At 38.4% G+C, this 51,525-nt stretch overlaps 1 protein-coding gene and 1 pseudogene across 1 annotated transcript; one reads left to right on the top strand and one right to left on the bottom strand.

Annotated features, from left to right (window-relative positions):
- Positions 1 to 3,478: 3,478 nt before the first annotated feature.
- LOC125400893 (SIN3-HDAC complex-associated factor pseudogene) lies at positions 3,479 to 4,711 on the bottom strand (annotated as a pseudogene).
- A 16,845-nt stretch (positions 4,712 to 21,556) lies between these two features.
- Positions 21,557 to 48,650, top strand: LOC125396731 (calcium-responsive transcription factor). The gene is given in 18 exon segments (XM_087901350.1): positions 21,557 to 21,631; positions 23,307 to 23,531; positions 24,174 to 24,234; positions 25,210 to 25,339; positions 28,009 to 28,093; positions 29,197 to 29,212; positions 29,215 to 29,385; positions 30,450 to 30,570; positions 33,968 to 34,059; positions 34,062 to 34,110; positions 35,952 to 36,020; positions 36,418 to 36,597; positions 39,363 to 39,525; positions 41,412 to 41,475; positions 43,763 to 43,893; positions 44,266 to 44,332; positions 44,335 to 44,628; positions 47,693 to 48,650. Coding segments are annotated over 18 exon segments (2,112 nt in total). The 3' UTR covers positions 47,812 to 48,650.
- Positions 48,651 to 51,525: the final 2,875 nt, after the last annotated feature.

Raw genomic sequence — 51,525 nt, 5'->3', positions numbered from 1 at the left:
GAGGAGAAAGTGGGACAAGGTCCAGCAGGAACAGTAAGGTGGTTATTTTAGCAAGATACAGAGGTATCAATATGAGAGTTGCTACAGGTAAACTAGGCAGACTTTGATGTGAGACTAGGTATGAGCAATATTGGACATTCTGAGTTTTACTCTTTGCCAGGTGGTGGTGCATGCCTTTAATCCCAGAGCTCTGGAGGCAGAGGCAGGTGGATCTCTGTGAATTCAAGGCCAGACTGGTCTACAAGAACTGGTTCCAGGACAGGCTCCAAAGCTACAGAGAAACCCTGTCTTGAAACAACAACAAAAAGTATCACTCTTCAAGTTGATAGTTGATAATCCTGTGTTGCAGAGAGCTGCATCACACAGAAACTTTATTAATTAAATCACTGCTTAGCCCATTAGCTCTAACTTCTTATTGGCTAACTCTTACATCTTAATTTAACCCATCTCCATTAATCTGTGTATCACCACATGGCTGTGGCTTACTGGCAAGATTCTAACCAGCTTTCTTCTCAGGTGGAGGATCCATGGCTTCTCTGACTCTGCCCTTCTTTCTCCCAGCATTCAGTCCAATCTTCCCTGCCTACCTAAGTTCTGCCCTATCAACATGGCAAGGAAGTTTCTTTATTCATTAATGGTATTCAAGCATATAGAGGGAAATCCCACATCATCTCCCCCTTTCCGTTTAAATAAAAAGAAGGCTTTAACTTTAACATAGTAAAATTATACAAAACAAAAAGTTATCAAGCAAGAATTACAGTTACAATATTTATATCTACTTTATCTTTTACCATAACTAAGGAAAACAATAACTATAACTATAAATTCTTCAACTCCATCAAAAACTCCAGAAGGATATAATATTACCTAAGTAAACAGGAAGTGCATTGTAAGCAACTTCCAAAACTCTAGAATTGACAGAGACATCTTACTGCCTGGACAGTCACCCAAAGTTCTTTTGTACCATTGGGACATCCATCTTCAGCCTACAGGCCCATAGTATCTGGCACACTTTTTTCATGAAGCAGGAAACCTCAAAGACAGTTCCATCTATGTTGTCAGTTTGTCAGTTACTTTTTTTCTGTGTCCTGCAGAATGTCTTACAGACTCTTTCGTGAAGCAGGAACCCTAAGGACTGTCTCACCTTCTTTATGCAGATTCAGCAGTCATTTTTCTTTGAGTCCTGCAAGTCCAGTGAAACAGTTTAGGCAAGAGCAGTTTCTTGCCCAAATGGCTAACAAGCTCCATAATGAGCCTCTTTGATGCCCATCTTCCTCTTGAAGTAGATTGATGCTGCTAGGTTTTTTTTCTTTTGCTTTTCCATGTAAAGTTGATTATTGATTACTGATCTTTTTGAGGTCTATAATTAAATTTGCTGGAATTTTGATGGGCATTGCATTGAAACTGTACATTGTATTTTACTAAGGTCACATTATTCTAACATACAGAAAAATAAAACACTTTTAGAAACCTGTGTCAGCTGACCAACCTAAAATCCCAGTGTAACTGTAAGGGGAAATCTGTGGCAAAAATCAGACCTTGGTCCAGGGAGTGGACATTTCATAACTGCCCAGCCATGTTTTTAGTGCTCTAAATATTTTGAAGCCTATTTGTATCTATCAAAGTCAGGAAATAGGGATAAACTCACACAGAAGAAAACTCTATTCCTGAAAATGATTTTGTAAAGACTTTAGACATCACAGTTGTCTTTAGCTTCAAGAAAAAAAAATAATGTTTCATTTATTTTTCTTATCATAGCCCTGAAGGAAGTACATTATTTACCATACTCACTGAAGACTGATGGTAGAGATCACTGCATTGTGGTTTCTATTTTAAAACATTTGAGGTAGAGCAGCTTGAGCCTTGGCTCAGCGGCTAGGAGCGCCTAATGCTCCGCTCTAGTGCCAGAGGACGTGGGTTCGAATCCCTTTGGCACTGCTAGCGATCGACCAGCGATTCAATACTGAATTGCTATTGATTAATAATAGGAAAAAAAATTGAGGTAGATAGTAAAGTGTGCTACATGTGCGACAATTCCATTTAGTGAAGTTTATTTTGTGGTCCTTATATTTCTTCTGTGACTTTGTTAATCTATTGTGTTTTTACTTAGTGATAGGTATTTTTCTACTATAATGTGTATAATGGTAACCCCATCATCCAAGTGGGGTTGTTTAAATATTTAAAATTGTTTGTTTAAATATCAGGCAGCATGTGATCATACTTTTCAAGTAAGAGTGTCTATGAAATAGTGGTGGGTTGTTGCTCCTGGTTTTGTTTTGTTTTTCATATTTCCACAAATTTTCAAATTTCCTTGAGATTTTCTTGTTTGTTACTCAGTTTTGCTTAGATGTTAGTAATAATTCAGGGATACATTTGAACTCATGATCCCCATGTGTCGACCTTCTGAGTACAAGTTTTTTTTTTCTAGTAAGACTAAATTTATTCAATACCCTAGAGTAAAAGTTTTGATTATAAGTATCCAACAGTATAAAAAGTACAAAACAGATCTGTAGATTTCTAATATATTAATACAAAGTGCATGACTACATACAGTACATCCTACGGCAGAGAGTGGAGGGAGAAGACTGTGGTTGAGGTCTAGTAATAAATAAATAAATACAGAAGTAGAGATGATCCATCAAAGTATATTCTACCACCAATACTGCAGCCAAAATGTACAAAAGAAACATCCCACGTCAAAGCACCATGGGAGAATGGTAACGGCTGGACTCTGTACTACACCAAGGGCTGTGGAGAACCAACCCACTCACTGGGCAGTCTGTGCATGTGGTGGCTTGTACTAGGTAGGTTTTTCCAAAAAGGAAGAGACACACAAAATGTAAAACTATAAAACTATAGGATGCCACAAACTGTGGCCCTCCCCGTTGTGAAACATCAATAGACTTTTAAAAATCCAGTTTTTAAAATAACCATGAGCGACAGAATACTAAGGCAGCCACACACCTCTCCTTCTAGGAGAGGTCTGAAATGGCACTATTTTTCCTGATCTCTGAAAAGAGTCGATCGTACAACTTTCAGTCTGGCTCAACTGAGAAGCCCTCACTGAGATCTCCACATGAGGAGCTCCATTCAGCTATCTTGATGTTCAGAAGCCCAACTCCAAGAAGCCGACCCAATCCAACCAAACAACTTAGCCTCAACACACAACTCCTTTCTTCTAATGAAACTTTAAATATAGAGAGAAAAAACAATAAGACAAAACCCAAAACCCTAATAGTTATGACAAGGCAAACAGCTACTCTATAGATAAAAAAAAACCTCCACAAAAGGTCAACTGAGGTAATCCAGAGCTAGAACTGAATCGTGTGGATTTCAGTGAATCCCAGACAGTTGTGTAACACCAATGTCAATTGTTTACACACTGCAAGCCCTCTAAGAAATGTGCCCCAAGCAGCATCAACTGTGCCCCACGCATCCTCAGGACTTACACATTCTGTTTAAGTAGTTTATGACCCCGTGTTCTCTACCGCATGGTGATGCTTTGGTACTATCCCTATAGGACCTTGCTCATCCTACAGGCTGGCCTTCCCCAGAAGGAGCTCTGGTTCTGTTTTCTAAGATTCACATAAAGTCTTTTTATCAAATATGACGAGGGGAGGTGACTCGGTGCTGCCTGTGTGTTCAGAGATTGCTTCCTCCTTCAAGCTATTTGCAGAAAGCTCAGTCTGTCCTGCTTAATCATCAGTAGTACAGGTCTGAATCATCAGAGCCTTGGCAACACCTTAGCATTTAAAAATTCTTAACTACCTCTAGGGGGCAGGTCGTGCTACTGAGTTATGACAAATCATCATGAGGGAAAACAAGTGTAGCCAGCCATTTAAAAATGCCCCAACCACTGCCTCTCCACAGAAAGACTAAACTACATATGGTTTATTTATCACACACAAATCCCATCTCTGTCCCCTGAAATTCCCCTATTTCCATTCATTAGAGGGGATTAAAAAAAAAGACTTTAAAGAGCACTTTACAGCAGCATTCAGCTTTCCTATGAAATACCCAGCCTCTTAAATATTATGTACACTTCTTTCTTGTAGTAAGCTAGAAGAAACTGGCTTCAAAGTTTGTTGGATGAGGGGATGGGTAACCCATGAAACTATTCTAGAAAAATGTCTTTTGGCAGAATAGCAGGTATCCAAGTTAAAAATAGGAGGGTCGATTTGTTGCTTTGTGGTCTTTTCAAAGTTTAAAATCGCTCTTTGTTCCCTTCTACATGAACCTCAGTCACCACTCCTGAGTGGAGATGGGCAGAGGCGCCGGCCCCTGCTCCTCGGGCTTCTCAGCAGCTGCCTTCTTACTGCTGCAGCAAGGCTTGAAGAGATGCGTGTCAATGAGGACCTCCCCAAAGCGGCCCTTGTAGATGATCCCACAGCAGATCTTCTGTCTTTTCCAGTAGGTAAGATCTAAGAAGGAAAACACTGGAGTCCTATTAGAGTTGGACGCCATCTCTGTATCTGAGCCGTCGTCTGACTGGTTACTGTAGCAGGGAGACTGGGCAGGGGAGGCACTTGAGGTGGTTCTGTGAGCATCCGAATTGTGGCGTTTAAACTCCTTCTGCAGTTTACTGATCTGGTTGCTTTTCATCCTGTTTCCAGACAGAGTTTTTACTTTCTTTGGTTTCAACGTTGTCTTCAGACTGGGTCCTGCCCTTGCATCTACCACGTGATTCCAGTTTTTTTTTGGATTCCGCCAGCAACTTCTTCCATCTTTTCACGAGCAGCACACAGGCATTGCAGATGTCTCCTGAGCGAGTCTCAACCAAAACAACTCTGGAAGTCCTTCTCCTAGCGTTTACTGTCCGTGAACCGAGAACTGGAGGACTTGGCTCTGCAGATACAGCAGCCCTCTATACTTCGGTACATCTTTGGCTTGTGAAAACCAAACATTTTCTCTTCTGGGCAGTAGCTTCCACGCACAGCAGCGTCCCCACGGTGCGGATTGCACCAGGCCAACCCCCTGCAAGCACTCCCTCCGCCTGCGCCGAGTCTAGAAAGATTGTCTCCTGCAGTTCTCCAGTTGCTACCACGGACGGAGGTGTAGATTCCACTTTCCCTCTGTCTGAGTACAAGTTTAAGAGTAGATGATATACTCCCAACATGTGCTGTTTTATCAACACAATGTAACAATGTTAATGTTAAAATGCTTAATAGAAGAGAATATAAGAAACATTAATAATCTCATTTGTATTTAAAACCCTATTTTCATTTATCTAGTAGAGATGTAATAAAGTAGGATAATCAACATTCAAGTGTATATCTTATACCGTAGCTTGATGTTTTATGTGTGTGTTCACACATATGTTCCATGCTTCCCCTGTCCCCATTAGTTAACCATTCGGCATTTTATCTTGAAGAACTGCTTCTCAGGAAATTATCCAGAGATGCCAGATAATGTAATGGCACTAAGATTTATTTTGTAACAAAGATTTATGGTATTTGTATAGTGTGATTATGGGTTTGTAGGACAAATGCAGATATGTGGAGACCAGAAGACAACTTTGCTGTTTCTACTTTTGGTCCACTTAATATGATGATCAAGGTCAGTTTTCCATCCTTGCACACCACAGACCTTTCTCATGGAACCATCTCACTGGTGTTCAAATAAGATTATTAGGAATATTGTAGTAGTAAACTATTGTCTTTTCAGCATGTAAACTTAATTTTATACAAGGCTAGAGGAACACAGTACAATTTGAAGCATAAATCCTGTTTGCATAGGGAAATATTTATATGATCATACATCGTTTTAATTTGTTTATCCTGGGGACTAAACATTTGTTTATAACATTTTCTCAAAAACCACCATTGAATGTCAAAGAATTTCCTCATTCATTAAAGTTAGTTGCTGATAAGCCTGATGATATGTGTTCCATCTCTGGGTGATCCATATTGCTCCTAAAGTTTTTTCTTTTATTTCTAAACTTGGGCAGTGACATATGCACACTCCTACATAATAAAAATTTTTTTGCTGTATTTTTTATTTTTTTTTTAATTTACTTATTTATTTATTTATAAAAATTTCCACTTCCTCCCCTCCTCCCAATACCCTTCCACTCTCCCCATTCCCTCTCCAGTCCTAAGAGCAGTCAGGGTTTCCTGCCCTGTGGGAAGTTCAAGTTCCTCCCCACACCCTCCAGGTCTAGAAAGGTGAGCATCCAAACCGACTAGGATCCCAAAAAGCCAGTACATGCAGAGGAAACAAGTCCCAGTGCCATTGTCAATGACTTCTCCGTCAGCCCCCGTGCCAGCCACATTCAGAGGATCTGGTTTGATCACATGCTCGTTCAGTCCCAGTCCAGCTGGCCTTGGTGAGCTATCATTCAATCAGTCCCCTTGTATCAGTAGGTGAACGCACCCCTCGCAGTCCTGACTTCCTTGTTCATGTTCTCCCTCCTTCTGTTCCTCATTTGGACCTTGGGGGCTCAGTCCAGTGCTCCAATGTGGGTCTCTGTCTCTGTCTCCATTTATCTTCGGATGGAGGTTCCCTCTGATCCCGCCTTCCTTGCTCACGTTCTCCCTTCTGCTTCTCATTTGGACCTAGGGAGTTAAGTCCAGTGTTCCAATGTGTGTCCATCCATTGCCAGATGAAGGTTCTATGGTGATATGCAAAATATTCATCAGTATGGTTATGGGCCAAGGCCAGTTCAGGCACCCTCTCCTCTGCTGCCCAGGGAACAATCTGAGGACCTCTCCTTGGACCTGAGAACCCCTCTAGAATCAAGGCTCTTGCAAACCCTAAAATGGCTCCCTTAGTTGAGATATATACCTCCCTGCTCCCATATCCATCCTTCCTCCCTCCCCCCATCCCATTTCCCCAAGCTATCCCCAATCCTCCCCCTCTCCCCTCTCCCTAACCATCTCCCCTTGCTTCCACCCCCCCCCACTCCCCGTGCACCCAAGTTTGTCTGGCAATCTTGTCTACTTCCAATATCCAGGAGGATAACTATATGATTTTCTTCAGCTTCAACTTCTTATTTAGCTTCTCTAGGATCACAAATTATAGGCTCAAAGACCTTTAATTATGGCTAGAATCCACTTATGAGTGAGTACATACCATATTCCTCTTTTGGGTCTGGGTTACCTCACTCAGTAAAGCGTTTTCTATTTCCATTCATTTCCATGCAAAATTCAAGATGTCATTGTTTTTTACCGCTGAGTAAAACTCGAATGTATTTATGTTCCACACCTTCTTTAACCATTCTTCTATTGAGGGGCACCTAGGTTGTTTCCAGGTTCTGGCTATTACAAATATTGCAGCTATGAACATAGTTGAACAAATGCTTTTGTAGTATGATAGGGCATCTCTTGGGTATATTCCCAAGAGTGGAATTGCTGGTATGAAAGGCTTGAGCCAGCATTGCTCAGTCTCTATGGCTAACTAGTTTGTCTGCTGGGATTAAAGGTGTGTGTAACCAGTGTCTGGCCTATATGACTGACTAGTGTGGCTGCTTTGCACTGACCTTCAGGCAGCCTTTATTTATTAAAATACAAATGAAATATCACCTCATTCCCCTTTTTTGTCTAAAATAAAAAGGCTATAACAAATATAAGAAAGACTATACAATAAGTACAATAACTATATGCAATATATACAGGCAAAAGATACATCAACAATGTTTATTCCATTTGCATTTGACAAATTCAGAGAAAATACTCCATATTTATCCTATCTTGGTGAGTTCAAAATCTTGTACCTAGTTTACTTTCTATCATAACTTGCTTTCTGCATCAGATAAAGAAAGAAAACTATAAGTATCCAGTCTTCAACTCCTTCAGAAACACAAGAAGGAAATATTATTGCCTGAATAAGCAGGAAGTGCAAGCAAGCAACTTCTAAAAAATGTGAGAAATGACAGAAACAGCTGGCTTTTTGGACAGTTACCCAAAGTTCTTCTGCAACAGTGGGGCATCCATCTCTTGTCTACAGGCCTACAATATCTTACAGACGTTTTTATCAATCAGCAGGGCTTTTGAAGGACTGTCCCATCTTATCTGAACAAAATTAAACAGTCACTCACTTTTGTGTCCTGCTTGTCATGTTAGGACAACATACTGTCAGCAGTTGAGGCAAGGGCACTTTCTTGCCCAGTGTCTTACTTTTGCCACAAAGAAATCAAACATGTGGAGTTTTGTCAATGCCCATTATCTTCTGGAAGTAAATTAGTGCTGCCAAGAACAAGCATGACCCATCATCATAAAAAATAATAACTGTTGTTATTAAAACTTCTTAAATGCCATATTCTTTAGACATCTAAAGTGTCTGAAGATGATCTGTCTATTTAAAATATATCTCTGTTTGACCTTGAAAACACCTAATATGACTTGAAGTTCAATTGTAATATGTGACTAAAGAGTAACCTATATTTCCTTATTATTCTAAACAGTAGCTAACAATAACTTTCAAGGACTAGAAATTTGTATTACATTGTTAAATGAGCTCTGTATGTATAATATGTTGAACAATATTAGAAACACATATACAGTATGCTTTAACAAATTTTATCTCAAATCTGCATCAACATGTAATTTATAAACTTTACAAAAGTCCAATCTAAAGTAAAATATTAAAAACTAGTAGTTGCTTTTTAAATGCAGATTCAATTATCCATCTTTTATTTTTCAAATTTATATCCTCCTTTTTTTCATAATAGATTCAAAAATCTATCTTGTCACCTTATAAGGTTTTGTTTCAATTAATCAGGTCATCAGGACCTATCCCATTGCAGATATCCTTCCTTGCATTCTTTGGAAGTCATTAAGAATATGCAATTGATCTCTTCTAATTTGTACCTTTTTGGGTCTAATGTTTTATAAAACTATTTTATATCCTATAGCCTAAATAATTAATATAATCTCCTTACTGTGTTTTGTCAGGAGCAATTTGTAATATCCAACAAGAATTTTTTTTTGTTTTTTCAAACATTTTTTCTAAAGTATCTACATTTGAATCAGATAGCAAAATGTCACCCTTTTAGTGGTAAACTCTCAGTTCAGAAAATTGCTTTCATATCATTTCCAATGGCTAACTTACAAAATATTGGCTCAGGGTAGAACTATTTGATATTCTCTGTGGGAGAAGATTCCATTGATACCTTTTAATAGGCTGAGACTATTGTAAGTATACACTGCTATTCGCTGTCCTTTTCTTGTAAAGGTATAGTGAAGAAATAATCTTTAAAATAAACCTTTAAATTAAATTAAATTTATTTTAAAATAAGTCTTTAAAATGGCCTATAAGAGGCCACTCTTTAGGCAATAGAGTAGGCAAAGGAGTGCCAGACTGTACAAAGTCCATTGACTGAATGACCTTATTAGCAGCTCTTAGATATGTTACCATTCTCATTTTTCTTTTTAACAACAAGTCATGAGAATTACAAATGATGGTTGATTCTTCAATATGCTGAGCATCTAGTTGCTCTTGCACCAGCTATCCTAAAGCCTGCAGTTTTCCTATTGTTAAAGACCATTGCTCACCCCATATAGGTTTGTCTGTAAGCCCTTTAAAAAGTAAAGCTGTTGGTGCCTTTGAAAAATCAGCAGTTCTTTTCCTTGTTTTTGTAAGACCTGAATTGTCAGTGATTGTTCTTTATAATATCTTGTAGTACTCTCCTCAGAAACATACTTTAATTTATAGTTTGTTTCTAAGATTGGAGAAATATTAATTTAACTCACAGTGTGTGTGTGTGTGTGTGTGTGTGTGTGTGTGTGAAAGAGAGAGAGAGAGAGAGAGAGAGAGAGAGAGAGAGAGAGAGAGAGAGATTATGGAGGGAGGGAAGGAGGGAGGGAGGGAAATGAAAAGAGCTGGCTGCACAGGGGTTCAGGAAAAGTTACGTGTAATGGGGGGCTGCCTGAAGGCAGAGTCAGAGTCAGTCAGTCTAGGGCCACTGAATCCTGTGTCATTTGAAGCCCAGGTGCTTCTGGAGTTTGGGTGGTGCCTGGAGTCTGTTTCAGAAAGCTTACAACAGGAAAATCCCAAACTTGCTCAGTGACTTGGTGAAAAAAAGAAAAGAAAACCTAGCCAGGTGTGGCTAAAGTGCCATGTGTAGATCCAGGGAAACCTGCAGCTCTAGCCTGTGTTGGTGACTAAAACACCACAAGCAAATGAATTTTTTTTTATTAATTCATACCCCAAACATTGGACTCCAAATATAGTATGAATAATAAAAAAAACTCAAACAAATATTGGTTGTTTTAAAGATATATTTGATTTTTAAGAGTGTGTTTGTGTGTGTATGTGTTTGTGTGTGTATGAGTACAGACACCCTCAAGGTCCAGAAGTTTATATTAAATTCTTTAGGTTTGCAGTTCCAGGCAGCTGTGAGTTACCCAATGTGGGTTTTGGGAACCAGGTCGCCTAGAAGATCTTCAAGTCTGCTAACTGTTACTCTATCCTTTAGCTCCATCCAGTGTAATATGAACCTTTGAGAAAAAAATGATAAAGTGAGGTGAAGGACAAAAAAAAAATTCTGATTTTTCTCTTTGCATAGCCTACACCTGTATATAAACACTATACTGCATTACATTAATGTATATACTACATTTTAAGTAATATAAAACTTACTTGAGATGAAATGCACAGTGGATCTCCAAGTAAATTCATGACCAATCCCCTGTTCCTTCTTGGTATCTCAATGGTTTATTGCTCGTTTTACTGATGTTAATTAAAACATGTTTATGCATGTTTAAATTTATGACGAAATTTTATCTGAAAAAGAAAATTTATCAATTTTAATTCTCTTGTTTAAGTTCCATTTTCATACTTTCACTTGAGCCTGGGATTTTTTTTCCTCAAAGAAAATTAATCAATTATGTTATAATATGCAACTTATGTAACAGGAAGGCTGCTGGTTTGTCCCAGTCGCCCAGCTAGCTTAGCCCCAAAATAACCACACAGAAACTGTATTTATTAAAACACTGTTTGGCCCATTAGCTCTATTTTCTTATTGGCTAATTTTTACATCTTGACTTAAACCATTTCTATTAATCTGTGTATTGCCACCTAGCTGTGGCTTACCGGTAAGATTCTAACCAGCATCGGTCTGAGGTGGAAGATCCATGGCTTCTCCCTGACTCTGCTTTCTTCCTCACAGAATTCAGTTCCATCTTCCCCGCCTACCTAAGTTCTACCCTATCTACAAGTCCAAAGCAGTTTCTTTATTAAGCAAAGAAAGCAACACAAAGACAGAAGGACCTCCTACACCAAACAAAGGCATTCATTTTATTAACTGGTGGGAATATTGTTACAATCTAGCAGTTTCATTTTACTACAATCATACTTCAAATAATAACATTTCAATGCTAGTTGGGGCTTGGAATTTCATCCTCTCATGCAACTGTGCTGATCAGGAAGATGGAAATATCTCTGGTCTTGGAAGTATTGAGAGGGAGACTGTCTAGCTCTTCCCGTCAGCTAAGCATGTATTTACTGTCTCTGAGGATATGGTTCCAGAACCTTTCAGGATCCATCTGTTGCCTACATCCTGCTACTCATTCTCCTGTGGTCTAAGAATAGTACCATTGTGCTTTCTCACAGAAAATACAGAAATCTCCCCTGCCTTGGGTTCAAATGAGCAAGATGTCTAATGTTTATTTTGTCTCTCAGTGATGCCCTTTCTGTAGCTCAATTAAAACAGCATACATTTTGATCTTTGTCTCACACCTATCCTTCAAAAACCCACAAAATTATAAGAATCACAAAATTCCTCATATTTGCTTGCCATTACATTTCTAATGTTCACTTTCAAAGGCCCTTATCATAGTATCATTTTATAATAAATCAGAGCAGTTAGAAGTACAGCTGTTAAATGGCATTAAAGGAGTCAGACACAAAAGGGTGAAGTAGTCCACTTGTCCACAACAGTGATATATAGTGAAGCAGAGGTGAAAGTCTAGATCTGGCAATATAAGACCACACTGCAGAAATCTGAAGCCTGCTAAAGAATGTTTGGGTAATTGAACTAAAGTGATGGCACATTAACCCTGAGAGATGAATAGGAAACCTCAGTTCTGCAGGTGGAGACTGTCAAGACTTTGACATTTTTGCCATTATGAAAATCTCTTGCCTAGAGGTACCCAAGGGCTCTGCCTCTCTCTAGACCATGGACAGTCATGCAAATAGCCCACTTAAAACGAGGCAAGAAACTTTTCCCACAATTGCACAGGGAATCTGAAGAAATTTAAGTAGCAGTGTGTGCATAATCAGAGCTTTGGCTGTCTGAGCAGCTAAGAGTCCATCACAGCTGTAATGAATATTTAACATTCTTTTTCCATTGTTATTTGCCTGGCTTGTTCTATATTAGCAGATTTTTAGCCAACATTATAGAGTCCTGGAAATGGCAGGGTGAAAGTCCCATTCATTCTGGTAAATGTGCTCCCAGAGTGAGTCCAAGGGCTTTATCATCATGCTGCTATGGTGCTCTACCTACCCTAAAAATCAAAAGATTTTAACACTTATTTTCAGCAGAAAAATTAGGTCAAAGTAAAGTACTGGTGAAATTGGGTTTTATCTTGAATCTCTGAAATAAAAAAGTTTTAGCAATGATTTTCTCTTTAGTAAAGAAAATGGTAATCAGTGTATAAGACAATGGTATCAAAGAAGGTCATAGGATAATTAATAGGCTATAGATGGCAGGAAATGAGCACAGAAGTAAAAGTTATTAGGAAAATTAACTAGACAAAACAATATTTGCTTCATTTTGTTGCTCAAGGAACAGTCTCCATGGGCTTTGAGATTAGAAGCCCTGCACGGGTCTCAGTTCTCTCTGCTACATATCTGCAGTCTGAGATGCAAGATTTCAGCTCCCATGCCTGCGACTTGATGCCATTCTTCCCTGAAAAGATGGACTCACCCTCTGGAATCATAAACCACAACAAACTCTTTCATAAATGGCTTTATTTCATGATATTTCATCACACAAAGAAAAGTGACTAATGGGGGGGATATCAGTCTTCTGTGTAGATGTATTAGCCACCATATTGACAGGGACACAACATCACCATTCAATAGGCAGTCAAGCAGTTAGGTGTTTTAACTATGTAAATTACCAAATCCATTAATCGTTCCCATCCCCTCTCTCCATTCCAACTTCTCACCCCTGGTCACTCTCAACTTCATATGCTTTTTTTTTTTAAACCCACTGAGTCATCTTAGTGCTGCCAGTGTGTACCTGGGTCATTAGTGCAGAGCCATCCACTGGAGTCTGAGTAACCTCTCCAGGGTCGAATCCCTGAGGGACAGGAGTCACCAGCTGCCAACTGTTTCCCAGTTGGGGGTGGAACTTCATGACCCTCACTTCTTTCTGGTTCTTGGACTTTGGCTTGATCCTGTCTTATGCATGCAGTCATAGCTGCTGTGAATTGATGTACGAACTATCTGACAGAGGACTGGTATCTGGAATATACAAGTAACTCAAAAAAAAATTAGCAACAGAAAATAAACCCCAAACAATCCAATTAAATTATCTTGGACTGGAACTAAACAGAGCTCACAAGGAAAAAAAAACATTACTAAGAATTTTTTTTTAATGTTCAACAAGCATCTTTAACTATTAGGGAGATTCAAATAAAACTACTATGAGATTTTATATTACTGTTGTCAGGATGGTTAAAATCAAAACAAACAAATGCTGGCAGAGATACATGAAAAGGAGAAAGATTATTTGTTTATTAAGATTATTTGTCTGAAGTTAAAATCATTGAAAAATGAGTGTCTGTTGCTTAAAGATTTAAGAATATTCTTTAAGTTCTTTGAAACCTAATAGGCATAAGGAAGAGTTTTGGATGGATGAAAGGAGATATGAGCCATGTTTTATCAATATGTCAGAAGCTGAAATAAGAATATCTGTTCTGTCTGTGGTCACAATGACCTTAACGTAGGTACCAGAAACTCTAAGTTGAAAATGGTTCCAAGGAATCAGCTAAGTGCTCTTAACTGTTTAGCTGTTTTTTCAGGTTTTAGAGATTTTAATAATTACATTTCTTATTTATTTACTGACGTATTTAGTGTGATGGTGCATGTGTGTATGTGTGCACACATGTGCCTGCTTGTACTTATTCAAGCACACACCACTGTGCACATGTGAGGCCAGAGAACAGCTTGCAGGACCTGGCTCTCTCCTTCCACCATCTGGATTCCAGGACTCAAACATGGACCACGAGGCTTGGCAGCAAGCGCCTTTACCCACTGAGCCATCTCCTAAGTCCAATCTGCTGAGTTTGCTCTCTGTGATTATATTTGGGTGTTTTCCATTCATATGCTTATGGTTTTCTTTTCATTTAGGTATGGTGAGACCAACAGATGAAGAGAAGATAGCCTGTTATTCACAGATCTCAAAAGGAGTGGGCATGCTGTACCCCAGAGAGCCACACACTGTAACCCAAGGTTGGTGGCAGGAACACATGGGTGCAGAAGAACCTTGCTTGTGGTTTTTGAGAGAAAAAATGGGCACAAAAGCCTAAGCAGACTAAGATGGCTTAAGATCAGAAAGTTTGAATAAACTTATTGGACTACGGCTTGTATTGACTGATAACTGGTCTTACGGAAGTTAAAGCTGGGAGTGCTGTCCCAGAGGGTCAGAGTCTATAATGAAGCTAGCTGCCGTAGCCTAGTATTTGGACTTGTTTGCATGGGGAGATTAGTTTTGTTAGAGCATCTTTTATATCTCTAGGAATTGGTTAGTCTGGATCAGAGCAGTCCTTCCCTGGTCAGTGAGATTCCAAAGATGCCAAAGGGTCATAACAAAAACTAGAAAACATGATAAATATAAAATTGAAATTAGTTTTGAATTTTCTTCCTTTGTGTTCTTTCCTTATAGAATGAATTAGGAGTAATCCCTCTTTAGTCTCAAAGAGCTCATGCAAGATTCTAGTTGCTTGGTTTCTAAAAATGTCCTTATAAAATGTCTTGCCTTGATACTCATTTTGTGGGAAGATTTTTCACTTCCAATGTTTTTAAACATGTATAGGACTGTTCAGCCTTTATAATTCTAGAATTTATTTGGTAAGTTTTCTTTTTTTTCTAGGAACTGACCATAATATCTTCACCTTAATGTCTACTTTAGTTTGTCCCTCTTTATTCCTGATATTAATTTGATTTGTGTTTTTTCCCCTATTCTTTAAAAAAATAATTATTAATTAATTACTTTGGTTTTTTGAGGTAGAGTTCCTCAATATAACAGATTTGACTGTCCTAGTACTTTATTTGTAAGTCAGACTGGTCTCAAACTCACAGAAATCTGCCTTCCTTGCCTCCCTAGTGCTGGGATTAAAGGTGTACACCATCACCACCTGGCAAAAAATGCTAATTTTTAAATTATATGCATATGGGTCTGTAACATGAGGGCCTACTTGTTGGGGTTTCTGTCTGCCCAGTTCTCCAGCCATTTATTCCTAGAGAAAATCACACAGAGAGTCTACATTAGATATAAACTGATTGGCCCATTAGCTCAGGCTTCATATTAGCTCTTATAACTTATATTTACCCATTATTCTTATCTATATTAGCCACATGGCTCGGTACCTTTTTTATGGGGTAGGTCACATCTTGCTTCTTCTGTGGTCTGGGCAGGACTGCAGAAAGAGCTTCTTTCTTCCCAGAATTCTCCTATTCCCCTTGCCCCACCTCTACTTCCTGTCTGGTTGTCTCATCTATACATCCTGCCTGGCTAATGGCCAGTCAGCATTTATTTAAAACATAATTGACAGAATATAGAATTGTCCTTCATCATGGGTGTTTTGGCTACATCTATACATGTGTATTATGTTCAATTTTGGTGCCTATGGAGGTCAGAAGAGGGCACTGCATCACCTGGAACTGGAGCTACAGGCAGTTTGTGAGCTACCACGTGGGTGCTTGGACTGAACTCACGGCCTTTGCAAGAGCAGCAGCAAGTGCTCTTAACTACTGAGCTGTTGCTTCAACCTCGCTTACTCTTTTTCTTTTCTTTTCTTTTCTTTTCTTTTCTTTTCTTTTCTTTGTCTCTCTAAAAGTTCCAAGAACTTTTTCTGAGACAGAATTTTTCTGTATAGCCTTGTCTGGAACTTACTTTGTAGAGCAGGTTGGCCTTAAACTCACAGAGATCACACGCCTCTACCTCTACCTCTTGAGTGCTGTGATTAAAGACGTGCACCACCATGTATGATTTCTCTCACTCTTTCTTGATAAGTGTTTTCTTTCCCTAGAGAACTACTTGTAATATTGATTTGTTATTGTCTTCATTGTTTATTTTAATAATATTTAGTATGAGTTTAATATATATTTCTTCTATGAGTTTACCATCTTTAACTTTATTCATTAGATACCTATTGTTTCCCTTTTCATAGATTTTTATTCATTGACAAAAAATGTGTTTATTTATAAAGGGGAACATATTTGATATGTATTCATGGTGGGGTTAAATCAAATGAATTAACATTTTCATGACTTCTTATTCTCTTTCTCTCTCTCTTGTGTGTGTGTGTGTGTGTGTGTGTGTGTGTGTGTGTATGACAGACAAGGAGAGGGAGAGAGAGAGAGAGAGAGAGAGAGAGAGAGAGAGAGAGAGAGGAGATATTCTGAAGACTGTTCCAAGAACTTTGTGCATGCTAAGTAAGTGCTCTACCACTGAGCCATACCTTATCCCAAATACCAGTTTGTTTTTCCTTAATGGTACATCTTGGCTGGGTGGTGATGGTGCATGCCTTTAATCCCAGCATTCAGGAGGTAGAGGCAGGTGAGTTCGAGGCCAGCCTGGATTGCAAAGCAAGTTCCAAAACAGCCAAGGCTATACAGAGAAACCCTGTCTCAAAAAAGAAAATAGAAAAAAACAAAACACAAAGGAATGGTATATCTTTTTTAAATTAATTTCATTTTAATTCTCTGTCTCTGTCTCTGTCTCTGTCTCTGTCTCTCTCTCTCTCTCTCTCTGTGTGTGTGTGTGTGTGTGTGTGTGTGTGTGTGTGTATAAAACAACCCTACATTTGTGGTAGGAATGCTTAGAGATCAGAGGCATCAGATTCTTTGGTGAATTCTATAGCTTGTGCTATAGATGGTTGTGAGCCACTCACTGTGGGTGCTGGGAGTCAAAATCAGGTCCTCTGGAAGAGCAGCCAGTAACCACTGAGCCAACTCTCCAGCCCCATCAGTCTTTTTGTTTTAGGGATATTTTAGGGGCCGGAGAGATGACTCAGCAGTTAAGAACACTGGCTGCTCTTCCAGGGGACCCAGATTCAGTTCTTAGCACCCATATGGCAGCTCATAACTCATAACTCCAGTTCCAACACCCTCATAAGACATACATGCAGGCAAAACATCATTGCTCATGAAATAAAGGAAAGAATACTTAAGATCCACTCTCAATAGCTTTCAGGTATCCAACATTGTAGTCACTGAGATATGATAGCTCTTTTGAACTTGTCTATACTGAAATTCTGAGAGCCCAAACATTGCAGTTTCATTTGGTTGTACCTGTGGCCTAAGGCTCTAATGTTCATGTTGACTCATGGCCAGTACTTGTGACCTAAGACTCTAATGTTCACGCTGACTCAAGGCCAGTACTTGTGACCTAAGACTCTAATGTTCGTGCCGACTCACGGCTAGTACTTGAGTCCTGGGTCTCTAATCATTCAGAGTATAATAGGTTTTTATTGTTTGTTGTTTTTGTTTTTGGTACAGGGTCACATATAGCTGAATGTGGCCTTGAATTAATTATGTACTTGAGGCTGATCATGGACCTGTCTGTCTCAGTTTCACAAATACTGAGCTTATAGGTTTACACCACAATTTCTGGCTGGAATGGAGTTCTAAGTATATCTGTGAATCAAGTTTGCTTGGGGTTTTGTTTTTCCTTGTTTTCATGTTTGATGGCTTGATGTGAGGTAGGTATGATGAAGTCTTGCTTTGTGATAGTGGCTTTGTCAGTTTGGTTCCAGATTCTATCCAGTTTTTATAAGTTACTAAGGGAAATTTCAAAATACATAGCAGTTGTGTAGCGAAATAAAGCCGTTTATGAGTGCTTGCATTGCCGTCTCCAGGCTGACCTTGTTTTCCGTGTAGCTCTATCTAACTGTACTCCTTTCTTTCAGACTTTGATCAGTTTTTAAGCAAATCCTGGTCATTAATTATGGCATGATACAGTTTCATCCATGAATATTAGCATTGCCTTATCAGCTTCACACCTAGAAAAGTTCCTTAGTATCATCAAATCCCTGTTCACACTTTCCTCACTTCCTGATCTCCAGTTTATCACCCCCATCTCATCGTTCCCAGTGCTGGGATAATAGGCGTATGTCAGTGCAACCAGTAAAACCAGCATTGTAAAATCAACTACTCAGTGCATTTAGACCACTAAAATGTATAGGAGGCTACCTCTGATTTTGCTATATTTTCATATGCACCCTACCTGGAATTTCCCTAAACTGTTATTTTTATGAATTTACCTATACGAGGTATTTATATAAATAGAATGATATATGTGACCTTTTGTGCCTAGCATGTGTTTCAGTTTCATAAATGTGGTTGCATATCAGTACTCATTCCTTCTGACGGCTCAATAATATGTGACCCTCCATTCTTTACAATTTTATGCTAAGTTTTGAAATTTAGAAGTTGAGACCAGTTTTGTTTTTTTTTTAGAATCATTTGGTTTTTTGAAATTCCTTAAAATTTTCCATATGAATTTGCAAATTGGCTCTTCTTTCACTTCACAGATGCATGGAATCCCATACCAAAGATTGTAGTGGATCTGTGAATTGCTTTGAGTAATATTGGCATCACAGCAGTATTTTCCAGGACCATAGTATACTCTTCCCACTTATTTAGGTTTTTGGTTTAGTAATGTATTATGGGCTTAGCGAATATAGACATTTTGCTCTCATACTTAAATGCATTCCTATATATTCTTTCTGATATTCACTTTTGGGTTTTGCTCCTTTTTAGATTTTGGATTGTTTTTGTTTGGTTATTGTTACATCTTCTAATATCCTAGATAGAAAATAAAGTTTTAAGTTAGCTTTCTATTTTTTTCTTGATATTTTTAAGACAGGGTTTCTCTGTAGCTTTGAACCTGTCTTGGAACTTGCTCTGTAGACTAGGCTGGTTTGAACTCACAGAGATCTGCCTGTCTCTGCCTCCCAAGTGTTGGGAATTAATGGTGTGCACCACCACCGCCTGACCAGCTTCCTAATTTTTTCTGTAACAAAGGGTTCTTCTGCAGTATATACAATATCCTAACCCCCTCTGTTACCATTAAAATCTCTTTTTAGTGTGTAAATCATTTTGAAAATCTTTATTGTTAAGTAGTACACAAAATTCAGAAAAGTAGACAATAAAATTGCTTCTCTATAGCCCAAGAAGTTAAGTAATTGTAGGTTATAGGTTTTGTTGAATTTTTTAATAATAAATTAGATCAGGATACATGTGATTATTTACAATCTTAAATGAGAAACCATTTAAAGTATCCTTATAGTTATATATTAAAGTAGGACTCATTTTATTGTCTCGTAAACTCATTCCAAAGATAATCATGGTACTAGATCTAAGTACCTCAAAGTTTATATTACTCATAATTTTTCATTTTCCACGTTTGTCAAGCTAACATTAGATAGTATGAGTACTTAGTTTTGCCTTTGAGATAGGTCTCATTATGTGGCCCAGGCTGTTCTAGAACTCAGCTCCTACTTTAGCCTCCTGATTACTGGAATTATAGGCATGTACAGCCAAGCTCAGTTGGTGGAGACAGGAAGATCAGAAGGTTATCATTGTCTACTTCTTCAGGAATTTTAAAATTTGTTCTTTGTTAATTTCATACATATATACAATGTATCTTGCTCACAGCCATCCCCAATCCCACTTCTTCCAGACCTCCCCAACACTTGTCACTCTCAGCTTCTTAATCCACGGACTCCAGTTAGTGACTCCTGAGAGCCTCGGGCCTGCCAGTGGCCACAACCCTGAAGAAAACTTATGCCCATTGTCCAGGAGCCATCACTGGCCAGCACCTCCTCATCCATGCTAGAATGTTGACTTTCAGGTACCTGTGGCTGCTAGAGGTTCATAAGAACAGTAATGTAGCCCAGAAGACAACATTTTACAACATTCTTCCCCATTCCCTGGCTCCTACATCCTTCTGTGTCCCTCCTTTTTTCTTGATGTTTCTTGAGCCTTGGGGGATTAGGTAGAATGGTATAAATATCCCATTTGGGGCTGAGCACCCAGCAGTCACTAATTCTGAGCACTTTGATTACTACCTACTGCAGAAAGCAGCACAAGTCTCTGGCTCTAAACATAAAATATTTAGAAATCAGTTTCAAAACAATGGCAAGTTTTCTTCTAGTGCCTCTGACTTTCCTAGCCTAGGTTTAGAGTACCAGACATAGCTTCCCTCCTATGCAAAGGGCCTCAGATCTGATTAGGAAACGATTGGTTACCTCCATCGTGGTAATGCTCCTCATGCACGGTGGACACACTTCATCTGGCAGGTCACAGATTTAACATACAGGTGCTGCAACTGAGCAAGTCCATTGATGTCCCCTCCCCCACTGGCTGGACGAGCAGCTTCTAGCACTGTGAGAAGTTTCCAGGTAAGCTGTAGGTTGAGTTCTCTGGGTCCTGTAAGAAAATTGGGTTGTGTCTGCAGCAGTAGGGCTTTACAAAGCCAGCCTTGGTTGGCAGCATGAAAATGCCTAATACTTACCTCTTATCTGAAATTTTAACTTAAAAAAATCTTTTCACTGTTAATTGCTTGTGTGTGTGTGTGTGTGTGTTTGTGTGTGTGCGTGTGTATGCGTGTATGTGTGTATGTGGAGATCAGAGGACTTTTACCTGCTGATCCATCTTCTAGGCCCCCATTTCACTCTTCTTTTGGTCTTGTTTGTTTTTTGTTTCTTTGTGATAGGTTTTCTCTATGTAGCCTTGACTGTCCTGAAACTCACTGTGTAGACCAGGCTGGCCTCAAACTCACAGAGAGATCCTCCTGCCTCTGACTCCCAAGTGCTGGAGTTAAAGATGTGTGCCACCACTGTCTGGCTGAAAATAAACTTTTATTTGCATTAAATAATTGTGCAGTGAATGTGACATAGCTTTATATCACAAATTCAAGTTTAATGAGCCAATATAGAGTGTAATTAAGAACAGAATGAGAGTCAGGCAGTAGTGGTGCATGCCTTTAATCCCAGCACTCGGGAGGCAGAGGCAGGTGGATCTCTGTGAGTTCGAGACCAGCCTGGTCTACAAGAGCTGGTTCCAGGACAAGGCTCCAAAGCCACAGAGAAACCCTGTCTTCACCAAAAAAAAAAAAAAAAAGGGAACTATGTAATCCTAACATTTTATTTGCCTTAATTGTATTATGGTGCCTTGGCAAGTTAATTAATAAAACAATAATTTTCTATCTATAGAATGGAAATTATTTGGCCTATATTGTGTAAGGTACCATGGTTATGGAAGATGAAAGATTTATTTAGGATTAACACCACCATATAAAAATGTTAGTACTACAGTTGACCAGATGTTTACTCTTTCAGCTGTTAACTAATAGGAGAAAAATGAGGCTGAATATGAAGCCAGCATGGAACAGCGGCGTTTGTTAGGAGCCAGCTGTAGTGATGGGGAAGAGTCCGAAAGAGGAGCTCAGGAATCCGAGGTAGGGATTCAACTGCAAGGGTTTCTGGTCTTAAGAAGAACACCATGCATTTAACAACTTTTCATGCTTGAAGATAGTCTTTTACTCAAGTCATACAAGATTTTTAATATGCCAGGGATGGTGGTACACACTTGTTTTCCAGACAACAGGGCCAAGAGTTGAATGTCAGGCCTGGGGTGCATATTTGAGACTCTGTTTCAAAAAGGTTTTGATTACATATCTCTCATATATTTAATTTTTAATATAGAAATTTTAAATAATGCTTAGATGTCTGGGCCTGGTTCTAGCCTGGACCATAAATTATTTCTCTAGACCAGACCCCATCATAAACTCTCTCTCTTGACCTGCAAGACACAACTCACATGGCTTAATTGGGTGGGAGATTCTCAGTGATCCCTCATGAAGTCCTGAGTTCACATCCTGAAGAATTCCTCTCATTTATTCTCCAAGCAGCTTTTATACCAACCCATAAACTGAGCGGGGAAATACACTAACATTTTGTCTCCAAGGTAACCAGGTGAATGGCGTTTTGTCAGGTCCGCATCTACCTGTCTGCTGTGTATGCTAGCTGTCACGTAGGCTTGAATCAGCATTTCTATAAGGCATCCTCCAAATTACAAAGAAAAGAGCAACAATACCCTGACCTTTTGTTAGGACAGTGACTGCCTGTTTGCAGGGCTACGTGACCACCTCAGATGGGCCCTATGGCTTCAGAGCCTGGCTGCCACACCATATTGAAATATGAGCCTACACTTAGATATAACCATAAAAATTTTGCACTCAATATATATATATATATATATAAAATTATATTTAATCATTTCCATATACATTCCTGGGAAAACAAAAAGTTAAAACATATGTAAGTCAGTGCTATCACTCAAGACAGTGGTTCTCAACCTGTGGGTCATAGCCCTGTTTGGAGTTGAATGACCCTTTCAATAGGGGTCACCTAAGAACATCCAAAACCACAGATTTTTATGATTCATAACAGTAGCTAAATTATAGTTATGATGTAGCAGTGAAAATAATTTTATGGTTGGGGTTTACCATAACATGAGGAATGGTATTAAAGGACCACAGATGTAGGCAGGTTGAGAAGCACTGTCTTAAGAAATACTTTGGGCTGCAATGTAGCTCAGTGATAAATTGTTTGCCTAGCATGTAGAAGATCATGCTTACAATATCCATCACTAAGAGTACCCAAACTCTCCAGGCATAGTGGTGCACATCTTTAATATCAGCACTCAGGAGGCAGAGGCAGGCAGGTCTTTGGGTTTGAGGCCACACATGGTCTTCGTATCTCCAGAAGAGCCAGGATTATATAGAGAGACCCTGTATCAAAACAAAACAAAACAAAAAACTCTTGTAGTAAAATGAATAATGAGCTGAAATGTAAATGTCCTTCTATGTTTATTATACACAGTCTTTTTAAAAACTGTAAAAATAGACTGAGTAGTGGTGGTACACACCTCTAAACCCAGCACTAGGGAGGCAGAGACACTGAGACCAGCCTGGTCCACAGAGCAAGTTCCATGGCCAGGAACCCTGTCTCAAAAAATCAAAAGCCAAACAACAACAATAACAACAAGAAAACCTTTGTAAAAATATAGTATATTTTTCAAAGACTGATGTAATTTTTTAATTAATAATTTATTTTTTGACTTTTCAAAAGCAGATAACTTGTATGGACTCTGGGGATCCTTCTTTTGGACAGAATGAGCCCCCTACCATTTTGCCTGTTACTGCTGAAACAGATGATCCCCTCACATCACAGGATCTGCCAGAGACACTGACTGATACACAGGCCCTCTATGCAGAGCAGTTCCATCTTTTAGACCCAAATGGGCAGCCTCTTCAATATGATCTCCACTCGTTGGGAGACTCTAATGCACAAATGGTGAGTATATTTTATAGCTAATAAGTGTTATGATATTTAACAATATCTATTAATCATGCTAAATGACCTTAGTTTCTTGATACTATTGACTTATATTTTATATTGAAAATATTCTTTCTATGACTTTGTTTTTTTAAATATGGGTATTTTTCCTTTTAGGAGTGCAAAGACTACAAATAATATTTAAAGCAGTCCTTACTCTCGTGTCAGGCACACTGGTGTCTGAGATGAGCTTGGGTGTGGTCTATAGCTAGTGCTTAGATACTAAAGTTTGCTTGTAAGTTACTTTTTGTTTTTGAGACAAGATTTTGTATAACCCAAGCTGTCTTTGCCCTCTCTGTGTTATTAAACTTCATGCATGTGCTGTCATGATTAAGATCACACGGTGCTTAAGACCGTCAGCTATAGTCAAACTGATTGTTTTGAATCTTAGCTTCAGCACTTGTCCACTATGGGACCTTTGGAGAAACTGGCAGTCTCAGTGCTGTGTCTGCAGAGTGAAGTAATAAGTAGGTGTCTGCTTCTATAACCTAGTAGCCCTGGTAAATCAGAATGGCATATCGTTTCTTTAATGTCTCCAAGACGATCACTACCAGCCCTTCGGAAAATGGACAGGTGCTTCATGTAATCCCACCCACCCAGACAGGAATGGCGCAGGTGATCATACCTCGGGAGCCGCTGGTGGATGCGACTAGGCCTCAAGGTGAGTCAGTATGGGATGGGAGAAGGGATTGACAGTGCTTTAAAGGTTAAGGTGATAGTCTAGAAAATTTCCCATGTACATCCATATCAAAGTTCATCTCTTTAGGTAACATTGTGAATTAAGTAATTAGAAAACATTTTTTTCTTTAGTTTAGCTCCAATAAATCTTAAGTTCGTTTTTGAACTCATGTCTAGGTTAGCTTTCTATTTCATTTTGGAATTCTATGAGGCTGGTTGACTCTTGCTTCCTCCCAAATAACCAGTGAGCATAAAATAAATTCTTCTTAATTATAGAAACAGCAATGAAATTGAAACAATAGCACAATATAGTACCTAGATACAGGAGTTTTTATATTTGTATTTTATTGATTTTTTGCTAGCTTTGTGACCCATTCTTTTTTTAATCTGTTTTTGAATCTTCTCCTCCTCCCCCATTCCTTTGTTTCAGGTTTCCCATTCACTCATTTTTTTTGTCTGTTTGATAATATCCCTATTAGTTTTCTTCCTTCCCTTTGCAAAACAGTTGAATCTCTTTTTAACATCATTGCTACACTGTTTTGTTGCTCTTTTATACATAGTTCTTTTTAACCTTATGATTTGTTGTCTTTATTAATAGTCATTAAAAGTTAAAACAAAACATGGTTTGCAGGAACATTATAAACACAATGTATAAGTAAGTTTTTGTTTTTGTATTACATGTGAAACTTTAATATAACAATTATAACTGCTAAATATAAGTATAAAAAGTTAACTACAAAATTTCATAGTGACCCAATTTAAATTGCATTTTAAAATTTTAAATAAAATGCAATTTAAAAGTAATCAAATTTATCAGTGACAGTCTCAATAAATTATTTAAAGTTTTTTTTTAACTTCAGAACAAGTCTTCTTTTTCCTATTTAAGTGATTTAATTCTGGTTAAGTAACCTTCATAATGTTATTCAAGATACTGATGTTTCTTATTTTTGTTGTTAAGATGCCTCTGAAGAGAAACCCACTGACAGAAGCTTACCAACTGTAAGAGCAGATACTCTAGAAGCCAGTGCCAGTAATTGTATTCTTCGTTCACAAGCATCCCTTGTGCCACCCAGAAAGTCAGCGACCAGGTGAATCATGGGAAGGGGGAGCTTGTCTTTACTGTATTTGTTGAGACTTGCTTTGTGTCCTAATGTGTGAGCTATTTTAGAGACAATTCCATGGGTTGTTGAGAAGAGCGTGTGTTCTCCCTTGTTTGGGTAGAATGTTTTGTAGCTGTCAGTCAGGCCCATCAGTTAGTTTGATCTGTAATGACGCTTAATTTCAGTGTTTCTTTATTCATTTTTTGTACAGTTGAGTTGTTCAGTAGTGAGAATGGGGTATTGCAGTCACACACTATTATTGTTTGGTAGTCATCTGTGATTTAAAATCTGTGATTTTAAAATCTTGTGGTATTTGTTTTACAAAACTGGATGGTGAACATGATGTTTTGAGAAAGGTCATCCACGGGTTCATCTTTTCTAACACATTAATCCCAATTAGTGTCTCTGTTTGTGGAAATCATAGGACTTTGCAGGAAGAAGTAGTCACTGGGGTCAGGTGTGGAGGGTTTGGAACCTTGCCCCATTTCCTGCTGTCTCTCTGTCTCTCCCTGCTTCTTGTGTGTGGTTGAGAAGTGATTGCTCAGATCTACTCTTATAGGCATGTTCTTATAGACTTATAGACTTCTCTGCCATGAGGGACTCTATCTCTCTGGAACCATAAGTCAAAGTAAACCCTTTCTTCTATCATTTCGTAAAGTGAGTATAGTTATCACAATGGGCAGCATAGACAAAGCCATGTCCATAATGGCCTGACCCACACTGTGCATCACAGGCAAAATGATTTTTGTGGTGGCATGACTAGTGTGGACCTTTGGTACTAGCTAAACAGTCGTGGTGTTTCCAGGATTGAAATAAATCTACTGTGTTTTTGTTTGATCTGTATACGAAAACATATTCTGAGACAAATGAAAGTCTACATTGGATGGTGGCAAGAAGGAATCTCAGTCACTAAACCAATTTTCAGATTTGATCAAGTTTGCAGATACAGAACCCCTTGAATGAAGAGAAGGACAGGTTCCCCTTAGGAAAGGACCTTGCTAAAATACCTAAGAATTTTGCTATGAGCCTTTCTCCTACATTTCCCCAGAGAGACCATTGGCTTTTTACCAGGGTAAGTGTACACTGGGAAAGTAGTTAACCTTCCAGGGTCCTTTGGATACTGGTTCTGAATTGATACCGATTCTAGGAAATCCCAAGAAGCATTGTAGTCCTCCAGTTAAAGCAGGGGCTCTGGAGGTCAAGATGATAATGGAGTTTTAGTGAAGTCTGTCTCACAGTAGAACCGGTGGGTCCCTGAATTCATCCTGTGGTTATTTCTCCAGATCTGGAATATATAATTGAAATGTAAGATATACTTAGAAGTTGGCAGAATTCCTACAGCTCTTGGCTCTGGCTAGCCCCACTGTGTGGCCTGAGCATGACCACCAGCTCGACCACTCTTCTGCCAGAATGGCGCACATTGCTTCTTTAAAGGAACACCTTACAAATGCTTCATGGTTTTAGACATATGTGTGTCCTTGATGGTCTGGACACTTCCCTGGGTGTTTGATTTGAGCCTTTTGATTTACATGATTCTGTAGGGTTTTCTGAATGAAGAGAGTGGTGAACCATTTTCATAGGTCACCTCTGGCCATATCTAAGAAGAGTTTATTGCTTTACCCTTTAGCCCCATCAAGAACTATAATGGAGATTACCAATAGGAAAGTTACTACGGCAGGAGACACTGCTCAGCAATTAAGAGCTTGTTGAGATGATCCTTGTGAAAAGGAAGAAACTGTTTCTAAAGAAGAATAGAAGGTTTTATAGAAAAAAAGAGACTCCTAGAAGAGACCAGAAAAACATAAATCAATGGCATGAAATACATCTAACATTACATAAATGTACAGAAATTTTTGTTTGTTTGTTTTTTAAAAAGGAGTCAGAGGCTGGAGAGATAGTTCTGTGCTTAAGAGCACTTGTTCTTGTAGAGGACATGGGTTTGGTTCCTAGCACCGATACAGTGGCGTACAGCCACCGTAATTTCAGTTCCAGGGGATACAATGCCCACTCTGACCCCAGTTACATGTGGTACACATACTTACATGCAGGTTAACTATGAAGATACATAAAATATTTTTTTTTAAAAGAGGTGGGAAGATGACTTAGTAAAGCATTCAATACGAAGTATGAGACTCTGTGTTCAAAACCAGGGGTAGTAGTTCTTGTCTGTGACCTCTGGGAAGTGGGGCCCAAAGGAAGACTGATCCTTTGAGATCACTAGCCAACCAGTGTGCAGAGTTAGTGAGCTCCAGGTTTAGTGAGAAACCCAGTCTTAAAAAACAAGGTGAACCAGATGGTGTGGTAGTGGGACACGCCTTTAATCCCAGCACTTGGGAGGCAGAGGCAGGTGGATCTCTGTGAGTTTGATTCCATCCTGGTCTACAGAGCAAGTTTCAGGACAGTCAGGGCTACACAGAGAAACCCTGTCTGCACACAAAACAAAACAAACAAACAAAAAACCTGAAAAGTTAAGGGTGACTATGGAAAATATGATGTCAACCTCTGGTTTTGATATACATATGCACACATGTTTATGCACATGTGTGTCCATATATTACAATATTACACACATATTATGAAGTAAAGAAAAAGACGAAGCAGTTAAATGTTTTGTGTGTGTGCATGACTGTGTATTTACATCTACTCTTCTCTCCCAGAATGCTCGAGGAATCTTTGCCGTCTCCTCTGTAGCCACTTTCTTCTAACACACCTATATGGGCCTGCCGTCTTAGGAGTTGTGAGGTGGGTTTCATTTACCTGGTTATGGCCACATTTCGTCTCCGACTGAATATTTTTGCATACAAATAGTAAGTCAGCATCTGTCATATTCTGTATGCATTTATGCTTAATCTAAGCTCACCTGTTGGTTCATTTTTTAAAGATAAAGACTCAGGTAAAGAGGAAGTTTTGCCTATTGTGTGGTGCATGCCTGTAATCCCAGCACTTGGGAGGTGGTGGCCGGAGGATTGAGAGTTTAAAATTTTCCTTGGCTACATGAGTTTGAGACCAGCTTGGACTGCATGAAGCCCTCTCCCTGAATCACAGAGAGAAAGCTCTTCTGGCTCCACTGCCATTTCTTCTCTGTGGCTGACTTTCCTTGTTATCATCCCTTTCTACTTTTGCATTGAATTACCTCCTCTCTCTTTGTCTCTCTGTTTGCATTTATTTCTTTTTATAGTCTCAGTATAAATTCCTCAAGATTTGCTTCTGACCTTGTCTTCATTTTATCTTTTGAAGAATTTTACCTATTTTGTTGACTTTCAGCTCTCATGTTTATAAAATACTTTGCAACCCTTTATCACCAGTTCTGTAATTCTTACTGTTGTCCCAGATCTCCAGCATCTTTTTGGAAGTTTTATTTAGAGTTTACCTTAAATTCACTGCAACCATATTAGTTCTGCTTCCCAAATTCTTTGCCTGTTTCATTAATAAACACCATTTTCTTGGATATCCAGACTCAAAGTTTTAGACTGATTTCTTTGTTTCACTCAGATACTTAGCTTGCTTTTGTTGTTATTGTTGTTTTGACTGTGTGTTTGTTGGAGATGATCTCACGATGTAGCCATAGCTGGCCTGATACTCACTATGCAGACAAAGCTAGCTTTAAACTTGTGTTAGTTGATCTAGGGGTAGAATTTTAGATACTCAAGAGAATGGGTATGTTACATATTCTTCAAGTTTTCTTTTCTAAAACTTACACACGGCAGTGAATGTGTCACCACACACACCATTGCATTTGTTTGATGATACCATTCGTTGTACAGGCCGGCGGTGAGGAAGTGAACTGATGCTGTTTCATCTTAGATAACTGTCTTGTTAAACTAACTGTTCACTCCCTTGTACAGAAAATTGGAGACTCTTACCTGGCTACTGTGTGAGTGAGACTGAATTAGAAAGCATCCTAACTTTTCACAAGCAGCAAACCCAGAGTGTCTGGGGCACTCGCCAGTCTCCAAGATCAGCCAAACCTGCCATGCGCTTGATGTGGAAGTCCCAGTATGTCCCCTATGACGGAATCCCATTTGTCAATGCAGGTACTCCTCATCAGTACTTACAGACTCCCCAGTATCTGTGCTCTATTGTGAACACGTGATTGCTTTGTGAGAGCATACATTTCATTTTGGTAGGTAAGAATTTCATTTTAATTGCTGAAAATGAATATTAAACTAAAAAGAAAACATAGCAAATATAACTAATTTAGGTCATAAAACTATGTTTTACTCTATGACACTGAATAAATAATACTTCATAAATAGAATTTTAAATTCCAAGTAGAGCTATAGACAACATTACATAATCAAAAGTAGTTCTTTTTATTTATTTATTTATTTATTTATTTATTTATTTATTATGTATACAACATTCTGCTTCCATGTATGCCTGATACCAGAAGAGGGCGCCAGATCTCATTACAGGTGGTTGTGAGCTACCATGTGGTGGCTGGGAATTGAACTCAGGACCTCTGGAAGAGCAGCCAGTGCTCTAACCTCTGAGCCATCTCTCCAGCCCCTCAAAAGTAATTCTTTAATAGTCTTACTAGCAGAAACAAATCATCGCTCAGATAGATAGATGATAGATATATGGACAGACACATAAAATTTCATTGTTTAGAACAGATTCTACAGTCAAGTAAGTTCCAGAAGCTTTGTTTTTTGAGGTTTTTAGGCTTCAGATTTACTCATAAAGAATTGATGTGCTGTGGGGGGCGGGGTGGTTGGAGAGAAGGCTCAGAGAGAGATTAAGAGCATTAAGAGCAAACAAACATACAAACAAACAAAAATCTCAGCCAGGAGTGCTGAGGCTTGACTTTATAATCCAGCAGAGATAGAAGGCTCTGTAGGAGTTCAAGGCCAGCCAAAGCTACTTAGTGGACCCTGTATCAAAAAAAAGAAAAAGAACATTATGGGAATTTTCATATGTATCAAAAATAGAGGTAAGAATATAAAAGCTGCATTTTAGTAAGAAATACTGATGTTTTGCTTCATAAGATTATGTAATTAAGAGTATAGATTTTGGAATTGCCACAACCAAGTTGTTAAAGATCTGTCTAGAATATATGAACACCTAAATTACTATCATTGTTGGTTTTGGGCTACAGGTAGTTGAGCTGTAGCAATGGAGTGTCAGTATGGACCAAGGAGGAAAGGTTTTCAGTTAAAGAGAATCAGTGAACAAGAAAGCAGGTCTTGTCATCTCTACAAAGCTATGTGCCCAGCCAAGTAAGCTTAGTTTATCTTACTTTATGTTTTTACATTGAAGTTTTATTTTTGAATAGTAAATAAAAGCATTTTTATTAAGTTTAAACAGTTCAATTATGTGAGTTTTAAGTTCTTTTTCCCACTGCTGTTTTGTATCTTTCTTATTAAAGCCCCAACTCTTTTTTTAAAAAGATTTTGTTTATTTATTAAGTATACAATATTCTGCCTGCCTGTATGTTCATGCCAGAAGAGGGCACCAAATATTACTATAGGTGGTTGTGAGCTACCATGTGGTTGCTGGGAGTTGAACTTAGGACCTCTGGAAGAGCAGCCAGTGCTCTTAACCTCTGAGCCATCTCTCCAGCCCAAAACCTCAACTTTTAACAGTTTTTTTGTGTCATTTTACAAAGATTTTCTGTATATGAATATGTATGTGTATGAATATACACATATTCTCTTCCACCCTAAAAGGTCAGTAAAGCCTGCTAATGTTTTCTTTTCTTAAAATGAGGTAATAGTGTTCCCTCTTTTCTGCTGCCTGAAAGACTATAGTGAATATTTATCTTATTTAGGGTTTCTATTGCTATGAGTAGACACCATGACCATGGCAACTTTTTTTGTCTGTCTGTCTGTCTTTCTGTCTACCTAGCTACCTACCTGCCTATCTTATTTATTTATCTATATATTTATTTGTTTGTTCATTCATTCATTTATTTATTTATTTTACATACAGTGTCCTGAGTGCATGAGGGCACCAGATCTCATTATAAATGGCCACCAGATGGTTGCTGGGAATTGAACTCAGGTCCTCTGGAAGAGTAGACAGTGCTATTAACATCTGAGCCATCTCTCCAGCCTGACCATAGCAACTCTTACAAAGCAAAAACATTTAATTGGGTGATTTACAGTTCTGAGGTTTAGTCCATTATCTTGGTGGAATGTGGCGACATGCAGGCAGACAGTTCTGCTGGAGAGGGAGCTACATCTGGCACAGATAACAAGAAGTAGTCTGAGACACTGGACATGGCTTGAGTATATATGAGACCTCAAAGCCCGCCTCCACAGATGCACACTTCCTCCAACAAGGCCATACCTACTCCAACAAAGCCACAGCTCCTAATAGTGCCACTCCCTATGAGCTTATAGGGGCCAGTTACATTCAGACCACCACACTATCTAATGCACAGACACCAAATTGCTGACTAGTGTTCATATGACATGCACGACTCACTAAACCCTCTGCTGTTTTCATTTCTAGTGTATCTTTAAAGTGACTTCATATAGGCATATGGGTAATTTTGATTTTAAAGAGCTGTATAATACTCCATTTTAAAGCATACCATTTAATTAATCCTCTATGGATACATATGTAAGCTATGACAACATTGTTTTTTGGAGATAGGATCTCATGTCACCCAGCCTAGCTTCACACACACTGCGTGGCCAAGGGTGGCCTTGAATTTCTCATCCTCCTGCCTCTGCCTCTTTAATTATGGGGCTTACAGATGTTTACCAAAATACCTAGTGACAAATTCTGTATTAGATCAAAACCACAACAATAACCTCATTTCAGTTTATTAGTAGGATAAATACCTATAATGGTAATTGTTAGGGAAAGGTTATATATTTTTAAAATGTTGACAAAGAAAAATCACTTCTAAGAGATTTTACCAATTTACACTCATAACAGCAATGTATAAGAGCCATAGTAATTTTTAGGTAGAGGACTAGGTTGTCATTGCTCTGGGTGAGAATAAAAAATGTGAATCAATGAAGAATTTTTTCTTAATATCCTATACTCTCTTAGACATTGAAAATGTTCAAAATTGTTAGTAAAATGAAAAATGTTAAAGGCATATTGGGCTGGGGGATAGGAAAGTGGTACAGATAGCTCAGGTGTGTAGCATGCACAGAGCCCTAGGCCAAATCAACAGCGCTTCAAAAGAAGAGAGTATATATGCTGAGTGTGCTACCCATGCCTGTGATCCCGGGTGCTTGGGAGGTTAGGGGAAAGAGTCATTTGAGCCTACGAATTTAGCCTACAACATTAGTTCAGCCTTAGCAACAAGGACGCTTCGTCAAACAAAACAAAGGCAACATATTATGGTTGGACTTGGTTGATAACTGAAGAATTGTATTTTAGCATTACATATATCACAAACTTAAGCATTCTCATGTTTTAGAAGACTTGTGTGGAGGCCAGAGAGATGGTTCAGTGGTAAACTGCTCTTGCGGAGAATCCAGCACCCACATGGTGGCTCACAAACATCTGTGACACCAGTTCCAGAAGTCATACGCATACATATCCTCAGGCACGTGCACACACGCACACAGACATAGACACACATATATACATACACACATACACACACACTCACACCTGTAATCTCAGCACTCGAGGGTAGAAAAAGAAGTGGCATGAGTGCACGAAGACAAGTGTGCACACAATACACAATATAAGTAAGGAAATAAAATGTATTAAAATTTTAGGAGATTGGAAAGATAACACAACACTTTAGAGCACTGACTGGTCTTACTGAGAACTTGGGTTCAGTTCCCAGCACCAACATGGTGTTTCACAAGTATCTGTGACTGTAGGTCCCGGGGTTGTAAAGCCCTCCTCTGACCTCTGCAGTCACATGGTGCACAACATGCAAGCAGTCAAAATGCCCATACTCATAAAACAAGAAACTCTTTTTTTTTAAATTTAAGGTCTCATGAGATAGCTAGAATGTGGTCAAGTAGTTTGTGCTTGATTGAAAATACAGAGAGATTCTTCAACAGAGGAATATAATTTTTTTCTTTTTGGAAAACAGTCTCTGGCTGTCCTGGAACTTGTTATGTAGATCAGGCTGGCCTTGAACTCATAAAGATCCTCCTGTCTGGGATTAAAGCCACCTTGAGTGGCTTAATTATATGTTATTGTTGGCCAGGCAGTGGTGCTCACCTTTAATCCCAGTACTGGGGGATGTAGCAGAGGCAGGTGGATTGCTGTGAGTTCAAGGTCTTCTTAGTATACAGAATGAGTTCCAGGACAGCCAGAGATATACAGAGAAACCCTGTCTTGAAAAAAAAAAGAAAAAAAAATTACATGTCTTTGTTGTATGAATGAATTTAGGTAATGAGAGTTTCAAGGTGATCAGCCTGGAAGAAGATCTGTAAAATAAATCAAATGCAAATTATGGCTTCCAGGACAGGGAAGGAGAAAAAGGTTCAAAAAGATTATCTATATTTAGATATTTATACTCAGTTTGTGATCATTGTTAATTTTATAAGTATCATGCACTCAATATGACAGCTTTTATAAGCTTCTGAATACTAAATTCAGTATTCTCTAACTTTTCTCTTTCAGTTCTTTATTGATGTAAGGTATTTCTTGAGATTATAATGAACAGTTTCTTCTTTGTATTGCATAAAGGATTTACATTAAAAAGGTACAGAAGTTCCCTGAATATAGAGTGCCTACAGACCCCCAGATTGACAGGAAGATCATCAGAATGGAGCAAGAGAAACCTTCACCATGCTGAAGAAGAACCTGGTGGATGCTGGGGGTGTTCTTTGGTATGACATTCATGCAGCTCTTTCCTTTTCGGATTCATGTCATTAACAAGGACTCATAGTTATGTTTTCAATTGTTTCATTAAGGACTGATTTTTTAAGTTAGATACCTCATCAGTATTTAACTTATTTACAATTGTATATGTTATTGACTTTATTACCTAAAAATTGTGTACAACTCAAAGCATACATTGCTGATTACCATGACAGCCATCTGTGAATTTTAAGCCCTAAGTAAAATTTCATTTTATGCTTCATGTTTTAGATAAAAGGAACTATAATATTTCTGGCTTACTGTTCTTTATTTGTTAATTCAGGTGAAGAATTTATTATTGTATGAGGTCAAATATAAGGAAAACTTTTATATGATCTTTTATAAAAATTTAAAAAATGAATTCAATAATTAAATCCTTCAATTTTTAAAATATGTAGCTCTAATATCTTTATTTTAAAAATATTAGAGTTTTAAATTTTATTTTGTGTTTAAGAGGTTTTCCTGCATGTATATATGTGCACCATGTACATTTTGATGCCATAGAGGTCAGAAAAGGGCATTGGATCCTCTAGGACTTGAGTTATAGATGGTTGTAAATCACCCTGTATGTGCTGGGAATCAAACCTGGGATCTCTTAAGTATACCAAATACTCTTAACAACTGAGTTCTCTCCCCAGCTCCATACTATACAACTTGCTCTCTTTTGTTTTTATCGGTTTATATCAAACAGAAGAACAGGGGGTCACTGGGATAGCTCAGTGAGTTCACTCTCCAGGACCCACATGATAAAAGGCAAGAACTGACTCCTTCAAGTTGTTCTCTGACCTCTACATATGCGTGCTGACACATATGTGCCCCCACATATACACACACATAAATAATAAATGTAAAAGACTTGGTGTGTAGCTCAATAGAGCACTTTTCTATCCAAGTGCTCCGCCAAAAGTTAAATTGACAATAACTCTCTCTCTCTCTCTCTCTCTCTCATACAAAAATGTCTCTTAAGTTGGGTATGGTGATGCATACCTTTAGTTCTAGGTCTCAGGAGGCAGAGGCTGGTGGATTTCTGAGTTCAAAGGCAGCCTGGTTTACATACCAAGTTCCCCGCAAGCCAGAACTACATAGTGAAACCCTGTCTCAAAAACAAAAGCAACAACAATAATAAAAATCAATTAAAGCAGTATTCTTCCAGATTGATTGAGTTTCTTAGTATCAATCCCTTGCACTACTGTACATGAGATGTGTTCACATTTTAGTTGACTCTTTTTACTCATTGGGCCAACAAGAATTGAGAATGCTTTGTTTGTTTGTTAATTTATTTTTTATTTATTTAATGTTATTTATGTTTTGCATGCATTTGTGTGTATGCGTCTCTCTCTCTCTCTCTCTCTCTCTCTCTCTCTGTGTGTGTGTGTGTGTGTGTGTGTGTGTGTGTGTGTATCATGTGCATGCCTGGTACCTATGTAAATTGGAAAAAAGTTTTGGGTCCCTGGAGCTGGAGTTACAGATGGTTGTGAGCTACCATGTGAATCAGCAAGTGCTCTTAACTTCTGAGCAATCCCTCTACCCTCATATATGTGTAAATCCCTGCATTGCCTTAACGTTAGGGTCATAGTAAAAGTTTATGAAGTTACCTTCTTAATCGAGTATAAAGTCAATCTTAGAGGAGTTGAACATAAGACATTTTAAATTTTATTCTACATAGCATAATCATATGTGATTTTTGTTTAAAAGATTATCCCCTCTCTTGATGCATATTAGCCTAAGTAATTATGATTCCCACTTTTGTCTGAATTAATCAAATTTTAATATCTAAATTTTAATAATTTCAAATGTTTTCTCTTATCAGATGGTATGTGCAGTTACCTACACAGCAAGCTCATCAGTATCATGAATTAGAGACTCGTGGCCTCTCTCTGTCACCATCTTATCGGCGAATCAATCCCACACCAGTTATGTTTTAAGGGGTTATTTATTTTGGGGGGTAAAACTTACATACACCATAAACCGTCAGGAAGGGAGCCTAGTCGCAGGAGCCGGGAGCAGGAGCCAGGAGCAAGCACCGGAACCAAGAGCCGGAACCAAGAGAGAGGGCCTGATCCGGATATGCTTCTCTTTTTAAAAGAGAAATATACCACGCCCCAGTGGGCTGGTATTTCAGCAGCTATTGGCTGACGGAGCGTAAGTCGCTCCCCGCTGCACTGTGGGCTCGTATTTCAGCGACTATTGGTTGAGGCAGCGGAAGTTACTCCCACAACACCTCCCCCTTTTGTTTAAGTAAGAGAGTTCTAAGCCTACTACGAAATTATATACAGTAAGTACAAACCTACACCATCTCCTTTTCCTATGTCTTCTCTTGAAGAAGAGGAAACTGTAGTCAGAGATGAGAATTGTGCATTGCCCTCACGTCTCCACCCGCAAGTAGTAGCGCGTAAGATTCAGGAATTAGTGTCTCAGGGAGTAGGACAAGTGTATGCAGTGAGGAAGCAGCTCAGGTACAGGAGAAGCAGCGTTTTCTTTTACACTGGTTGCCTAAGTGATACACTAAGCATTGATTTTCCAGGACATATACTATTAGAGGGACATAGTGTGTTTTTGCATCTCACCTGTGAACATTGTTTTCAGCCAATGCTTGGCAAGCTTCATATGGTATTTCTTAATATAATTCTAAATGCTCATTTGAGACACTAAATCTTTGGCAGATTAGACTATTTCTACATGATGAGTTTATTTTATTTTACTAGCTAAGGTCTTCCTGGCCTTTATTTCACTTATATAGCCCAGGTTGGCTTCCAGTTTTCAGCAATCTTCCTATCTCAGGTAACTAAGTGCTGGGATTACGGGTGTGAGTCACTATTCCTGAAATGAATTGAATGACATAATACATATTTTTGAGATAAAAATGTATAGAATCAGAAAATTAAAAACCTAGAGTAAAGTAATTATTTTAACTATTTGAAATTAAATAGAATTTTATTGTAATGGGGAATGACTATGATCAAAATACAATATATACATGTATGATGTTCTCAAAAATTAAAATATTTGATTTTTAAGAAAATGATAAGTTAAACTATTTACTATAACAATGTGTTATATTCAATTATATATATGTTATGTATCACTACAACATTAATTAAGTATCTTGAGTACCCATTAAAGATACTTCAAAATACTACAAATAAAAGTTCCATTAGGCTTGAGGTGATGGCACACACCTTTAATCCCAGCACTCAGGAAGCAGAAGCAAGTGAATCTCTATGAGTTCAAGGCCAGCCTGGTCTACAGAGCTAGTTCTAGGACAGCCAGGGCTACACAGAGAAACCCTGTCTTGAAAAAAGAAATTTTTTTTTTCATTAGATGAATAACTATCCAGATTAACTACAATGATAATTATTGTAATAAGATGATTGATAGATGTATATCACATATTCTGCCAAACCTTTAAATATATCATTTTACACATGAAAAAAATGAATGGAAATTAAAAATTGCTAAGTAATTGCCTTGAAAGACAGAGTCAGAACTGAAACCTGGATCTGGCTCTACAGCCTGTGTGTAATGTTATGATACTTTGCTCCTTTTGTTTACTGTGTACTGAAATCTGAATAACAAAATGAGTACTTATAAGAATTAGTTTTTGTTTGTTTGAGATTGGGTCTCACTGTATAGCCCTGGCTAGATTGGAACTCACTATGTAGACCAGGCCTCATAGAGATCTACTTGCCTTTGCATCCTGAGTGCTGGGATTCAAAGTGTGCACAGCTACAGTGAGCAGACAAGCATTACTTTTCAGTCACCATATAACCTTTCTGTTTAGAATCTTTAACATTTGTTTTCATTGAGTTGCCTACAGAACAAAGCCAAAATTTAGTAAAGCCATCCACTATTTACTAAAATTTGGCTTATTTTACTTATTTCAATTTTTTAAAAATTCTTATTCTACTTATTTCAAATTATTTAAAAAGAGGTTCAATGAGAATCGAGAAGTAATGCAACTCTGCAGATCTAGTAAATGTAATACATAAAGCACAAATGTATGAAACATGTAGTTGTGTAGCAATGCTACTTTTCTTACACTGTCTTGTCTTCCAAAAACTTATTGTCCTAAAATATCCGAACCATCAAGTTTCATGTGGTATTAATTGGTACCTTTGGAGGCAGTGTAACATGATGTTTACATATACAAATTGGAAATAGGTCCATGTTTTCTTACTTATTAAACAGGTATATAATTCAGGGCAACTTCAACTTGTCCAGCCTTCAACTCCCTCATCTGTAAGGTGGAATTGATTCTTACACCGGGTCACATGGTCACAGTAATAGTTGAAGGAAATATCTGTAGTGTGTTCAGAATTGTGTCTGATATGGTAAGCACTTAAAAACATTATAATGTTCAAATTGAGGATTGTGGACCAAGTTTAATTCATAAAAAAGTCCAATCTCAGTTGGATGGTAGTGGCACACACTTTTAATCCCAGCACTTGGAAGGCAAAGGCTGGTGGATCTCTGTGAGTTTGAGCCAGCATGATCTACAGAGTGAGTTCCAGGACAGCCTGTGCAGTTTATACAGAGAAACCCTGTCTTGAAACAAGCAAACAAAATAAAACGTTAAAGTTCTGTAATATGTGTGATTTGAACCAATTAAAATGGCACCATTCGCTGGGTGGCGGTGGTGCAAGCTTTTAATCCTAGCACTTGGAAGGCAGAGACAGATCTCTGTGAGTTTGAGGCTAGCCTGGAATACAGAGGGAGTTCCAGGACAGGCACCAAAACTACAGAGAAACCCTCTCTTGAAAAACAAACAAACAAACAAACACAAATAAAAAATAGTATCTTTCTTTCACATTTGGTTTGTTTTTCTTTTTCCCTCTCTCTCTCTCTCTCTCTCTCTCTCTCTCTCTCTTTCTTTCTTTCTTTTTTTTTTTGAGACAGGGTTTCTCTCTGTAGTTTTAGAGCCTGTCCTGGAACTTGCTCTGTAGACCAGGCTGGCCTCGAACTCACAGAGATCCACCTGCCTCTGCCTCCTGAGTGCTGGGATTAAAGGCGTGTGCCACCAACGCCTGGCAAATTCTATGTTTTAATGAATAGAAAGAAATTTAAAGTGGCTGATATTTTATTATTTACAGAGTTATTTACATACATATGAATTGTTTATAGAAATATGAATCATACTTTATAAAAGCTTATATTTGAAAGAAAAACTTTCAGTCTATAAGTGCATCATTACAGTTATATTTTTATTTTATATCCTTCACAGAAAATTTGTGGAAAGAGAGCTGTTCAAACCTGATGAAGTACCTGAAAGACATAATTTATCCTTTTTTCCAACTGTAAATGATATAAAAAATCATATCCATGAGGTACAGAAATCCTTGAGGACTGGAGATGTGGTATATAACCCAGAGATTATTCCAGCAACGGTACGATCACACCCATTTCTTTGTTTCATTAGAGTTTTTCTCAGCTCCTACTAATGCATTAGCAAGTCTGTAGTTCTGGTAATGCTTAATAGAAAAGGCTACTGTTACACCATCTCAATTGCTATGATTTAAGAAAGTACATTAGGTAATTTTCTAAAATATGAATTCCACAAGCTCTCAGATAATGACTTAACTGCATATTTCTTACTACCCTCACAAGGAAAAGAAACAGTAAATTTCCAAATCTAAGTATAACAGAGAAGAATCAGTATTTTTTCTTTATGAGAACTATTTCCTATTCAGTTTATAGACATTTATTGAGCACATACTGAGTATATCCCTTGCTCATTTTAAAAAATAGATGGTCAAAGTTAAGCAGTTCAGTTTCAGGTGCACAGAGTGCTGATGTGAGCTCTGCATGACATATATGAATATCAGTGTTTACCTCATATTTTATATTGTCATTTCTCTGTCAATATTAGTAATTTCTGGATAACTTTACCATAGTTATCCAGAAATTAATGATTATAGAAGAAGTAGTGACTGACTTAGGAATTAAAATAGGAGTAGCTTTAATTTTTGCCTTCTTGACTTTTTACTTTCCAAGTTTTAGTATCTGAATATTTTTGAATTGTACTTGTTTCTTATGTATATGGATGTTTTGCTTGCAATGCCTGGGTCCCATGGAGGCCAGAAGAGGGTGTCAGATTCTCTGAACCTGGGGAAATAGGTGGCTGTGAGCCATCATGATGGGCTCTGGGAATCAAACCTAGGTCTTCTGGAAGATCAGCTTGTGCTTAACTGCTGAGCATCTCTCCAGTAGTACTTGGATATTTCAGATGCTAGACCTACTGGGATACTTTCTCTTTGTTTGTTGCATATCTAAACTTAGTTATTACTCTACCGCATTCAAGAAATAAAATAGATTTTCCATCTACATTTCCTATCCAAATTGTTGATATCTGAGTTCATAGACCCTAACATAGTGGGACATACTTGTGCTTTGAGAATGTAAACAAGTAGAGGGTGATTACAGGACAAAACACGAGTGTGGTGAAAATAAAACAGGAAGCTTGGGGAGACCTCATTCTGTAGAATGCTTGCCGCACAAACATGCTGGTCTAAGTGGGATCCCCTAGGACTCACATAAAAATGCTGAGCGTGGTAGGCATGAACTTCCAGCCCCAGTGCTGGGGGGTGGGGACAGGATGGAACTGGCCGCCTAATTGGTGAGCTCCAGGCTAATAAAAGAAGCCATCTCAAAGGAAACAGACTTAGTGCCATCCTCTGGATCCATATGCACACATGTACACGCGTGCACGCACACACACACACACACACACACACACACACACTCAGTGAGAAAGTGAGAGAGAGAGAGAGAGAGAGAGAGTAAAAAAAGAAAATAGAGGGCTGTAGAGATGGCTAGTGCTGGCTGTTCTTCCAGAGGTCCTGAGTTCAATTTCCAGCAACCACATGGTGGCTCACAACCATCTAAAATGAGATCTGGTTCCCTCTTCTGAAGGCAGAACACTGTATGCATAATAAAAAAATACATCCTAAAAAAAAAAGGAAAGAAAGCAGACTGAGCAAGCCATAAAGAACAAGCCAGTAAGCATCACTCTTCTCTGGCCTCTGCATCAGCTCCTGCTTGAAAGAAAAAGAAAATAGAGTTGGCTAGATGATTCAGTAGGTAAAGGTGCTCGCTGTTTCCAAAAGTTGTCCTCTGGTTTCCACATGTGTGCCAAACCATGTGTGTACATGAGACACAAAATAAGTAAAAGAGTGTAAATTTTTAAAAGAAAATATGATGATTGTATTAATGTCTTAAGATTATTTTCAATATAACTCCGTTGTTTTTGCTGAAACAAATGTTCTCACTTCAGCTTCAGTGGACTACAGATAGCGGGAATATTCTCAGAGAGACTGTAACAGTTACATTTGCAGAAGGTAGGCTGTTTTTGGATATTTTTATAACATAGAAATCAATTGATGTTATATCTGGAAAGAACGTTAACTATCTCATATAATCATTTTTTAAAAAAATCTCTGTAGGCTCCTGTGTCCTGGTGTGTATGTATGTGTGAAGGTCAGAGGTCAATGTCATGCCTCCTCCTCTGCTACTCTCCATATCTTTATTTATTTATTTTTGTGGCGAGTTTTATCACTAAGCCTGGAGCTCACTGTTTGAGCTGATCAGCAAGCCCCTGGGGTCTGCCTTCTCTGCCCCTCTAACACTGGGATTGCAGACACTCAGGCTACCCCTGGCATGAGTGCTGGGAATCTGAACTCATCCTGTTTGCACATCAAGTCCTTTACTCCCTGAGCCATGTCCTTGACTCATCATAGAGGGAAAGAGTAGTATGCTGGACTTTATCAAACATTTCTAGAACCTTTATGCTTTTTTATGACCAAAAAAGTTGTTTGTTGTTGAGTAAAAGGATCTAGTTATGTATTCCAAACTGACCTAAAACTTGTGATTCTCCTGCTCAGCCCTTAAGTGCTAGGATTCTAAGCATGTGCCAGCATATCTGACTAACTGCATCTGAGGTTGAATTAGCATAGTCAGCTAGAAGAATGGCCCGTGTGCCTTGATGCGCAGACTGTTGTCTATTTTGAATTGTTTGCTTTTCTCAGACAGGGTTTCTCTGTGTAGCTCTCTCTGTCCTGGAACTTGCTGTGTAGACCAGGCTGGCTTTGAACTCACACATCCACCTGCCTCTGCCTCCCGGATGCTGGGGTTACAGGTGTGCACCACTTCTGCCTGCCATCTCATATGTTCCTAACTCCTGTGTTCTTGAAACATTTGAAGTTTCTTTTGTTTGTTTGTTTTTGTTTACTCTTTTACATGTGTTCTGTTTCTTGGAAATGTTTTCTCTTTTCTGTGTAGAAAATCCTTTTCTCACTCAGAGCAGTCTCTGGTTTTGATTGAGTGTTTTTCTAACTTCATCTCTTACATTAAGGGAACTGCTTGTTACGTTTACCCCTGTACCTGCTGTGGTAGGCTGCTGTTTACACATGTGTAGATTTAGTTGGTATTCTTTAGAGGCAAGGTTATAGTTAATCAAACCAAGTTTCTAGAGGATAATGTCTTCTAAAGCATCAACACCATAGTTGCTAGAATCAACTAATGGATGCAGAGTGTTTTCTGCCACTGTTAACCTCCAGGGGTCATGTCATGCCCGTTAGTTCTCACATTGGAACTTTACACTGATGCTCTTTGGCATCACCTGTGCATTTTACTTTATTAAGTTGCTGTGCTCTGTGCAGGCAGGTTCCTACTTCATGGGCTTAAAGGTTAGCAATGGATAAACACTAAACAAATTGTTTCTAATTAATACTATTGTGAAAAAGTGCCATGTGGGAATTTACTAGAAACATGCACTTAGAGGGAGGGTAGGAGTGGGAGGGCGTTGCTCTTTAAAATATCACTTTTAGAACGCTTTTAATTCCAGCATTTGGGAGGCAGGGACAGGAGGATCTCTGTGAGTTTGAGGCCAGCCTGGTCTACAGTGAAAAGAGAGAGAGAGAGAGAGAGAGAGAGAGAGAGAGAGAGAGAGAGAGAGAGAAAGAAGAAAATGCCACTTTTTTTTTTGAGATAGAATTTCGCTGTAGCTTTGGAGCCTGTCCTGGACTCACTCTGTTGAGGTCAGGCTGGCCTCAAACTCACAGAGATCCATCTGTCTCTGTCTTTTGAGAGCTGGGATTAAAGGTATACACCATTACCACCCATCTGAATTAGAATTTTCTAAGGATTGACAAGCACGGGGCACTGTGCAGGCTAGTTTGGGGTTTAATTAATTAATTAATTAATTAATATTAATTTTGAGTTAGGGTCTTCTATGTAGCTCTGGCTGTCCTGGAACTCACTCTGTAGACCAGTATGGCCTCAAATTCACAGAGATCCACCTGCCTCTGCCTCCTATGTGCCGCCATGCTTGGCTATGTGTTGATTTGTTGATTTATGATGATTTTTGTTTGTTTATTTGTTTGTTTTCAGATGGGGCATCAGGTAGCCCAGACTGTCCTTAAACCCACTTCTGTAGCCAAGAGTTACCTTGTACTGCTGGTCCTCCTTTGTGCACTGCCAGAGTTCAGGGTTATATGCGTTTGCTGCCTTGCCTAGCTTACTGATGATTTTTTGAGGTCCTCTGCAAGTCTTCTATTTTGATTCTGATAGTAATGATTGTTATAAAATTCAAGAGAAATAACTGTGTATGTCTCCTCTTCAATTCAGGAAATTCACTGGGAGAACCAGTTACCAGCAGAGTGGGGGCGAGCAGGACACAGACTTCGTTGTCTCCTGAACCGTTCCACTTGCTCTCCCCACTTCCTTCATTTCAGCCTAAAATCTCCTCACACTTACAGGTAGGCACCCATTAAACAGCTAAGTTTAATCTTATTCTTCTTTCATGACTTCTCTTTAAAGGACTTCAGAGAATTGCTGTAAAATTACAATAATGGCCATATATTTCTTTACTATTAATTCTCGAATACATCATACCTTGATTGAAGGTGATAATTCAGGTTTTGAAAAGTGTGAGGGAGTCTCTGACTGCAGGACAGTTTGTTGTGCTGCTTTTCCTTAGTCCTTGTTTCTGTCTTCATGCAGTGTTTGTTATTAACTACACACCTATTACCTGGTGTTCCAATATTTTTTTTGTTGTCAAAGAATATCCAATGAGTATGTCATACTCAGTAAATCCAAACATTGTGAAATAACTCTTTTCTCTTTGGAAGGGTTTGAAGTTACAGCCAAGACTCTCCTCTCTTGATGGATCCCAAGCTCTGGTATCAGGAAATGGCCACCCTCTGGTCCTTCAGGACTTCTGGATACAGCAGGAAATGCTGTAGTGAATAATCATTCTCTACTGCTTGGTCAGAGTCAGAACCTTCGAACAGACACATGCCTAACGCAAAACAGCAGCACTACCTCTACTGTGGGAAACCTCCCAGGGTCAGTTCAAAACCTCGTAATGGATCAGCTGGTGGAAGCTGACGACGTTGAGGATACAGGGAAGCTGGAGGGAAGTGTGAATAGGATTCTGTTGGGAGACGTGCAAACCGCTCCAGCACGAGTCATAGGCAGCCATTCAGCTCTTAGTAAGTGACCGTCAGTTTACAATTGCCTGGAATCACCCCCAAGCAATGGAAAAAGCTGTCATTTCTACCCAGTGGGTTTATAATATTGTAAAGTAAAAACAAAATTATGAGAAAAATATTTCATTAACCTAATATTTTTTCTTATTCTGTCTAATTATTTAATCCCAATGTAATTATTCATTGTCTATCCCAGCACTTAGAAGGCTTAGCAGAAAGATTGCAAGTTCAAGGCCAGCCTGGTCTACAAAGCAAGTTCTACATCAGCCTGAGCAACTTAGCAAGACCTTATCTCAAAATAAAAAAGGGAGCTGGATGACAGAGTAATTTATTGCTTAGCAGGTCCTAAGAACTGGGTTCAGTCGCCAGTGCAGAAAGGAAAAGAAGGAAAGAGGAATTTATTCATTTTGAATTTATTTATTTATTTATTTTTGAGACAGAGTCTCACTGGCTGTCCTGGAACTCACTGTATAGACCATGCTGGCCTCAAACTCATGTGACCACCATGCTTAGCTGGATTTATTTAATTTATTTTGCATACAAGGATTTTGCCTGTGTGTATGATATGTATGTGCAGAACATGTGTTCTTGGTGCCCAGGCCCTAGGGCAGGGCATTGGTTCTCCTGGAACTGGATCACCATATGGGTGCTAGGAACCGAGCCCAGGTGCTCTAACCTCCGAGCTATTTCCCTAGCCTCATAGCTTGTTCCTTGATTACTTGCTTTTCCATGGAAAGTCTATGGTGATGTAAACTAGCAAAATTATTTAAAATGTGCTAGAATGCGTAGAATGTACTAGAAGCAAGCCATGTAAGGAAAACTACTTTAGGGCAAAGATTATGAAAAAGATTATTGAGAGATGACTCAATAATAGAGCAGTGTCTATTCTTCCAGATCCTGAGTTCAATTCCCAACAACCACATGGTGGCTCACAACCATTTGGAATGAGATCTGGTGCCCCCCTGCAGGCATGCATGCAGGCAGAACACTGTATATCAAACAAATAAATAACATTGATAAATGCACATAGAAAGGATGGGAATAAGTAGCCAATAAAAAAGTTAGTAATAAGAAGTTGAGTTATACAGTTAAATATCAAGTTCTATGAAAATTTACAGAAAACCATTAAGATTTGAGCACATGAGTTTGTTTGAAGACCTTGTTTATCTTTTCTTGTTGCTAACCCAGTCGTCATAGTGATAAAGCGTGTTAGCTCCTACCTGACCTCACGTTACTTTCACACAGCTTGTTTGGCCAGCATACTTCTATGGGGAGAGATAAGTATGCATTTTACTTGGAAGTATAAACATCTTCACAGAAATTATTCTTACAACATGTATTTGTTCAATCTTAATCACCATTCTTTTGGTAAATAAAACTGTGAATAGCTTCTTTTAGAAAGAGTTACAGCCTTTTAAATTTATAGGGAAACACAGTTGTGTGAAATTCACAGAGACCTTTTATAACTACAGAGTAGCGTTACAGGTGAGGAGAAAAATGAGTATATGTAAATTTATTGTCGTAACACCATGAGAAAGTTATCCATATTCCCAATCTACAGATAAAGAAACCAAGGCTCAGGGAGGTTAAATAATTGCCTAGTGCTCACATTTAGTCAGTGATAGAGGAGGGGACTAAGCCCTACTGTTGTATTCCTTACCTCTAAAGCATGCTTTCTCCCTCTGTGTTGTCACATAGGATTTCTGGGAGCATTAATCCAAACTGCTTTCAAAGAAACCCCTTTTCATCCAAATTTGTATGATTTATCTAGTGAAGTTGTAATCTGGGGGGTTGCTTCACCAGGATTGTGGGATCCGCTCTCCTTCTTGGCTCATTGGCTGCCAGGCCGAGAGGAGAAAGAGGTAGAGGGTGTGGCAGGAAGCTCTGTAGGCGGTCCATGAAAAGTGGATGGAAGGAAGGGAGCATCCATGAGACAGACTTCGGTGAGTCTGCTCAACTTTATTTCAGAGTATAAGGAATATGTAGGACTGGGGAGCCTGCGGACAAACCCTGATTTGCATTAAGTGGCACACTCCTTTCACAAGGCTTAGCCTGTGGCAGGATAGCACATCTCTCCTAGAGCAGAGTCCCTAGCACAAGTCTTCTGAGCAGGGATCTTTGCCTGCGGTCAAGCTAAAGATGAATCAGGCATCTGGTTTACAGCAGCTTTCAGATAAGGTCAGTCCCTCAGACCCAGGGACATTCTCCAGGCAAAGGCAGGTAGAGAGCAGGAAGCTTTGCTGGTGGGAGGGAAGCTGCCAGGCCACGGCAGACTGCGACCTCTAACTAGCTAGCAATGTATTCCTCCAGGATGTGAGCTGTTGGGGTCATTCAAGTCTATCTCCTGTGGGTTCCCGTGTTGCTGACTGAACTGCAGTATAAAGTCCAGTATACCTGTCACAATATGCATGTGGCCAGCATATCAGTAAGCAAGTCGCAGTCCCTCTACCCTCTGTTCTCTAAGAGCAACTGAATAGCAGACATTCTCGATAAAGAATGATGATCCGAGGCCAGGTGTGGTGGTGCCTGCCTATAATCCCAGGATGGTCTACATAATGAGAACCTGTCCCCAAAACAAAACAAAAAACAAATGAAGATCATTGTATTGGCCAGTTGACAGTGTTCCTATTGGTGTGCTGGCTCTCCATTCGTGTGGTTATAAGCATGGTGGAGGGTGCATAGGTGTTCTGTAGTGTTTTAGATCAACAAACATAGCTCACACAGCTGAGACAGGGCCATCATTTTAAGATGTCCCACTGTGTTTTCAAATATGCCAAATATTTTTTTTCAATTTTATCATGCCCCTTTTCTAAACTGTGGTTTGAGTTTATTCTAGATTCAGATTGTTTTTATATTTTAAAGATAAAGTCTCATGTATACCTGGCCTGCCTTAAACTGGCTGTGTTACTAAGGGTGATCTTGGATTCCTGATCCTCTGCTTTCAACACTCCAGTGCTGGCATTACAGGTGTACACCATCATGTCTGGCTTTAATCTGTGTAATTTTAAAGAGACCACAGTGCAACAAAATATACTAACCCTTTTGTGTTTTTTGTTTGGTTTTAAAGTTGAAGAGAGGCTAGAAGATACTCTGTCTGTGAACCAAGTTAAACAAGAACCCAAAGAGTCAACACTGTCTATAGGAGCAAAAACTTTTCTGGACTGTAAAAAATTATCTGCTACATAAAATGCTTAAAGCTTTTCAAATTCTACAGCTCTGGTTCTGATGTCTTAGAAGGTGAAGATTGCAGGGCATGGCATGTCAATCATTGGACCAGAACTCAGTGATGAGCAGCTTTGACTTAAAACTTGAATATTTGTTGTCAATTCCATATTTGTATTTCTCTCAAGAAGTATTTTGCTTTATTTTGTATTCCTATATTTTTTTATTATCCAGTAAGACAAGTGTTAAAAGATCATCTAAACTTCACAGTAATTTAGTGTGAACACAAATAGTTATCTCACCCCCCGGAAATACCTAGTATTGGTTCTTACAAGACAAAAAAGGCCAACAGTAAGAGTGTATGAGTGTGTAGAGCATACGGTGGTATGCTCAGAAATTTAAAATTGTGAGGAGAGTTTCGATTAGCTAATAGGTAAGAGAATATTTGTTATGTGTCTTTTTTGAAAAGATAGAGCAATAGATTTATATGAAAACACAGAGCTGCCAATCACATTCCTATGGATTTGCATAGTAGCACACAGCCACCAATCATATTCCTATAGATTTGCATAGTAGCACACAGCCACCAATCACATCCCTGTAGATTTACATAGTAGCACACAGCCACCAATCACATCCCTGTAGATTTACATAGTAGCACACAGCCACCAATCACATCCCTGTAGATTTACATAGTAGCACACAGCTGCTAGTCACATCCCTGTAGATTTGCTTAGTAGCACACAGCTGCTAGTCACATCCCTGTAGATTTACATAGTAGCACACAGCTGCCAATCACATCCCTGTAGATTTGCATAGTAGCACACAGCCACCAGTCACATCCCTGTAGATTTACATAGTAGCACACAGTCACCAGTCACATTCCTGTATTTACATAGTAGCACACAGCTGCTAGTCACATCCCTGTAGATTTGCATAGTAGCACACAGCCACCAGTCACATCCCTGTAGATTTACATAGTAGCACACAGCTACTAGTCACATCCCTGTAGATTTACATAGTAGCACACAGCTACTAGTCACATCCCCGGACACTGCATTTGTGGTTTATCCTCTAGGCTTTATACCTTTAACTATAAATGAATGGTACTAATGGTCTTCTGTCAGAAAGTTCAATGACTTGAAAGTTTAAGTTGAATTAATCAGATTAATAACACAAATGAATTTTATATGGGATTAGAAGTAAATCCCTATTTAGGAATAGAAAAGATGAAAAATTCAGAGAATGGGGGAAATATAATTTTCTACTGTTTACAGATCAGTTAAGGGAGCTTGGTGGTAGCAAAATTTTTGTTATTTTTTAAATATTCAATTTTTGGCTAGAAAATCATTTAAGTGATAGTTGCATTTTTTTCTATACTAGAGTTCTTACTGAATTGATAGTATTACAATTTATATATTTCAAGGTAAGTATATATATATAGTTTAAAATTTAGTCCATATTTAAAACCTGAAAATGTTTAATCTGATATTTGCTTATTAAATATGTATATTTATATCTAGTACCAAATAACTAATAATCAGTATGTTCATTATAAGCTCCTTTTTTGAAAGATTGGGTAGCTAGAAATTTCAATGTAACTGTCATGAAATTAACTGATCTAAACACAGTGGTGCACATCTGTGATCCCAGCACTCAGGAGGCAGAGACAGGCCAGTCTCTGTGAGTTCAAGGCCAGCCTAGACTACAAAGACAGATCCTACTAAGAAAGAAAGAAGGAATCAACCTATATTCATCTGTGAGTGTATTTAAATTTTAATTTTTTTAAAAATAAGAATTTCAAGTGGATATTAAAGTTTAATATTCAAAGCATGAACAGTATACTATGAAATTTGACCTCAGTACTTTACGTGGTATCCATCATCTTTGGCTCTTCTGTTCAGTCTCTCATTCTTGTTCATGTTTTAGGTACAAGGCCTGTATCTAAGTATAAAACACTGTTATTTAGAAGTAGATAGAACTCCAAGATTCATTATCTTTACAACTATATCTAGTCAACATAAAGTTTATTATTTATCTTATCTAATGCAAATTTCATATCTAATTATATGTACATTGTTAGTAAAAACTGCTTTTTCTTTCTTAAAAAATGAAGATATTTAATGCTAGTATTTATAGATGCAGGTTGCTCAATCTGAATATGTTATGCTAAGTTCAACACAACTCATAGTCATTTCAAAACCCGAGTTTCCTTAGTCTGTACTTATGAGGAATGAGATCAAATTAGTATGTATTTACAACTGTATGATAGGTAATACTTTTTGTTATCCTTATTATAGAAACTGTTTTTCCAGAATTAATAGGTTTTCACCTTCCAATAGTGATTAAGGTTTATTATTAAATATTTCATTCATTGAACTGTATTCTTTGGGAGACAGTCCTTTTTGATGTTGAATTGTTAGAGAGAGATGCTTGTTAAGAAATAAGCCAGTTTACTGTGAGGATTCAGAGCTTAATGTTTAATCATGAACAGTTAAAATATATTTCCAAGTCAGGCAGTGGTGCTGCATGCCTTTAATCTTAGCACTCAGGAGGCAGAGACAGGCCAGTCTCTGTGAGTTCAAGGCCAGCCTGGTCTATGTAGCAAGTTTCAGGACAGCTAGAACTACAAAGTGAGACCCTGTCTTGAATAAAAACAAAAAAATATGATTTCTGCTACTTCATTCTGTATGAATGGGTCTTCTGTTAATATTTTTTATCCTGAGGACAGAAAGTTACATATATTCTTCCCTCAACCCAAATAAAACAGAAAACTGACCACTTAAATATCCAATTGTATGTTCTTATTTTTTTAGGTAGAAACTGGAACTATCAACATTTTTGTGAGTAATTATTTCACAAAATGGTGTCTAAATGTGTGTACAAAATCATTTGCCTTCTAAACGCCTGTGTAGTCGCAGCGTGCCAGTGCTGTCCAAAGACGCTTAGCATCAGTTCCCATGTTCAAGTGTTTAATTCTCTCTAAATGTACCAGATCTTAAAAACAGATACAAAAATTTCAGTATCTGTATTTGTCATTCCCTTAACTCCACAGCAGAATTTGGCAAGCGTTCCTTGGTTCATGTGTTACAGGGTGTGGTATCTGCAGTAGTAGGCTGGACATTTAAAATTAGCAGTTAGAAACTCACAGTCACAGGCTGGCTTGTTTTTTTTGTAATTTCCATGTTTGAAGCCTGCAAGTAGACTTTGTATTTACGGCAGTAAATTACCAATAAACAGCCACAACACACTTCCTCAGTAGCCATTTTCTGTTGGCAGCTAGTGTGCTTAAAACCTTAACATCTACGCAAATTAAATGTTTCCTAACCACTACAGAAGTGATAGGAACACAAGCTTTGGGGCCTGGCCCTGCTTCCTCTTCTTTATATCCTGTGAGACTATTACTTAATCTGTGAGTATGGGACTGTTTATACCAGGTTTGTAAAGAGATTTTAAAATGTGTGTATATATTGTAACCTAATGTACAGTGCTCTTGTAATAATGTAATTTTTCATTAAAAATTCTGTTTTTTCTTATGTATTAGTTTTTGAAAATATTCTTCTCCTAGAGAATATCTGTATCTGTCTATGAATATGTATATCTATGTATATGCTAGTAGATATATCTGTATCTATCTATGAATATGTTTATCTACATATATGCTAGTAGATATATCTATATCTATATCTGTCTCTCTATGAAATGACTTGGTGGGTAAAGGTTCAACTGTGATGCCCT

This window comes from Myodes glareolus, chromosome 24 (genome assembly GCF_982192425.1).
Source record: "Myodes glareolus chromosome 24, mMyoGla1.1, whole genome shotgun sequence".
In the NCBI taxonomy this organism is placed as follows: Eukaryota; Metazoa; Chordata; class Mammalia; order Rodentia; family Cricetidae; genus Myodes; species Myodes glareolus.
The sequence above is the reverse complement of the archived record's forward strand: the minus strand, read 5'-3'. Positions and strand labels throughout refer to the sequence as shown.